Below are 72,089 nucleotides of genomic sequence, written 5' to 3'. Positions count from 1 at the left end.
ACTTTTAGAAGGGCACTGATAAATCCAAGTTCTTACTAAACAGTGAATGACAGATATGAACAAATATTCACTAAGCACCTACTATGTATCAGGTAGCATAATGGCTTATAAAGAAGTTACAGTTGCTACACTTAGTAAGTTTACAGTGTTCTCAGAGAGTAAAAATGCTAGATTTTTAGAAATAAAACAAAACAAAACAAAAACGTAAGAGAGAGCATGTAGGAGACTATATAACCTAATCATGGGGATCAAGCTTCTCTTTGGGGATGATGGATGAGTATGAGTAGAGTAAGAATCTACTCTTGGGAAAATATCTATAGTCCAACAGAATCAAATTCATAGAATAAATTTCTAATTATGAAACTTCAGGAATCTGAATATCAGGATAAAGAGATATCTGAAGAGACTGTGATAGTCTTCCTGGAAAATCCTAAATCAGTTTTTCTTAAAGAAGGGCCTATGAACCACCTTCATTAGAATCACCTAGAAATTTGTTGTAACTCAAAGTCCAGTCCTACAGTTATTAAATCCAAATCTCAGGGAAGTAGAACTGTCCATGCAATACCTATATCAACTAAAATTTGAGAACCAATGCTTAAAACCATGTCATTTGAGCTATAATCCACTCTTTAGATTGACCAGTGATAATCAAACCTACCTGTTCATTGGAATGACTTTGGTATTTTTTTAATACTGACATCTGAATTTCACCCTTATAGATATTGATTTTATTCATCTAGTATTGGGCATAGTTGCTTCACATTTGAATCACTTGGGTGGGTAGCTTTGTGTTCTCAATCCACTAAGAAGGAACCTGGTCTCAGAATCAACTCTTGTCTCTAGCAGTAATTTCATTATTCACATAAACCAATTAACAGTGTTACAGCATCCACCTTTAACACCTAATCATGTGAATCCAACTCTGAGACAGTGAAATCAGTTAAAATTCACTCAAAGAAAAAATACTTAGTACATTCACAAGTTGAGTTTTTGCTTAGCTTTATCTTTATAGGTTCGTTAATTTCAACAGGGACTGCAGCTGACATTTAGTTTTTGCATAATACATAGGATGTGTTCTAAAGCATTTCCAATAAACACATGAATTTATTTCTGTACCTTCCTCAAATCAAGCTAAAAATATGAAAGGAATAAATTCACAAGAAAAAAGTGAAAGGGAAAAGACAACAATTGGTAAGGGATGTCAACACATTTTTGGAAATTTTGAGAGGATAGAGGAATTGACTGAGAAATCAGACTGAGAAATCATGGAGAAGGATACAGGAGGAGTGTCATGGAATAACTCAGAGGCATTAAGTTATGTGATACACTTTACATTTAGGAGCTAGACTATATAAAAAATAAAAGCAAAAACAGAAATTACAAGAGAGAAGAAAGAGAGGAGAAGAAAAAAATACTACGGAGGGCCTAGAAATGGTGGATCTTGTCTGCACATTTGAGGGAGATAAACTGACAGCTGGCAGTTGGTAAAGAGGCAAAGCTGGACCAGCCCCACTTGATTATGCGGTAGGGCAGCTCAGGTATTTAAGAAAACAGTTACAGTTGGCTACGGGCTCTCCAGAAAATCTTGAGTATTACCTGTGGAGTAGATGTGACTGGCTCTCTGATGGGTACCCCTCACATAATTCCAACACCATAGTTAAGCCAGTTCTGCCCCATTTTCCTCATTAGGATTTCTCGGAAGTAAGTCAGTTTCCTCTGCAGAGCTGAGAAAGGAAAAGAAGAGTCTCTATGTTGCGCGCGCGCACACACACACGCGCAAAAACTTTAAATAGAAGTGAGACTCCCAGATTTTCCCCATTATCCTTTGCATTGAGGCAACTATCTCTCCCCAACCTCTGAAGAAATTTCCTCAGAGAGAACCCAGACTCAGAGACATAATAATAAATGAAAGTCCCTTTCACCACTTTTCTGTAAGAATGCTGGCCACCAGTCCCACACCACCACAACCTCCAGCAAAAGATTGATGGACTCTTCGCTAGAGAAACTTACCCATGTATAAGACCAATATTTACTGGCAGTTGGCATTTCCCCAACAAAATGGTCAGATCTTTCTGATCATTCTAAATCAAAACCCACCAGTTGACCAAAAACTATAAACACACCAAGCATCCAATCAGCTTGGTAGTGACTCATTCCTGAGTGTGACTGGACACCAAAAACACCCAACAATTAAGGAAAGCCTCTAAAATGAAAAACACAATTAATACAAATAAACATAACAACAGGAACTCAAAGAAGCAGACAATATGAGACGCAGAAAAAAAAAAAACTGAAAACAAAACTGTAATTGATATCCCCAGAGAAGCAAGATATATTCCATCCTACATGTAAGATAGGCACCATCAAACAATAAACGCAAGCTCCTGAAAACGAAAAATAATAGCAGAAAACTTAAAAATTGAGTAGAAGTGGTGGAAGATACATTTAAAGAAATCTTGTAGAAAGCAGAACAAAGATGAAAAGTGGAAAAGGAAAGCCAAAAAAATTAGAGAATTGGGTTTGGATGCATGACGGTAAAATAATGAAGCAACAGAAAGAACAGGGAAAATGGAAGAAAGAAACTATCAAATAAGTAATAAAGAAAAATTACCAGACAAAAAGATCCAATTTTCATACTGAAAGAGCCTGTTGCATGTTTGACAAAATCAGTGAAAACTGACTCATTAAATCACATCGTCATGAACTATTAGAATATTGAAGACAATATTAAAATACTTTATAGAGGGGGGAAAGAGCATGCAAAAGAATTAAAACTGAGAAGCAGACAATATGAGACGCAATATGGCATTAGACTTCTCAACAACAATACTAGAAGTAAAGACAATAAAGAAATGCCTTCAAAATTCTGCAGGAAATTTACTTTCCTGCAGAAAATAAAATTTTATACACAGCTGGACTATCATTCAAATATGACCATATGATACAGATGTTTTCAAACAAGCAAAATGTGTCAGTTATCAATTTATTATTTCTCAGCTCCAAACCCCTACTACTTTGCCCTGTTTTGCAGTAGGGCAGCTGGAGCCTGAAACACTTTCCCTTTGACATGGGCACTTTGTCAGCAGGCTTTGTCAATAAAGAGTGCTGGAAAGACATCAAAGCTATAGCAAAGGAAAAGCCTTCCCTTCTTGATTCCAAGGTGCCTCATTCTATGACAGTGTTGAGGGGAGCATACAGAAGACCCACTGGCACTCACCCTTCAGCAAGTTTTCTCAGCATCACAGTGGATAGCATCCTAGGCACCAGTTACAACCCGTGGCACCCAGTAAACTTCTCTGCCACCACAGCCACGTTTCCCCTATGAGATCTCAATCTCAGCCTTGGAGAGGGGAGTACCCTTCCAAATTCATTCCTTCCTTGGGTGCTTGCCCTCAGCCCTAGAGTTAGCAGCTCCTCTCTCTACTCTTTAGCTCTGTTACCCCTTTTTCAGTTAGACATCTTTTATTTGGTAATATTTCTTCATATTAAATTTTTCCTGTTTGAAATACTGATGTGGTTCCTGTCTCCTGGCTAGACCCAGGATGATGTATAGTCTCAACTAGTTAGCTCCCATGCGTCCTTTCTCAGGAAACTTACAGAGGATGTATTCATGGAAAACAGGTAGAAAACCACAAAAGAAAATGGTAGCAGATTCAGGAAGCAGAGGCCCAACACAAGACAAAACTTAAGGGGTCTCAGGACAAGGCCAGGGGGACACCAGCCCAGAAGGAGCAGGGGCACAGAGCCCTTCAGGATGTATGTCTCCAGGGAGGGAAAAATGGAACTGATACATCACCTAATGTGTTTGAAATAAGTGGCCGGGCACGGTGGCTCATGCCTGTCATCTCAGCACTTTGGGAAGCCAAGGTGGGTGGATCACGAGGTCAGGAGTTCAAGATCAGCCCGTCCAAGATGGTGAAATCCCATCTCTACTAAAAATACAAAAGTTAGCCAGGCATGGTGGTGGGTGCCTGTAGTCTCAGCTACCAGGGAGGCTGAGGCAGAGAATTGCTTAAACCCGGGAGGCGGAGGTTGCAGTGAGCCGAGATCGTGCCACTGCACTCCAGCCTGGGCGACAGAGCAAGACTCTATCAAAAAAAAAAAAAGTATTAATTCAAGGAAATGGTACCAGAAAGGAAAATATAACTGAAATATAACTCATCATTTGGGTTAGCAATATACAATATTTACATGGTCAAAATAATGTAAACATTATTTTATTCATAGTATTGATTTAAAATAAATTTTTATTTTAAATTAAATTTGAAACAAAATATTAGGATCAAATACATAAAATTGATTTAAATTATACATATATTTTTCTTTATAATATTTATTCTTGATTTAATTGAAAGCTTTGTTATAATTGTACTGAGATGCTTGTGGGAGAGGAAGTGTGTGCAGGTGTGAGTGTGTTCAAGTGTGTATGAGAGTACATTAGTAGGAAGTCAGCAGGTAATGTCTACATTTGGTAAATCAAAAATAGCCCCTAATGTATTATTCAGCAACATGGTAATAAATACCAGCAATGATAGTTAAAACAGTTGAAAGCAGTTTTCTCTGGGAAACTTGATGATAGGTCTGGAGTGGAAATTTGCTGCTTTTTATCATAAGTCTTGTATGCCTATCTGACTTTTAAATTTATGTACATGATGACTTGCTTTTATTGAAAAAACAAGAGAGACTGAAGGATGCCTCAAAATCTAAACAGTGGCTACTTTGAGGAATAGGAATTATTTTTTTCTATGGTTATTCGGTATTTTTCAAGTATATATTATTTTGTAATTAAAAATAATCAATATATATTAATATTTTAAAATAAACAAATAAGGAGATAACATGACCATACATGTCTGCCACACACACACCTACACATGTGTGCATATGTAGAAGCACATATACGTATACACACATATAGACATGTAAGTTTATCTCTTATATACAAGCATTTTAGATGTTTCTCCTATCATCTGGCTGGATGTTCATTAAAACAAATTGGAAACTTAGGAATATTTGTCCAAATAACTCCATTTTCTTTGTACACTTTCTCTTGGCATTCCAAGATGTATGCAAAAGGAAGGGTGTTAGAGGCAGGTGGCCCTCCTGGGGGAGATGTCCCATCCATCGCTCTGGCCCAACTCTCAGCTGGACTAATAGTGGCCAATTGTGAATTGTCTCTCCTCCCCGTTTCACCTCACTAAGACATGCACTTCAAAGACTCTTTGATACATTCTACAGCCTAAAGCAGGTTGGCCAGGAGGAAAGAACTGGAAATCAAAACCTTCTAAGTGAGCCCCTTATGAGTCAAATTCAAATGTACTTTAAAGGCATGATAGATGATTGATTGATTGATTGATTGATACAGAGATAGATAGATAGAGATAGGTAGGGATAAATAGAGATAAAAAGATAACAGTGTGACTCCTTTTGCCTAAGGACTAATTCCGTATGTGTTTTCCACTGCTCTGGGAGAACACAGAAGGTCCATGGCTTCAATTCTCCTTCCAAGTATGTCTCTGGCTATTCATGGGAGATACTGATCATTTTCCTGAGATGCTGAGCAACCTGCCCAGAGATGAGCGGGGCAGGGTAGGGTGGTGGTGAGTGGTTTAGGGGTTGGTTTCAACAATCACTGTTGCCAAAATTAGTCATCCACACTCCCTGGTTCTGGGGCAGAGTAGGCACTGTGGGCAGAGTATTATACTCATCACCCGCCATGAAATGGGTTGTTTGGATTGGTATCCGTCATACACACGTTTCTCCCAGCATGATCCAGACTAGCATGCATAGGAATCAGAGAGAGGTTTCACAAAACCACTAGAAGAAAGCTCAGTGATAAGGTCTTTCACATTCTAGTGTGCGGTTCAGAGCACACACTCTGGTTGTCTTAGTGTGTGGATCCAGTGCTTTCCTTTATTAGATAAACAATCTTTTATTAAGTTCAGTTTCCTCATTTATAGAACTTGCCTAATGGAATTGTTTGAGGATTGGATGAACAAATGTATCCAAAGTGCATAAACAGCACCTGACACATCAGAAATATTCAATGAGTGTTTGTTACTATTTTATATTATCCTTTGTATAAATCTATTTAGTTGTCAGAGTTGTCATAAATGCACAAGCTCAGCATGAAAGACCGGTGATGTAGGCAATGAAGGTATTATTACCATCTCCATTTGACAGATGAGGAGTCAGAGGCTCACACCAATAAACAGTTGCTTGGCTTAGCACACTGTAGAGCCAGAACTTGACCCCAGAGCTTCCAAGTCCACTGCCACACTTTCCCTGAAGCTGATGAGGCACCTCTACTCCAACTTAACATATCATGATATTGCTATCAAAACTTCTACTGATCCACGTGAAATTAAAATCACTAAGGATCTTTCCATTGACCAAGGTCCAGTCTTCTGACAAGCCTGAGTGTTAGGATTATGGCCCAAAAGCAGGTAAGCTGAAGTGGGGTCTAGCTCTGCCACTGTGGCCTTGGGCAAACCACCTACCCTCTCTGATCCTCGAGTTCCTAATCTGTAAGGTGGGGGAGTTAGACTCATTGTCCCTAGATAATGGTTAAGGGTCCCTAGATAACGGTTAATCAGCTCTGAAATTCATGATTCTTTAACTTCTTTTTCCTCCTTTACACAAGCTGGCCTTTGAAGGACAGAGATGCCCAGAATATGTATCATCAAACCTAGGCAGTTTTGTACCCTTTTACGGGCAGCAGAGTAGGGAGTAGGGAGTTAGTAACCAAATGGGATCAATGGCTATCCCTGGAAAGCACTGTGGATTTTCTGTTTAGAAAACCAAAACCCCAACAGCAAGATGACATCTATTCCTAAACCTGAAGAGTTTTCCTATTCAATATGAGAGAATCTGAAAGGAACTTAGGAATCAATCCAATCTCCTTTTTACACACCAGAGAACTGAGACAATGAGAATTTCATGCGTCACCCAAGATGACATAGTTAATTAACTACAGAGATGTGACTTGAACCCAAGGCTCCAGGCTCCTCTTCCATGTTGCTTCCACTATATTGTGCTTCATCCTCCAGGAGGTTTAGAAAATCTGCATCCATGGTTCAGATGTCTCCTCACCAGGAGACAAGCCATATTGGGATCAAAGCACATCTGTGAAGCTAATGACAGTCTAATTCACTATTGGCAGAAACATGGGAGATTTAGGGAGAAAATTGCAACAGACTGTTACAGACCGTTCTGCAGCACATTGCTGAAAACAGAAAACACCTCTTAGATCACAAAGCATCGTTGAGAAGGGGAGCCAACAACCCTGCTCATTTCACATTCGGCTCCTCCGGACGGTTGGTGGTCCCCCAAACCAGCATGCTCCAAACGCACATCTGCTTCCATGCTGGAGAAACAAGAACCAGGGCTCTACTGAACTCACAATAAATTTATTTTTTCAAAAGCAGAGTTAAGAGCTTAACTGGATAAACTAAAAAAAAAAAAAATCAAGTGAGTATGACGCAATCAGCCCCTTTGTGTTCCAAAAAAATAGCCAGGGTCCCTGACATCTAGATAGCTATCTTTCCAGACTTTTCCCAGCCTTGCCAGCTGTCATTTGAGTTTAAACTCACTTCCTACAAAGGAAAAACACACCACTATTTCTCTTTCATTGACTGAATAAGTCTTCACTGAGCACTTTCTAGATGTCAAGAGTGTGATAAATCATCTCAGGGGCTAATTCTATTGCAATTCTACTTCTAATTATCAAAGCCCCCAAAGACCTACTGACCAATAATAAACAGAATTCAGGTGCGGTGGCCGACAGCCCCAAGGGCCAAATCCCAACCCTCCCTCCCTTTTCTGGTTAAAATACTTTATCCTCAGAGTATTAAACACCACATAGCATATATTTTCCTTTAAAACACTATCATCTGAATTGGATACACACAGACACACAGTGTGAGTGTGTGTGTATGTGTGTGTGTGTATATATATATACATTTTTTAAAATTTCAATTTCAGGTACTTCTTTTTATGTAACTTTTATTATGAGAATTTCAAACACAACAGTAGATAGAATAGTATAATAAAACCCCACATACCTATCATCCAGATTTTACAATTATTAACATTCTTCTCTTGTGTCTCTTCTATTTCCCTCTTACTTTACAGAAAAAAAATTAATTTCTTAATGATGCCATAATCTAGGGTAACCATACATTTCCATTTGCCTAGGATGATCACAGGTTATACTTCTTTGTATTAACTAATACCTATTAATTAATTTTATAGCCCCTTTTGTTTTAAAAAAAATGACCTGGTTTGTATAATAAATTCTGTGGTCACTTCACCTATAGCCAATATTACCAGTCTAAGGCACTGAAGAAAATAGTGATGTCTTAATACTGTTTGTCATTACTCAATACTATCCTGCTTTTCTAGGCTCTTCTCTGAACCTCAAGAACAGAAAGCCTGAGTACTACAATTCACAGATTCCCTGGCTAAATTCCACCACTGAAAGAAATTGACGTAAGATTTGGAAGACAGAAGAGAAGAAAAGCATCTTCTCCAGCTTCAGCAGACACATAGGTCTTGGAAGCTGCAGACAGCAGATGTGGACTTTTGCTTGTGGTTTACAGGACTGCAGACAGCCCAGACCATAGCTGGTGGTTTCCAGCAATCCCTGAAATTTACTATGTATGTTCTCCTTGGGTGCAGAAACCTTGTTCTCTATCCCCAGTGCCTAACACAGAGTAGAAACTCACAGAATACCTGGTAAATAAATTCTTCACCAGCTTCAGCAGCTTAAGGATAAAGAATTTAGCATCTAAAGAGGACAAGGTCATCTCAGCATTTGACACTATGTTCAGGTCTAGACCTGCATTGCCTAATACACAGTGGTCACTATCCCCGTGGGGCTATTTAAATTTAAATTTAAATTAATTAACTAAAATTAAATGAAATTCAAAATTTAATTTCTCAGTTACATTGGCCACATTTTAAGTGCTTAACAGCCAGAGATGGCTAATGGCTGCCATATTGGGCAGCCCATTTCCATCACTGCAAAATGTTCTACTGGACTGTGCTGGTTTCTAGAATTAGTAGAACAGAAGAACCACTTTCCAAGGCGGAGCTAGTAAAAGTCCTCTCATCTGCATACATGTGTAGATGATACATTTTTACAGCTAACTCAGAGACAAAATGACCAGCCAGAAGACTCAGAGACAAGCACTAAGGAAGTGGGTTCTAGCAAGGGAGTAAGAATCTCAATGCTAGCTAGCTTTTATTGGACAGTTAGTGTGTAAAAACCCCTGTAATAAGTACTTTACACATACCTTATTTAAAAAGAATATAAATAAATACAGATCCACTATCCCTTAGCTACAATTCCAAAAATCCAAAAAGCCCTGAAAACCATTTACTTTTTAAATAAGTTTTGCCACAAACTCACTTGGCAGTAAAATCTGACCTGAATTTGAATTGCTGTGAGCCTATTCCTAATCTTTATTTAGCACGAATTGTCATTTTGCTGAAGAAATATTAATAGGTTACAGGATACCACCCAGACCTCACCCTTGCTGGTAGTTTAATGTAAAATAGGGCATATGTGCTATTTTGTTTTTCTAAAATCTGAAAGAATCTCAATTCTAAAATACATTTTGCCCTAAGTGTTCAGAAAGCAATTTTGGACCTGTATTTTTATTTTCTTATTTTACAAATGAAAATACAAAACTCGGAGAAGTGAAGGTATTTGCCCCAATTCACAGAGACAGTAAGGGAGAAGCAGGGATTCTAACCCAGTCTATGCCCAAAGCCCAGCCCTTAACCACTAGTTAACACTACCTCTCTCAGCTACAAATGCAACCAGTATGGCTCTGCTACAAATGTATAGCAAAGGCCAAGCCACCAAATCTGGAATTAGAGTAAAAACTATACATTCCAGAGAGTACCTCAGGACCCTAACCAAGCCCTATAACCACAACCGAAACTGACTGAATTAGAGTCACCATCTGCCCAGCACAAGTGGAGGCAATGTGGGTTTAGTATTTGTGATATTTCAAAGGAAACTGAATCCCAGTATCAAGTTCTCCAAAATACATTGCAGTAATTAACATTTTCAGAACCTAGCTATTTAATTTAAAACACCTCAGGGTACAGGATCCTCAATAAAAGCGAAACAAGGGAAAATTCCCCATCCGGAGAAGCAAATCCAGCTTTCTTAATCACAGCTAAGAGCAAAGGCTCCCTCATGCTGAAAGAGGCCAACCCAGTTTCCTTTTTCACGATCCTGCTGAAAAAGAGGACACTAGGGAAACCTTCAGGGAGCCCTAGAGGCCTGGCTGTCAGCTTCCAGAGGGCAAACTCTGGGGGCACATCAAACCACTGGCATGAATCAGTAGCCACACTAGTGACATGGCTCATAGGCAGGTCAGTGATCAATGATCCAGGATCCAGGGATCCTTGGGTTTTGTTAAGAAATCACTATAGACCTGGGGAAGACCACCAGTGATTTCAGCAATATAATGCAGCATGGGTAACTCTCTATTTGGAATTGTTTAATTAGTTAATGAGTTTGGGGAGCAGCTCTTCTTAGGGATGATTAGTTAAGGTTTAACACATGGGACTGCAGAAAATTCTCATTCATAGGAGTCAGCAGATTTCCCTTCTCATTGATGGCCAATCAGAAGCCCTTACAGTGTGCTTACGAAGTGCCATACTCAATGCTCACTTTAGCAGTATGTTTCCAAATTCTCAGATGATGAGACTCTGAGACAAAATGGGGAGTAAAAGCCCTTGCAACAGGGTTTAATGCATCAATCTAGGTAGGGGCTGGTTTTGGCTGAACTGTCTGGGACTTAAACTCTCTTTTCACTACTTACATCTTGGGCTTCCAGTGATGAGAGTACAGTAGCCTGGTACTCCTTGACACCTACTGCTGTAAAAATATTAAATTGTTGATCTGCACTTGTCATAGAACAAAGGAAATATGTCCCTGTGGCCTGGATGAGGAGAAGGGCTGCCTGATTCTCATTTAACCAGGTTGGTGCCATAATTCCAGGAAGAGATCCAAAAGCAATTGCTGCCGCCTCACACCATCTGGAATGTTCTTTACCCCAAAAAAGCATCAGGAAGACTCACAAATTACTCATATACATGCCCTTGGGTGCTCTGCGGAAGGAAATGACTTCAAAAGATTAGATCAGCTGATACTTCAGAAAGCCATTTGTTCCAGATAAATGCAAATTACCCCACACAAAAGATTCTGACAGGAAGATAATCACCATGGTTAACTCCAAGGAAAGAAGCTGTATCTCTCACCTGTAAGGACTATCCTCTTATGGTCAACAGAACTCAGTTCTCCATGATTCTGTACAAGGGTCTGTCTCAGAGAGCTGCCACCATCAGTGATTCTGCTTGGTGTCAGCCAAAGTGAGAGCCCCAGGAGAGAAACCCAAAGTCACTGCAATGAACTCATGCTTAACTGGCAATGTCTTATTCTAAGCAGGATGAAACTTTTTAAACACCACAAAAACTAAAGGATATGTGCTTTTGGCCAATAACTAGCTTCTCGTTTGTGAACAAAGTTTTTGAGCTTCTGACACCATACTGCTAAGAAAGGAGAAGTTGGAAGACGCTGGGGCTTTGAGGTTCAGATCATGTGGTCTACAGAGTGAGATGGCCCCCATTTCTATCCTTCAGGACTTCCCAGTAACACCATAGAGCCAGGTTGTAAGCTCTTCTGAGCCAAAACCAAAAATTTAGAAACATTCAGGCACATAGTGCTTGCAACTATGGCTTTCAAATGGTGGTGTATAAAATGTCCTGGTGTAGGAGTCAGAATCCACTGGAGGATCATGGCAAGTCTCCCAAGCTCTCCCGTCTCAGGTTCTTTATCACACGGGGAGTATGCATGATTAACAACACAAATTTTGCAGCCAAATTTCTTAGGCTCACATCTTGATTTTGTTACTTACTTTGTGACGCTGGACATAGAACAGTGCCTGGTTCCTAGGTAACTGCTATATACGTGTTACTACTGTTGTTATCAGTAAAATGAGAATAAAAACATTGGTCCTTCCTATACTACAGAGAAGTAATGAGGGCAAAACAGAATGAGATGTTTGAAAAACAAGTTCAAAAGAGTGAAGAAATCACTACATAAGCAAATTTCCTATTAAGTTTCTTTTTTATAACACATCCTACTACTATGGCATTTCATTGATTCTAAGACACAGATTTTTTGACATTTTAGCATCTCTGAAGTTGGATGTATCTGACAATGAGGAGACATAATTAATTGGCATTCTATAATGATACATAAAATACGTTTTATAATTAATTGTATCTTAAGTTCAATAAAATATTATAGTATATTTTCAATAAATGTGAATCATTTGGTTGTTTCTGGGTTCAGACATCCAATCTTGCTCATAATCATAATTTTACTTCTTCTTCAGATGCCCTCTTTAAATTTCAAGCTAATTTGGTCTAGGACTACTGGACGCTGAAGCAGAAGGACTGGGATCCAATCCCGATCAAAACAACCACAGGTGCAGGCTGGGGGGCATGATAAAATAACAATGACTATAATAACAAAAACTCATTTTGTGAAAAACACTTCTGAAAAAGAATAGTTCAAAATAAATTTAAGTATGCATTAGGTGATAAAAATGGCATTTTAAATCCTTGGTGAAAGAATGGACCTACCAAAAAATTGTTGTACAACAAAAGGCAGCAAATTAAAGGGGGTGGGGAGGGTGCTTAGAGTTGAAGAACTACCTTACTCCTTACAGCAAAATCCATTTCAGGTGCAGAGGGAAAAAAAGTAAAGGGAACTTGGTCTTGCACCTTAAGTACCAGCACAGCCACAGGCGGGTAGAGCACTAACCAGGTTCTTGGGGTCCCCGATTCCAGGACTTCACTCTTAGATGGTAGTTTTAGACCTCCCTGGGCCAGAGAAGAGCCCACTGCCATGAAGGATGAGTCTAGGCCAGGCAGCATTCAGCACAAGCTTACCGAAGGGCCCTTGGGCCTTCCGGGAACATCAGCAGTAGTCTGGCAGTGCTCTTTGTGGCGTAGGGGGCAGGGCCTATGGAGCGGGGCTCCTCTGACTTTGGAAAGGGGAGGAAAGAGTGGGAAAAACTGCATCCTGTGGTGTGAGTGCCAGCTCAGCCACAGTACAGTAGAACACCAGGTAGACTTCTAAGGTTTTTTACTTGAGTCCCTGATTCTCAGGCAGCACCTCTGGACCCACCTGGAGCCCAGAGAACCTCACCACCCTGAAGGGAAGTTCACAGGCCTGGATGGCTTTGCCACCAGTTGATTGTAGAGCCCCAATACAATAATAGCTGGAGACTTCAACACTCCATTTGCAGCAATGGACAGATCGGAAGATTGTCTGGAAAGACGAAATTCAACAAAGAAACATTGACTTAATCTGCACTGTAGGCCAAATGGATCTAACAGATATTTACAGAATATGTCTTCCAATGGCTATGGAACACACATTCTTTTCCTCAGCACATGGATCATTTTCAAGGATAGACTATTATGTTAGGTCACAAAACAAGTCTTAAAACATGTTAAAAACTGAAATAATGTCAAGCATCTTCTCTGACCACAATGGAATAAAACTAGAATAACCAGATAAATTTTGGAAACTACATAAATACATGAAAATTAAACAATATGCTCCTCCGTGACCAATGGGTGAATGAAGACATTAAGAAGGAAATTGAAAAAATTATTGAAACAAGTGATAATGGAAACACAACATACCAAAACCTATGGTATACAGCAAAAGCAGTACTAAGAGGGAAGCTTATAGCTAAAAGTGCCCACATCAAAAAAGAGGAAAAACTCCAAAGAAACAATCTAATGATGTATCTTAAAGAATCAGAAAAGCAAGAGCAAACCAAACTCAAAATTAGAAGAAAAGAAATAATAAACATCGGAACAGAAATACATGAAATGAAAATAATACAAAAGATCAGGGCGGGCACAGTGGCTCACCCCTGTAATCCCAGAACTTTGGGAGTCTGAGGCTGGGGGGGTTGAGTGAGCTCAGGAGTTCGAGACCAGCCTGGCCAACATGGCAAAACCCCGTCTCTACTAAAAATACAAAAAATTATCTAGGCGTGGTGGCACATGCCTGTAATCCCAGCTACTTGGGAGGCTGAGGCAGGAGAATGGCTTGAACCTGGGAGGCAGAGGTTGCAGTGAGCCGAGATCATGCCACTGCACTCCAGCCTGGGTGATAATAAGACTGTCTCAAAAAAAAAAAAAAAAAAAGAAAGAAAAGATCATTGAAACAAGAAGTTGGTTTTGTGAAAAGTTAAACAAAGCTGACAAATTTTTAGCCAAACTAAGAAAAAAAAAGAGAAGATCCAAATATACCTTTAGTATTGAAAATGATGCAAAGATAAAATACCTAGCATAGCAAGTTGGCATTGTATGTGAAGCAACAGAAGCCATACATGATTAAATTATTTGGCAGAGAAGATTTCTTGTATTTTGGGCCAGTGTTTTCACTTTTATGATCTTCAGAACACTCACTGAACTTGTATTTGGAGAGTAGTTGTGGTCTACGAATTTTGTAAGTACATGCTATCCATTTGGAAAAACAAAACAAAACAAAACAATCACAAGCAAAGGAGATATAGAATGAAAAGAATTTGCTATTTTTGCAGGGCACAGTGACTCATGCCTGTAATCCCAGCACTTAGGGAGGCTGAGGCAGGTGGATCACTTGAGGTCGGGAGTTCGAGACCAACTTGGTCAACATGGTGGAAGCCGTCTCTACTAAAAATACAAAAATTAGCTGGGTGCAGTGGTGTGTGCCTGTAATCCCAGCTACTCAGGAGGCTGAGGCAGAAGAATTGCTTGAACCTGGGAGGCAGAAGTTGCAAAGAGCCGAGATTGTGCCACTGCACTCCAGCCTGGGTGACAGAGGGAGACTCTGTCTTTTAAAAAACTGCTATTTTTATAAGTCCTTTCTATGGGACATAAATACATTAAAGAAAACATTTTTCAAAAGAATCTTGGAATACAATAGACATTCCATTCCTAAGTATGACAAAAATGCACACATGCCATAAAGAAAAGAGCTACTAAATTTAACTTCATTTATATGTTTACATTTCTGAATGGAAAAAAATCAATAGATAAATAACAATGAAGGGTAGGGGTGGCAACATTTATGACAAATAGCTAATTTCTTTATAAGTACATGGTAGTTTTACAATTTTCAAAATCCAGCTCAGAAACAAGAAACAAGGCTAGGCACGGGAGCTTATGCCTGTAATCCCAGCACTTTGGGAAGCCTAGGCGGGAGTAACACTTGTGGCCAGGAGTTCAAGACCAGCCTCAGCAACAGAGAAAGACCCGCATCTCTACAAAAAAATTAAAATATTAGGATGGTGTTGCACACCTGTAGTCCCAGCTGCTCCAGAGGCTGAGACAGGAGGATCACTTGAGTCCAGGAGGTCGAGGCTACAGTGAGCCATGATTACACATCTAGCCTAGGCAACAGAGTGAGATCTGTCTCAAAAATAAAAAAGAAAGAAAGAAAAAGAAAAGAGAAACAAGATTTCAACTCTGCCACTGACTAGCTTTGTGGTGATGGCAAGCAGCAACCTCTCTGAAGCTAGGGTTCCACTTCTGCTAGTGAGACCTGGGCGAGATTGTCCTCAGAGTCCTCCCAGTTCCCATACCGTGTGATTGTCTGCAAATCTCCATGTTTGAAAAAGAGGAAAATTATGCATGTAAATGGAATGGAATTTTATAAAGGATACAACATAAAACAGATTAAGAGACAGATTGTTTGGCTTGAATTCCTAAACAATTACACTGCGAAGTACAAAATGAGACTTCTTGTTTGTAACTTAAAATTTTAAAAGAACTTTTATGGATGAAAAGTACCATAGAATCTCATGATTAGTCTGTTCACAAGCTAACAAATTATAAAATGTCTGTCTCCTTTTCTAGAGAGAAATAAAGGGTCATTCAGGGACTACCAGCCCTCGAGTCAAAATTAATTTCCAGTAAACCTGAAAGGAGAGCAAGATGTCCACGGAGTGATCCCAACACCTACAAAAACCACAAAGGAAGTGAAAGCAGACAACAGTTTTCCTTCAGAGCAGTGGGGGTGTGAGGTCTTGGTAGGTTTGCTGTGCACAGAGCACCCATCACCTTCCCACCAAGCCCGATTCACAACCTAAGTGACTCTGGAGGGCTGAGCAAGGAAATGGATTGATCCCAGCTGGCTCCTAATAGTTCACGAATCTCTGATGCTCTGCTTAACCCAGAGTCTGTCATTTCTTTTTCACTCCCAGGCTTTTCTGCAGATGCCAAACTCTAGGAGAATCTCTTCTCTCCCACTGCTCGACAGCCTTGCTAACCCACGACATCATTCCCACAGCCTTCTGTGGCTCCCTAAAGCCGCTCCTGTAATCTGCTAACCCCACCATTCCAGAACAGTGGCACATCAATAAAACCCAGCAGTTCTGTTATTTGGGTTTCATTAAGCTTTTCAGGAAGATCTTTTGTGGTGGACAGATAGTAAAGGAAACAGAGCAAAGAAATAAAGCACCAGCTCATTCGAGCGGAAGCAGAGCACAGAACCGAAGCAGAGCATAGAACCAAACTCTACTCGCTTGGAAAGGGTTGGCTAGGGGGTCTTAGAAGTCTGCAGGCTCTATAAAAGGAATGTTGCTCTTCAGACACTGAGCAGAAACTTGTCAGTGGCATTTAGTGGTTTAATCCAAGCCCTAGGATATGGACTTTAGGACAGAACAAAATTGTTCTAGGGATGTGAGCCCCTCCTTACCTGCTAACAGTCCAAACCCCAGGGACTGACTTCCTCACTTGAGACTGGCTGCTTTCCAGTCCCAGGACCTTATCCAGCTTGCCTTCCCCTTTCTCCAAGAAATTCTTCCTTGAAAGGAGATACACTTTAGCATAATAACTCTTTAGACAGATATTTATCAAGGGTCTATTCCTCACCAAATATCATGTGCAATGCTTTGGTGTCCATTGCCCTATTCCACAGGGATCTACTTAGAGGCAGAAGCAGAGAATTTGCTGAGCCCTTACAAGAGGTTGCATAGAAGCCTCTAAGCGGGAGGTCCCAATTTTCCAAGTTGGGGCTCAGAGCAAGAGGACTCACCCTGCTCAGGACTTCTTTAATGGAGGATCATATTAAAATGTCGACTCTCATTCGACACATCTGGAATTGGGCTTGAGATTCTTCATTTCTAACAAGTTCCTCGACCACTCTTTGAGCAGCAAGGCCCTGACTCCTGGAGGAGAAGATGCCACCTCCTATGCGTCACCCCTGCTTTGGTTCTGATGGGAAGGGTAGGGACTTGAGGGAACGGGTGTGACTGCTGGAAATGGCTGGTGCTCTTAGAGGATCCTGAGTGAACACATCCAGCCCCCTACTTCTTCCCAATTCAATCTCCTAAAGATTTTTCCTTTTTAATAAACCCAGCGGTTAAAAACTAGCTTGTTAGTTAAAGGCCTGAGGGACACAGAGGGAGGCTCATGCCCTACCACTCAGTTCATTAGCTGGAGTAACAACCAATTTCAAGGTGATTATTGCTATTATAAGCTCTGATCAATTTTTTAAACATGTTTCCAGGTTTTGAACCTAAAGCGGGAATATTAGAGCTCAGAGAGCAGCTGTGTTGAGAATTAGTCATATCCCCAGATTAATATCTGATCTCTCCATCAAAGAGAATACAGGACACATTTAGTTAGGGTTCTAATTGTACCTCCAATAAACCTCCACCACAGTGAAATACGAGTGCCCATAATTTTTAGTTTCAACTTCCTATACATAATCCATCTGACTGGATGGTCTCAAGCAGAGGCAGTTAAAGCAATTTGTTTCACTTACATAAAGAAATAAATCAGTGCTTAATTATGTGAGGTTTATTATTAACAGTGCTGGCAATCTGACCATATGCCATGACTTCATCTTTTTACATTAAGAAAAAATATGAGAATATACTGACTGCTTTTATGATGCCTGTGCCCACTCCAGAGTGATGCTTGGGGAGGAAAGTGGCACACAATGTGACCCAATGAGGAGAAGGAGGTTCTACGTGTTCACACTGTTCTCAGCACCCAGCTGTGGGCCTATGATGCATGCATAATGGTCAATGAACAGTTGCCACTGAGAAAAGGCAGGAAAACTTCACATCATCCTTAGTACTGCTTCCCAGTGTGAGAACAAGTTCATCAAATCTTTTTTTCTCCAGAATCTCAACGTCTTTCCTACACCAGCATTAAATCACCAGCATGCAACAGAAGAGAGGTCACAGATTTGGTGTCAGAAATGTGAGTCCAGATCCCCACTCTCACTAGCTGTGTGATTTGAATAAGTGATCCAACCCCTCTGACTTCCTATTTATTTCCCTAGCTGAAAACATGGGATATTGATGCCTCCCATGCCAGTTCATATGAGGATTAGACATTATGGATGAGTAACACCTGGCCCATAGTAAGTGCTATTAAAAGATAGCTATTACTTTGGAAATTCCTATTCTAGGGATAAATTGGAGAACTAAAACTTAAGCATGTCTACATCCTATGGTCGTTGATGAACTGATGACATCAGTGACAATATTTCAAATTGGGCTTTTAGTTTGCTCTTGCCTTTGATGTCTATTTCTAGCATTTAGGGCCAATTTCCAATTTCTCTTTAGATTGCTGTGTATCTCATAGCAAAACAGTGAGCATTCTGAGGTTCATCTGTTTTATAGATGATCCAGTTCTTAGGGAGTTAAAGCTTTCAGGATGAGAGCAGTGACTGGCAGGTTGGCACTCAGGAAATACATGACACTGGCCCCTGGAACTCCTCCTGCTGTGGCAGACAACATGCATTCTCCTGTATTCCTTGGCAAAAGAATCCAGTTGTAGATGCCCAGCTAAAATATGTCTTTGCAGGTCAGGATGGCCAACAATACACAAATGGAAATTATTGAAGCAGATTTTCAGGAAACCTCCTTGAGGGAGGCACAGACAGCTGGCATCTCCTCCTCTCACACTCTCCTCTTCCCCGTACTCCATTCCTGAGTATGGAAGTGATGATTAGAACCCCAGCAGTCAGATGGAACCATAGTCAGCCCTGGGGATGAAAGCCGTGGGCTGAGGATGAAGGGACAGGAAGATGGAAAGAACCTGGGACCCTGATGACACCAAATTAGCCTCAAGACTGCTTGTCTCTGATCTTCTATTGCAGCGGGGGCAAAAGAAAAATGTAAGTTATGTAAGTCACTGTTATTACTGATCTATGTTACTCGTAGCCAAATGCAACTACTTTTTGGATTTTTACACATATCCCAAGCAGACTTGCGCTATGCACAAAGGACCCTGGAAGAACAGTATTCCAGATCTGTGCTAAAAATGCAAAAGCTTTATCTACCCCAAATAAACTAGTATGTTACTCATACGTGACTAAAAATGTGGATATTCCTTCCAGAGGGAATAATTTATTTAATTTTACAATATTCTGGACTTGCAATAAATACCCCAAAGGCATACCTTCTACAAGGTCTCTAGTTTAATTGAGTCCACGTTCTGAAGCTTATGAAGTCATCAGTCCTAAAATAGCTCTGCTTTTCATCCCTCACCAGGACAGTCTTAAACTCTTTTTAAACTCTTTACTAGACACTGTAGCAAAATAAAACGTACTTGAAAACATTAAGGGCTGATGAACTGGTTTGGATTTTCTCCAATCCTCTAGACTTTCTCTCCTTCCCATAGCTCTAAAAAGAAGTTCAGCCACTTTGAAATGAAGGCACTTGATTTGGGGCCACCACACATTGATTTATCTAGCAGAAGGTGCTTGCATTTTTCAAGCCAGAGCAAAGGGCTTCCATACCACTGTGTCATCCCTTTGGTGAGGTATGATGGTTCTTGGTTGCCAGATTAAATAGAAATAGAGTGTCCCATTTCTGGCTCCCATGAAGAGGCAACTGAGACGGGCTGACCTGAGAAAATAACCATTTTTCAATAGAGAAATGTATTAATCAAGATAAATTCAACTCCTAGTTTCCCTCACCATATCTCATTTTAGGTACCTAGAATGGAGAAATTAAAAAAAAAGAATGCATCTTTTTTTTTTTTTTTTTTTTTTTTGGTGGGGCGCTGTCTTGCTCTGTCATGCAGGCTGGAGTATAGTGGTTCAATCATAGCTCACTGCAGCACTGACCTCCTGGGCTCAAAGGATCCTCCCACCTGAGCCTCCCCAGTAGCTAGGACTATAGGTTTGCACCACCATGCCTGGCTTTTGTTTATTTTTTTATAGAGATGGAATCTCACTGGTTTACCCAAACTGGTCTCAAACTCCTGGCCTCAAGTGATCCTCCTGTCTCAGCCTCCCAAAATCCTAAGATTACAAGTGTGAGCCACCATGCCCAGCCTCATCTGAACTTTAATGAGATATTTGATACCATTCTACACAACATTTCTATCTTAACTTTGCTTACCTTATATTGCTGACATAACATGGATCGACTAACACTTTACAAGTGGAAATTAATTGTTCAAAAACCCTCAAGATAGTAAGCAGACTAGACTTCTGAAGTCTGTTCTCATGTTATTTAAAATCTTTATAAAATAATAAATGAATAGCTGATATTTTACATGTACAGATGCAATAGATGGGTTGGAACTGTTCATATCAAAAAAGCATAAATAAAATGTAAATGCCTTCATTTAATTAGTAAATATGGCTCATTTGAGCACAGGTTGGTATTTAACAGAGAACGTGCAAAGAAATACACAAAATAAAGACACTGACAGAAAAGAAACACTTGGTTGAAGGGAAAAGGAAAGGGGACTACAAGCTTCTCTGAATTCTCTGAAGATAATATAAGATTATGTTAACTCCACCAGCTAACTGGCAATCCTTTCCCCCAGCAAAGGTGACAGGTTAATCATTCTATTTAATATCAAAAGCCCACCCTGAAAGCTCAAGGTTCCGAATCTGGGAGTGAGCAATGCAGAACTCCATTTCCTAGCTCTAGAACACCAAAAGGCAATTTGTGGGACTAAGTAGACCACTAGCAAAGAATCCCAATCCAGCCTTCCATAGTCTCCAGCCAGGACTTAACGAGGCATGAATTTTCACCACAAAGTAGATTTCTTCATTAAATAGCTAATTAAGCTCTTTTGAAAAAGGGATTTTCAACAGAGCTGATAAATTCAACCCAAACTGGAGCATTAACTAATCAAAGCAAGAGACTTCTGCTCAAAAGTACAAACCAAAAGGCTTACAATTCCCACCTCCTCACATACCTTCATTTATAGATAGATAGATAGATAGATAGATAGATAGATAGATAGATAGATAGACAGACAGACAGACAGACAGACAATTAACCTGTTCCTAGATGTGATTAAATAAACACTTGGAACCTGAAATCATGAATTTAGGAGAAGCTATCTCAGTCCAATTCACACCGGAGAGTATGGAAGGAACCCAGCCAACCTGTGCTTCCTGGGGAGTCCATTGCCAGGTCAGCTTAGCACCTTGTTAAGTTGTCTAGTTCTTGATATTGATGGGATCAGTAAATTAGTAACCCCCTGCCTTCAGTTAGAAATCACAAAGTAGGACTTCCATTATATTCATCTTTGTGTTCCTTAGAAATACTGGATTTTCCAAAACTGTAATTATGTCCTCAATCATAAGCTCAGAAATGATAGCAAAAGCGGGGAGCGTGGCTTAGGCCTGTAATCCCAGCACTTTGGGAGGCTGAGGCGGGCAGATCACTTGAGGTCGGGAGTTCAAGACCACCCTGACCAACATGGAGTCTCTACTAAAAGTACAAAATTAGCCAGGCATGGTGGCGCATGCCTGTAATCCCAGCTACTCAGAAGGCTGAGGCAGGAGAACCACTTGAACTCGGGAGGCAGAGGTTGCAGTGAGCTGAGATCGCGGTGAGCAGAGATCGCGCCATTGCACTCCAGCCTGGGCAATAAGAGTGAAACTCTGTCTCAAAAAAAAAAAAAAAAAAAAAACAGAAATGACAGCAACAATTTAAAATAATATATTTTCTAGCACTTGATTCTTAGCCCTGCCCCTACACACAAGCATACTATGTCTTATCAAACTACATAGAAAATAGGCAGTCCACCTTTTAATACCATTTTGCTCTAGATTACATATTTTATGCATATAATTTCAAATTTATGAAAATTATAGAAAAACATACAACAAAGGAAAAAAAACACACACACACAATTCCCTTGATCAGAGAGCTAGATCCTAGACCCCATTAACATTTTGGTGTTTCTTTTGTCAGTCACATTAGAAATGGTATGGACACATACAAGTTTTAGAAAAAATGTATACTGCTTTGTAGCTCACTTTAAAAAACAAAAACAAAAACAAAACAGTTTCACTCTTGTCGCCCAGACTGGAGTGCAATGGCACGATCTCAGCTCACTGCAACCGCCGCTTCCCGGGTTCCAGTGATTCTCCTGCCTCAGCTTCCCAAGTAACTGGGATTACAGGCACCCACCACCACACCCAGCTAATTTTTGTATTTTTGTTAGAGACAGAGTTTCACCATGTTGGCCAGGCTGGACTCAAACTCTTGACCTCAAGTGATCCACCCACCTTGGCCTCTCAAAGTGTTGGGATTACAGGCATGAGCCACCACGCCCGGCCTATAGCTCGCTTTTTCACTAAGGAATACATTCTGAACACTTTTCATGGCACTAAATGTTCTTCTACAAACTTATTTTGAGTAACTGAATAATATTCCATCAAATATGTTTACTCTAGCCAATCTTCTATCATTGAGTATTCAGGTTGTTTCTAATTTTTTACCAGTAAAACATTGCTTCAGCAGGCCATGGTGGCTCACACCCATAATCCCAGAATTTTGGGAGGTTGAGGTGGGAGGATTGCTTGAGCCCAGGAGTTTGAGGCCAGCCTAGGTAACATGGCAAGACCCTGTCTCTAAAAAAAACTAAAAATATATTAGCCAGGCATGGTGGCACATGCCTGTGGTCCCAGCTACTCAGGAGGTTGAGGTGGAAGGAACACTTGATCCCAGAAGGTTAAAGCTGCAGCGAGCCATGTTCATGCCACTGCACTCCAGCCTGGGTGACCAAAAAAAAAAAAAAACCTTGCTGCAATGCCTGCCCTCAGAGAGAAGTCATTGCTCACATTCATATTTTCCAGGACAAATTGCCAGACATAGAATCGTTGGGACAATGGATGTGAACAAATTTTAAATGCTCATACACGTTGGCAAATTTTCCTACAAATAAATTGCACCAATCACACTCTACCAGTAATATATGTAAATATCCTAATGTATGGTCAGTTTCCTTACATCCTAACTTTAGTATGATTTTTTTTCTCTTTGCCAACTTAAAAGACCAAACAAAAGCATATCAATTTGATTTTAATTTCTCTTATTGCTGATGAGATTGAACCTGTTTTTGTTTATCGTCCATTTGTGTTTCATCTTTTAAATTATTTATTCATGGTCTTTATCCATTTTTCTATTAGGATATTTGTCTATTTGATTAGTAAGAATATTGTATGCATTAGGGATATGTGCCTTTTAGGTGACATATAGATTATATATGTGTTTCCCACTGTTTGTCTTTTAACTTCCCTCATAGTGTTGACATATAGAAATTTTAGAAGGTTTTCATAGCCAAATCTATCCCTCTCTTCTCCCATATTTTTATTCCTCTTATAAAGCCCTTCCCTGCCTCAAGTTATCATTTATTCAACATTTTCTCCCATTACATCTATTGGTTTGTGTTTTGCTTTTGTCACTAACCTACACATTTAATCCATCTGAAATTTATTTTGCCACGGCAATAGGAAAGAACCCTCCAACTTTTTGTAAATGGTTAAGTCTGAGCCCTAACTTACGCCATTGATATGGTATACATTCACAACATTCTTATATACTATATTTGGTCTGTAATTTTAGCACTGTGGTTAAGAGCTTTGGTTTGGGAGACAGACTTGATTCAAACTCACCATTCCTACCTTTGTGACCTTGGACCAGTTATTCAACCTGGTTAAGCTTCAATTCTCTCACCTGCAAAGCACTTAGCAAAGGGTCTTGCATATAGTAAGTGCTCGATCAATATTAGACATTAGCAACCTTTTCAATTAGATCTCAGAATGACCACACAAACTCTACATCTGCACCTGATTTGTTGTCACTGCAATATTAAGAAATAGTCTGGAAAATTTCCTCAGTAGCCTGAACCTAGCTCATGAGGCAACCTTCCTCCCTTCAACCAGACTATGTAGAGCCCATTGACAATTCAAGGGGAATGAATCAGATCACTGCTTTTCTCCACAAAGCTTCTAGCCTCCCTTTCACCCCATGCCTATTAATGTAAGCCACCAGAAGCCAGCAGCAGAGGGAGAGGAATCCACAACCACAGGTCAACATCATTGCCTTCCCCGCATGCAGAACACTCACTCTGCTCCAGCCTCCTCCCTAACTCACAGAAGATGACTCACTTTACTCCACGGCTTAAGGTATTTATTTTCCCTTAAGGAAGAACTAGTGTTGTTACACTTGGAGGTCCCGATAGTTTGGGATTCAGGAGAAAAGGACAGTGGAGGAAAGAATTCCAGGGTAAGATACTCAGAGTTTTCAATTGTTGTGCAATTAATTTAACAAACTGTCCCAATCTCAGATAACTTCTAAAGACTGAAAAAAAAAATACTACCTGATTAAAAAGCCAAGCAGTTAAATTGGAGGCATAAATTGGGTCTTTATTACCAAGTGCTCCACCTCTCTCTTAAATCATTACATTCACTCTAATATTTCTTTAGCATAGGGGTAGAAGGCAGTTTGATGTATAATGGAAAGGACTCAGTATTTGGAGTTAGTCATAACTTCTAAGATACATCATCAGATACCTGCAAAACCCTGTCTTCTAGCCTAGTTCAGTTCAGTCTGTATCTTAGCAGTTACTATTTGCCATAGGATAGGGGTAAAATAAAGCAGTCTCTTGACTGGGATAGCTCAAATTCCATTTCCTCTCTGGTATCCACTCTTCCCCACTGTAGCATAAGCTTCTCAATTAGGAAGACTATGTCTGCTACCACCTTTTAGAAACCCAGGAGCCAAAGTCCTATGATGCATTCAATAGCTGTCCCAATACATTTTGGAAGGAAGAACTGAGACATGCTGTTACTGTTTCATATCACTATGCTCCAGATGGAGAAAATCGTTTTCCCAAGTAAATCAGGGCCCACGCTATACCTTGCCTTATCCTCTAGGGCACCACTCTCTTCTTGGTTTCAGTTCAGCCCCACAAAAGTAATAGTGAAAGAATCAGACCTGGGGCTTCCAGGTCTCTTATCATGCCATCTCCTCTGTTTCTCTCCACTGATCTAGAAAAATGCAGTAGATACTATAGGGCAGCTGACTCTTTGAGTAGCAGGCCAGAGTCTCATGAATGCATGTCCCTGCTGGATCCCCGTGGCATGAGGGCACTATAATTAAGTGCTTTGACTTTATTACCTCTTCCACCTGAGCCTTCCCTGCTCCATTATATGTATCCATCAGTCCTAGATTTCATACCTAGGCACTTGCTTTCAGTATCTCCATGTCTGCTGCACTATCAATTAATGGCTGCAAAGAATTCCCTAGAATCCAAGCCTTCCTGGCCACATACCCTGGGGTCCAAGTGGCTCCTTCATTTTGGCAGATTGCTCCCATGACTTCTTGGGTCTTCTAGTCAGCATCAAGGATATTGCAAGCCACTTCCAAATTGTTTGCTCTCAGTATGCAATATTCCACTCTTCTTCCTCTGGCTACAGTTGAGAGAGCCAGGGAGTAAGGTCTCTGCCTGTGAAGAGGATCTACCTCTGCACATAGCCATAATTTGATTTCCCTCTCTGGGATTCATACAGGGAGTTACTGAGCCAAGAGTTTATTATCGAGCTTAGCATGAATATACAGTGAGGAGAGCTGAGTGCAAAACCAAATGTTCCAAGTGTTCCTAATTCCATGTGTTTTGAAGTGCCTGAAGCAGGAATTTTATGGAAGAGGGAGAGTCTTCCCTGGTGGTAAATTAAGGAGACTTCTTTTTAGCTCTGGATCACAATCAGGTCTTTAGCAGTCAACTAATCCCATTCTGTCTTTATTTTCTAATTGTATTCTTACCAACACAGCTCAGCTTTTTTCACAGTAGAGTAAGCCTTGCTAAAAAAGAAAAAAAAAAAAAAGCTTCTCTGTTCCGAGGCTCCCTCTAAAACACGTCTTTGCTTCCAAGGGTAATGAACTCTTTTATAATAAACGCCTCACTTTAATGCACACTCTCTTTGGTTTCCAGGAACTGCCTTATAATTACGCCGCTCAGTATTGCATGTCAGAGGTTTGCTTCGCCTTTAATATTTTATGAAGAAATTCAGATTTTGACAGTAAAAATATTTAACCCAGAGGACCCAAAACCCAGACTATTATTTTGTAAAGTAGCCATCTAGCTGCACACTTGTGCACCGCTGCCTTCCCCAGTGCATACTCACACTCTTTGATACTCTCTGAGCAGACCCAACCACATGCTGTCCAGATGGAAACCTGGCTGTATCATTACATTATATTGAAATAACCCAATACCACCTGTTTCTGTTGGGGTTCCTGCCAACATTTTCCCATAAAACATTTATTTTGCTAATATTTTAGTTGGTCACCACAGAAGGACACTTGAAGTTAAAGATTTACCATGTGTTACCACCACTCAGAGCCAAAAGAGGCAAAAAATAAAATAAAAAGCCCTTTGAAACCAGGCAGCAGAGTTTGAGAAGAGCAAATGTCTATCTATTGTTTCCAAAGGTGGATGCCTCACCTGGCATGATGTCATCACGGGTACAGGGATTTCAAAACAAGCTTTTCTTGGCAATCTTCACAGAATGAATTACTCTCCTGTCTCTGGTGCTCATCTTTGGATCATAAAATATTTTCAGCTTTGTGAGAAGATCTTCCTGCTCCTTGGCAAATTGTATTTTGTAAATAAGTTCATGGAGATAAGGAATTAATTAGATGAATTTAATTTATAGATAAACATGCATATATTATTTGCATTCCATGAAGAACAGGATGGGTGAGGGGGAGTCAATGTCACATATTAGGAAATGACCCTGCACAGGATGTTCAAAGTCACTCGATGCCCTTGGGGGCAGAAGCAATGCATTTATCTTCAAGATTGAACAGCCAATGGAACCCTTTGGTCAAGAGACATAATGCAACATAATTGTCAAGTATTTTGTTTCTTTTTTCTACCCTTTGCAACTACTTCCTATTTCTTGTTATGAAATACAAAGTTAAAGCCAAACTAGCCCAAAAATCAGAAGGCCATTGGAATAGTTTGCCAAAGGTATCATTTGGAGCTGGATTTGGGAAGGAAGAACTGTTGGTACCTGGTTGCCCGTTCACCACCTACCTCATGTGCCACTGTAGCTGGACCCAGCTTCCCTGCTGTATTTTTAGCTTACACCTACATTACAGTCTTAATTTTCTCCCGCACACTGAACCCCCTCTCAACAATAAACCCCAGAGGATGGGGGAAACACACAGACTAATGGCATTTGGCTGCTACACATCCCTAACATCTCCAGTCTTTTGGCTCTTATGACTCCTGGGATATCCATCGATTTCCCTGGGACTCTCATGCACTACAAGACAGTCTTTCTATTATTATACTTGGTGATTCACTTGCAAAGGTTAACTGCATGGCCTTTTTCCTGGCCCTGGTTAATTAGGAGGATGGGTCTTCCCCTAATCCCCACTTCTTGACTGGCTTATTGCTAAAAACCAGAGGAAGGGAAAGGAATGATGTTAGCCTGGAGCCCCACTCATGTAATGTGTCTATTTTTCTGCCAAAGGAGCTCTTTTACACCAAAACACCTACTTCGCATTGTAAAAGTAATTTATATTTTAGATATTTGTTTTAAAAGTCAACTTGTAACCTGTAATGGCTATAGATATAGATTAAGGATCACAAGTAAAGCAATGTACCTCTCCTGGCGGCTTCCATTCACGTTCACATATCCTCCCTAAAGACAGATAATCATATAATTAAGCAATCCATTTCTCAGCATATATGCGCTGTACAGAAGACAGTGATACAGTGAATTCTGGTGTGTGCTTTGGTTCAAAGTATAAAATACTGAATAATCACATTTTTTATGAAAGCACTTGACCTTTAAATTGATATTTCCATCCAACAGATTATAATTATTGTTCAAAGAGATGTTGAATGCAGCACAGCTAATCCATAGGTGGCCCGTCTGTTACTCAACGGTTACGGCTTGTGTCCAACTGATGATATTAGCTGACAGCCATAAAAAGGGCAGAAAGGGTCACTTTTGGCTTCCTGTCAATACCAGCCTTGATTTTTTTTTCCTCCTCTAAGATCATGAATCTGAATTCTTAAGGTCAACCTAAATTCATAAATATCACCTGCAGATTTGCATCTTTCTACTTACAGAATGTCACCATTCTGGATGAAGCAAAGCAGGACAAGTGGTAACTGAGTCTTGAGTGTTGATCGAGGCTGCTTCCAAAACAAAAGTTCCCCCTTAAGTCGAGCTGCCAAATTTAGCAAATAAAAAATACAGGATGCCCAGTTCAATTTGAATTTCAAAAGGATAAGTATGTCCCATACAGCAAATTATTCATTATCTGAAAATCAAATTTAACGGGGCATCCTGTATTTTATCTGGCAGCTCTACCCTGGAGCAGTCAATCTCTGAGTCTGATGTGCCCTAATTATCTGTATTTTTCTCTTTTCTACAGAAGATACATCAAATACAGACAGCTATAGCAAACAACATACTCAGGTCACTGATGGCTGAAAACAAGGAGCACTAAGAAGTCAATATCCATCATCCTGTCTGTGTTTATTTTTATTAGTTACTGATTGGACCATTTCCCTTTTCATGATTAAACAACTCTCTTAATCATCGCCTCAATTCCTGGAATCCTTTATCAAGAGCAAGGACAACTCTTTCTGGGCTGAACAAGGAAAAATGTGAAATATATGCTAATATTTAAAAGCTTCTTGTTTACCCTGCCAGCATCTATCAAGGTAAGCACATTGTGTGAATTTATCATGAGACGTGCACAAGGAGATGCAGTGGTTTCTGACACAGTCAAATCTGTTCTGGTTAAGCTCTGGGAATGGGCCCTATCCTTCCCCCAAAGTGTCTTCCCAGCACACCAAACTCAGGCCTAGACCAAGAGGAAGGGCCAGAGCCACCACGGTGAGCAGAAGGCAGAGAGGAGAGTTCTACAGACACCCACAGTATGGCTATCAGGCCAAAAGAGCATCCTGGCTCACATCTGCAGACTTCTCCCTCACCACTGGCTATCCTGCCCTTGACTGGCTAGAAGGGAGGATCACAGATATAAGGATATCACATCCTTATAAAATTGTACTGAATCCAAGACTCAGGGAGATAAATCTCCCTGGCCTTCCCCTGCATCCCCCTTCCTTCATGCCATAAAGGGGCCACCACCATAAACTAAATCTGAAATCACAGCATATCAGAAGAAAACAAACTAAAAATCCATACCAAAGCAGAAAATCAAGAGTGGAGACTGAAAACATGATTCTTATCTTTATTGACCATTGCATTGATGAGAATCAATAACAACTGTAAATGTTTCCATTTCACATTTAGAATGTTTTATATTGGTCTAGAAGTTTAGAGTTCAAAGAGAATGTTCATTTACCTCATTTTATATTGCAGTGATTTATTGTACAAAAGGAACTTAAGAGCCTTTTGATCAATCTGTAACAGATATAGTTTTCCTAACCAAGTGTTTCTCCAAGTATGGTTCTCAAAACTGGTCCATGCCGGCAGCATCAGCACCACCGAGGACTTGCTAGAGATGCAGATACTGGAGCTCCATCCCCAGACCTGCTGAATCAGAAACCCTGGGAGTAGGCCTAGCAATCTTTTTTGTCACAAGTCCTCCAGGGAATTTCTGCACACCCTATCATTTGAGAACCACTGCCCTAGCCTCCTAGAGACTGCCAGGGCTTCCTGAGTTCCTCTTCACCATCTGAACCAAACAGTGGCATTTTTCAAGCACTATTTGTAGAGTGTTTATCTGTCTTTGCCAATAGTAAAGTCGGGTCTTCAGATTTCTGTACCAGATTTAAGAACAGACTGTAACGCAGTAGTTTTCAACATTAAGAAAATGGTTCCCATTTTTTCTTCATACCCTCTCCCCATCACACGCACGCACGCGCGCGCACACACACACACACACACACATACATACACACACGCTGCCCCTGCCCATTTCACAGTGTCTCTCCCAGCTCCCCAGACCCCTATTCTGGGACATTCTGCACTCCCTCCCCACACCCTCCTCTATAAAATGCACTTTTTAAAATCTTAGCCTCCAGTCTGTATCACCTTCGCCTCCATATTCACCCATCCCCCATTAGCCCTCTTCAGCCTCTATCTTTTTGCAGCTTCCAAAACTTTTGCGTTTACAGCCTCACCCTAGGCACTATCTTTCACCCAACACTTTGTGTCCATTTCTGGAACCCTGTCTCCCAGCTCCCCTCCTTCCCACTCCTGCCCTACATACATTTTCTCTCCCACACGAGTGCCAGCTCCTTTCCCACACGTCAGCCAGACTCCCTCGTTTGCTGCCCATCCCCAGTTCCCACTTTTTTCTTGATGATTTTTGCTCTCATCCCCTAGAATAGAGATGACCAGCGCCACACGCAATCCTCTCTGGGTCTCCCCTCCTCTGACATTCTCTCCTCTCCTCTGACATCACCAGTCTTTGGCTTTTATTTCTGCTTCAATAGAAATATTTTTTCTCTGAGGCCATAGTCTTCTCCAACTTTCATACTTATCTTTTGTTACCTATCCACTAGTTTCTTTTTTAAACATATTGAAGTGAATAGTTGATTTGAAGGAAAAAATATTAGATTAAAAAATTGTTCAGGTAATAAGAGGATGAACCAAAAAATGTGGATGTGGTCACAGAACAAATGATGGTATCAAATGCTGATGCAGCAGGGGGTGGTGGGCATGTCGGAAAGCAGAATATGTTAAATATTGTGAGAAGAGACCCTGGGGTAGAGACGAGCATGTAGCTACAGACAGCAGTGGGATGCCAGCATGAGAAGGGTGGAAGGAAGGTTCAGGTAAGACAAAGATGTTTATCCTTTTTAGGTCAAAGCCCATGTTGAAAATCTAATGAAATCTAACAAGTCCTCATAGAAAAATGCCCAAACAAGCAAAAGTTTGCATTTATTTCTGGCACGTGGAAGAACTCATGAAGCCTAAAGGGGATGACGTCCAGAGACCTCAGGTAGAGAAATATGCGGGGTTTGGGCACCAGTCCAAAAGGCTTCAATGCAAGAAAATGCAACAAAACTTGGACTTCATCCAAGTGGCAAGGTGGTATGTGTTTTAGGATGCTCAACTTTGCGTACTTTATATTTTGTGTACACATCTCATGCCCAACCTTCAGCAAGACTTTGTGAAATCCACGTTTTGATTCCAGAAACTTCAGGCCAGCAATATCGGCTTGATGCCAGAAAAACCAGCCACTAACATATTTTGAAAATGATGTCGTAGATAGAGTACAGGAAATGATTATCACTGGGCAGAAAAAAGGAAAACATCTTAAAAGAGAATATAAACTTTTTAACCTACTCTACAGGCAACATGTAAAAACGTCTGTGCACCAGAGAAAGAAAATTCAGTGATATGTGTGAGGAGTGGTTTGCATGTGTGTGAGGTTAGAGAAAAAGCCACATGTGGATTGCAAATGTATTGGTTTTATCTACTGAGTGCTATTCTGCCAATCCTGAAACAAGAAAATTACCATTTTTGTGTTTTCAGTGTAATAGTATCAGGTAACACAGATTCATCGGTTGCCATGTGCCAAGCACCTCATGTGCATGGTTTCATTCAAATCCCTTCTTTACCCTATGAGGCAGACATTCATATAAATGAAGGGCTGAGACCCAGAGAGCTTACGCAAAGAATGGCTAAGTTGCTGTCCTAGAACCCGAAACTGGGATGAACTAGACCAAGATTAAACCAGATGGCCTGACTCTGTCAAAGGCTTGCTTCTTAACACCATTCTGGATCCAACAATAGTTCTCTCTCCCCAAAACTGACATGGCTCAAAATCTGAATTCCCCTGTTGACCCAGTTTCCAACCAGATCCACAAACTGTAATTGGATTATGCAGTTGGAATCTGAGAAACAGGAAAGTGCAAATGGCCAAAATAATGAGCACTCGTTAAACTTCTTGGAAAGAACAACACTGCTTCAAGGCAGTGCCTACAAGCAAGTTTTGCTTGAAGAAAATAACTAAAACATAATCATTACTTTTAGAGATCTTGGTTGATTTCACCCAATATCCATTCCTCTGCTTGTTTTCCCAGAGAAAATGTGTAGGTGCCCTCTTATTAAAAATAAACTTGCATCCCAGTCTACCCCAGAGCAAGATCAAATGGCTACCACAGGGAGTGATATGAAAATGGAGTCATTTCTTTGAAATTCCCAAGGGTGCTTTTTTGCTTTAAAGAGCAATGAAGTCACTTTCTGCTAGTAATTTGTTATTTCCACCAGTTATTCAAATATTTGTCTACATGTTGAAAAATTAGTCCTTATTCAAACAAGTTTTTGCTTTTAGAGCAAAGACATTCTAAATGTTCAGTAAAACTGGATTCTAGCAAAGGGATACACATAAAAATAAAGTAATTAAAGGCACATGCTCACTTTCTTCTTAGACAAGCAAACTAAAAATACAAAAAAAAACAAACAAAAGCCTACACCTTTCTTCAGTAGACATGGGGCTTCCCAGATTGGACTGGACGCCTAAGCTCAAAAAATGAGGTTGGCTTCATCCAAACATCACCTGCTTTCCCATTTCCCTGGGCTTGCATGCTAATCAGGTTCAGTCATTTCTGAAAATCATGGTTCCGGCTGGTCTTTCTTTTGTCCTTGGCATTCTTAGCCTCAGCCAATAGCAGTATGAAGACATTAACCTTATTAAACATAGATTGTGGCTGGTGTTATTGGAAAGAAGTTTAGTTTGTTGTTCACCCATTATCACATTATAGATGACTTTTATCGCTATAGTGGTCATGTTTATGTGGGTAATTGCCCCCTTTCCATCCAAATAATATAAGTACCATTAGGCAGGAAGGAAAACGAAATGGGAAGGAGAGAGTAGAGTGCATAATGGGAGAAAAGGACTATTTCCTAAATGCTCCCTGACTTACTGTAGGGAACGAATGAATTGCTGCACCCTTCTAAAACTTCAGTGCCCTTGGTAAAAGCAGACAGAGACAGGAGAAAGGGTAAGCATTTTGTCTTTCTGGAAAAAAGGGCAAATTATTATATATATATATACGTGTGTGTGTGTGTGTGTGTATATATGTGTGTGTGTGTGTGTGTGTATACAAATTTTTTTTCCCAAATACCACTCAGTAAACTAAGTATTTCCATACTGTTCCCAGCAAGCAGGGGAAAGCATATGGAAGGAGGGAGAGAGAGATCATACATAACTTCTTCAGAATTGAGGGAGGGTCAGGAAAATACTCAAAGAAATAAACTGTGTAAATAAATACAATAACTAATCCTAACAGCCTCTGAAACCTCACTTAAGGCATAGATGGTGCCTAGAAGCCAAAGTTTCCACTCAGTCAGCAATAGCATTCAAACACATCATCATTTAGGGAGTTGCTTTTTCTCATCATCTGTTTATCCTCAACTGCCCTCATTGTTCAGCACAGTAAGTGCTCAGTAATTGCCTTATGAATGTATAGGAAATCACCTCATTGAGCATCTACCATATACATAGGATTCTTTTTAATAATTATCAAGTTTCAGATATGTTAAAGTTAGGGAAAGAAAATTTGGTTTGGGTCAGCAAGCTCAGTAAATCGGTCTCGTAAAAGAAGTGTGAGGAGAGCATTTTCCATTGACCTTTTCTCCACATTTAAAGTGTCTCTGAATTTGACAGTAGATATCAAGAGATTTGGAAAAGGTCATGCCTCTTGCCCAAGTAGCTCAACTTCCAGTTATCTGCCCCCAAGGAAGTCATAAGAGGTATGAACAAGGATTTATGGTGGAGATGTTCATCACAGCACTATTTAGAATATCAATATCCATGGATACACATGCCCAGGCACAGGGTCAAGTTTAAATTAAGCTGGGATCAAAGTCAAGTCATGCAATGGCCTCCCAGTGACCATTACATGTGATATTTTTTAAAGTTTCTTTAATGGCATGGAAGATATTTGATGATATAATGATAAATGAAAAAAAGCAGGATGCAGTACACTTGACACAGGATGATCAAAATCTACATCAGAGAAAGAGCTACAGGAAGAGAGAGAGACACACACATAAAGAGAAAATCAAAAGTTAACATTCCAAGTCACGATGAGGGGTTACCCCTTAGTTATGAAGGTTATGAGGTTACAAATGATTTCTTTCATCTTTTTAAAATTTCCTGTTATTATATATTCCCACCTTGTTTTTATAGTCAGAAAAAAATAAATTTTTTGTCACAGAATTGTTAACTGTTTAAACCAGGTTAGGAAGTCTAATCATAGGGAAAACAGGAGATATTCTAAATTCTGGCAGCTTCAATTGCCAGAATTCAATTGCCATAAGTTTTCTGTGTGTTTGTTGTTTTGTTGTTGTTTGTTTTTTCAGACAGGGTCTCACTCTGTCACCCAAACTGGAGTGCAGCGGTACAATCGTGGCTCACTGCGGCCTCCCCATTCTGGGCTCAGGCGGTCCTCCTGCTTCAGCCTTCTGCTACCAGATGATCTCTACAGTTTTCCTATGGTTTCTTGAAGACTTCTGTGCATTTTCCCTAATAGCCAACTACTTATGATCTGTGAGTCTGCAGGAGCTAATAATTACAAGAATTTTCTCAGAAAAGGAAGACGGAAAGGGGAGGTCAGGAGAGTACAACTCAAGCCATAGGTTGCCATTGGCTTGTTGGCAAGTCACTTAACCTCTTGAGGTCTCCTTTGTGTCATACACTAGGTAATTTTTAAGCTCCCTTGTAGTTTTAAGTCCAAAAAATAATTATCTTTTCCATGCTGTCCTAGGAGGTCACCACCAAATAATTTGCATTTGGAGCATGTGGACTTCAATTGATCTTCAGTGAAAGAACGGCCTTCCAGTCACTCTGGAGGATGACAGAGGCCAGTCACTCACACTTGGGCCATTGAATAGCCTTCCTCTCACATCTCCTGGTTTCTAGGCCTCACCACCAGGATCCTCTTAGAGTTCTGCTCATCCCACAAGGTGTGATTTTTAACATGTCAAATGCACTTTTACTATCAACAAAGCGTACTGTGCTGGGAAAACAGTGGCCTGCAGCCTTTTCGGAGACACAGCTGCCTTTGAGAAACTGTGGGAAACATTGACCTCTCCTCAGAAAAAATGGTCTCTGACATCAAAATTTGACTGACCACTTCATGGAGTCACAGACTTGCAGCCCAAAGTCCTTGGATGCCAGGTTAGAAATCCCTGGTGAAGAAAGTATTTACTCATTCAACAGGGCCCCAGATGATTTTAAAGCATGCTTCTTTTTCACGAGTAAGATGATCATGATGACTACAAATCACGTAATGAAGGGGCCTGCCCAGGCCCTGTGAGTCAGGAAGAAGGGAACCCAAAGCTGTAATCCTTCAGTGCAACCCAGGAACAGCAAGCCTCAGGACAGCGGTAAGGACCACAGGAAAGGGGGCACATCTCAGAAACCACTCCCTGCTCCAGAGCCCATCTACAAGTGACAGAGCTGCAACCGCCACCAGGGCAGTCTTCTCCTGGATGAGAATTAGGACTCAGGTTTACAATGCCCCAGGCATTATCTCACTGGTCCTCACTACAACTCTCTGTGCTACTATTGAGCTTGATCGTACATGGTACCCAACATCTCCATTTTGTAGATGAGGAAACTAAGTATCAGGGAGGATAAGAAGTTTTTCCAAAGTCACAGAGCCAGCAAATGTCAGGGGCATGATTCAGGCTCTGCCTGGCTCTGTTCCACCCAAGTCAGGCTAACTATTACCTGGCAAGCCCCCACGCTCAGCTCAGTCACAGTGTTGTGTTTCTCAGAAAACATTGCCATAAGTTGAACACAAGTGACACAAAGGAGACTCACGGAAAATTAGCAGCAAGTGGTAGCTGAATAGCAGTAGATTTTTTTTTTTGAGACAGGATTTCACTGTCCCCCAGGGTAGAGTGCAGCGGCATGATCATGACTCCCTGCAGCCTCCACTTCCTGGGCTCAGGCAATCCTCCTGCCTCAGCATCCCAAGTAGCTGAGACTATAGGCATGGGCCACCATGCCTGGTTAATTTTTTCAATTTTTTGTAGAGATGGAGTCTCATTATGTTGCCCAGACTAGTCTTGAACTCTTGGTGTCAAGCAATCCTGCATTGTCCTCCCAATGTGCTGGGATTACAGGTGTGAGCCACCATGCCTGGCTGGTAGTAATGTCTTAATGCCTGATGCTCTCAAAGTTCTGTTTGAGGGAGGAAGTAAGAAGGAAGATAGCCTAGGAACCTCTAAAAAAAAAAAATAGCATCTTTGTTTTTATTCATTTGCAGAGTCATCATTTCTCTGTGCACCCAATGCTGTGAGTGACCAGCTACAGCCAAGGAAACTCTGTAGCTCCAGAACATGGCCAAGGCCTTTGCTGAAGTCCCAGAGCCAGGGAATCACACAGAAGTACATGGCAAGGCTGGCTCTATGTTCCAGGGGGCTGGCTACTTCTTTTAATAAAACAGACTCCCTCTGTCCCCTCAACTAAGAATCATAGAACTTTAAAAATGGAAAGAACCTTAAATGTTACTTGGTTTAATGGCTTCCTCTTTTTCATCACTCCCACCCTTCCTTCCCACCTTTACCATAGACCTAATTTTGTCAAGGAAGAAATTCAAAACCAGAGAAAAGAAGTTGCTTAAGACCCTACAGATCATTGTTAGAGGGTAGAAGTTGAACATAAGTCTATTATGGACCAGGAAGTATATCACGTAATTTACAAATAGCATCTCATTTAAACTTACAGTTATACACTGAAGTAGATCTTATTACACTCATTTTATAGATGGAGAAACTAATGTTCAAGAAGATAAATAATTCACCATGGTCAAAAAAAAAAAAATCATTTGAACATAAATAGCCCTAACCCATAAAGCCAATGCCTTTTTCGAAAAACTCTATAGACCATTAGAGATGAGCCAGAAGTTACCCTGATGATGCTCCTGTGAAGTGCTGGTCAGCGTGTTTAGGTTCCCCTGCACTCCTTTCACCTCTCCCTCTCAGTCTGGAGAATGAACAGCAGACATGGTGATGGATACAAAAAGGAGACCCCTCTGATGGGTGCCGTGGTGACAGACAGCAAAGACCAGATCCAAGAAAGTGCCATCTTGGATGGGATATGTGCCAGAGTGGATGGATGACATGCCCAAGGGTCAAAAGGGATACGTGACATTTCAAAGGTAACAGAATAGTAACAAAATGGATGAGTTAAAAATATATAAATAAATAAATAAAAACTTTTTTTTCTAACAATCTCAGAGTGTCAGCTGCCCACATACAACTTACCATCAATGCTGAGGAAAGAAGGCAATAAAGAATGACAATCCAAGTTCGGTGATGAAGGAAAAAGGCAACAAGATTAAGCTTTCTGCATCAGGCATGATATATAGAAGCCCAAAGTCAGGGTAAAGTGAGTTATAGAAAAATAAAGATTACTTTTTTCACAGCAATAATCAGTTTCACTGTTACCATTTGCATGAAACTGGTTATTCTATCATGCTACCAATTCAGAAATGCCCCATAAAAATTATGCAAATTATTTCATTTGAAATAAGCTTTAAGCCCATTTTAGGGAAAGGAAAAAAGAAGGACCCAAACCATGTACCCATTTCCCATGTGAAACTCATCAACCCTCCTGCCACTACTTGTTATTACAGATTTGAGGAAAAGTAGAAGAGAGAGAAGAGAAGAAAAAGAACCGTTCTAGAGTAATCCAATTTGGGGGGAATTGGGGTAGTGGGGCGGGTAGTGAGAATAAAACTGTCAAAAGAAAAGATAGATTATAGATCGGGTGTGGTGGCTCACAACTGTAATCCCAGCACTTTTGGGAGGCCAAGGCGGATGGATCATGAGGTCAGGAGATCGAGACCATTCTGGCTAACATGGTGAAACTCCATCTCTACTAAAAATACAAAAAATTAGCTGGGCTTGGTGGCAGGTGCCTGTAGTCCCAGCTACTCAGGAGGCTGAGGCAGGAGAATCGCTTGAATCCTGGAGGCAGAGGTTGCAGTGAGCCGAGATGGCGCCACTGCTCTCCAGCCTAGGCGACAGAGCAAGACTCCGTCTCAAAAAAAAAAAAAAAAAGAAAAGACAGTTTATACTTCCCTGTGCCCTTCAAAAACTGATTCAGTTCAGAAATAAGGATTCTCAGAATTCTTGATCAAGAAATCATCTAGCTTTTCTCTGTCATCTTCAGGAAAACCAATGGCTACAGATACATGAGGCCAGTGAAATGAGAAGTTTCCCAGAAGAGATTCTAAACTGCCCTCAGTGGCAAGCCTGCATTAGGACTAAATAAAGCTGATCAGCATGTATCAATCTGTATCTGTGTGATAGATTCATTCATGTCAGTCTCCCCGCTGAAAAACAGTTTCCACAAGGGCAGACTGTGACAGTGTTACAACGTACCAACGTACTCTTCAAAACTAGCACAGTGCCTGACATAGAATCTATCCTACATTAATTTTGTTGAACAAATGAAATAAAAAAGTCTACATCCCAGGAATTGGAAATACTCTGTTATGATTAGATATCTGCACTACACATGAAGTGAGGTAGTGTTATTTGAAAATGGAATTAAATTAGTAAATAAGTTTATATTGCAAATATAGGGCAAGTGTAAAAACACACTTTTAAAAGTATCCTTGGTATGCAAAAAGAGGAAAAAAATTATATAAAATTTTCAACTAAAATGAAAGAAAGCAAAAAATGGGGGAAAAGAAAAAGTGATGAAAAGAAAAGTTATAAATAAAGTAGATATTAATCCAATTGTGTCACTAATCACTTTAAATATAAATGATCTAAACATAATGAAAAGTCAGAGATTGTCAGATGGATACACAATAAGACACAACTATATGTTGTCTACAAAAACCCATTTTAAATATAAAAATACATTAAATACTACATCGCAGTCTTCCTTTTCTCCTATCTCTACCCTCATGCGCACGTGCATGTGTGCGCACACATGCACACACACACTTTTAGTTAAAAAAAATTGTGGCCGAGTGCAGTGGCTCACACCTGTAATTCCAGCACTTTGGGAGGGCAAGGCAGGTGGATCACAAGGTCAGGTTTTCGAGACCAGCCTGGCCAATATGGTAAAACCCCGTCTCTACTAAAAATATAAAAATTAGCTGGGTGCAGTGGCATGCACCTGTAATCCCAGCTACTCGGGAGGCTGAGGCAGGAGAATTACTTGAACCCAGGAGGCAGAGGTTGCATTGGGCCAAGATCATGCCACTGCACTCCAGCCTGAGCAACAGAGCAAGACTCCATCTTAAAAAAAAAAAAAAAAAATTATAGAGCTAAGAATGAGTTACTTCCTATTCTCAGTATACTAGATCCTGTACAATGTATTAATCAAAACATTTACACAAAAGGATTGAGAGAGTTCTCATGGTTTCATACCTTCTGCAAACAGTTCCCACTATTCTGGAACAAAACTGAAGGAGGCACTTAACAAACTTGCTGAAGTCTTGCTCTTACATACACAGACAGGCTTTAACATATAGCTGAAAATCACTTACAGTTTCTCAGGACAGTGATGAAAGAAAACATGCAAATGTAACCCATGTGTTAACTTTGATATTTGTCCCCTAGCCCTGTCAGGTTAATATTTCACACTTGGAAAATGACAACCTCTCTTGTTATGTTGCTTAAAGAAAACCAAAGTTTTGCTTACCTAAATGAAAATAAGGTTGTTTCCACCTTATGATGTCCAAATGGGACTTAGTCTCTTCCCTAAACCTATTACTTCTAATAATTTTCACTTTTTCCTGAAGAAGAAACTGAAATTCAACTTTCTGAACCAAATCAGTCACTAATTGAAATAAATGCTGGGAGGAGAGCATATAAGCATTTTTAATTCAAACAACAAATATCATATGATTAATAATGTGTCATTCAACTTTCTGCTAAACTAAGCCTTGATCTTTTCAGTTGTATGTTGATTATATGATTCCATTTCAAAAGGTCTGCATGAGAATAACTCTGCTTGCAGGAAAACTAGCAAACACAAAGTTCTTATTTGGTCCACCTATGTTCTCCTGCCTCAACTGTTCTTTCAAAAAAAAAAAAATATGTTAGTTGATAGCATATTCAAAATGAGAGATTTCACATATATACCCTGATTTCCAGACATCTCCTGAAAACTAGATCTCTCTATTAAACAGGCTTATCCATTCACCTGGCAACAATCAGCTTGCCTAATAACAATTGCTCCCTTTAGACAAGGCATGTGCTTTCCAGTTTGCCAGTTGCCACCATTCCATATTGATTCCCTGACACTGAGACCCAATGCCAGCTGCCATTTACCATCATGCTTCTGCTGCTGTTTTTCTTGTAATAGAGAACTATTCCTCTGTTATTTGTGTCACTATGAAAAGTGGGGATATACACCAAGAGAAAATCAAGTCTGTTATACTCACTGCATGCTTCCATCATGTACATTCACTGGCCCATCATTTAAACATTTTGGTTTGAAACCTATGCCCTATATAACAGTGATGAAATAGTCATTCACTCTGAAAGTCAAGAGGTGCCAGCCAGCTACAAACTAGGGTTTGTCGAGGTTTGTTCATGTAATAAGTGTAATCAAGATGACACTATACATAGGAAGAATAAAAAGGAACTCCAAGTCATCAAAAATTTTCTGAAAAATCAAGACTTTCCATGTGATGGTGAATATTGAGTGTCAATTTGATTGGCTTGAAGGATGCAAAGCATTGTTCCTGGGTGTGTCTGTGAGGGTGTTGCCAAAGGAGATTAACATTTGAGTCAGGACCAGGAAAGACAGACCCACCCTCAGTCTGGGTGGGCACCATCTAATCAGCTGCCAGCATGGTCAGAATAAAAGCAGACAGAAGAACACGGAAAGACTAGACTGGCTTGGTCTTCTGACCTACATCTTTCTTCCATGTTGGATGCTTCCTGCCCTCGAACATCAGACTTCAAGTTATTCGGCTTTGAGTTTGTTTTTTTTTCCTCCTCCTCCTCCTCCTCCTCCTCCTCCTCCTCCTCCTCCTCTTCCCTTTCTTCTTCCTCCTCCTTCTTCCTTTTCCTTCTTCTCCTCCTCATCTTCCTTCTTCTTCCTTTTTCTCCTTTTTCCTCCTCCTCTTCCTCCTCCTTCTTCTTCTTCTTCCTTCTTCTTCCTCTTCTCTTATTCTTCCCCTTCCCCATTTTTTTCACTTCTCCTCTTCCTGCTCTTCCTCCTCCTCCTTCTTTCTTCTCTTCTTCTTCCTCCTCCTCCTTCTTCTTCCTCCTCTTCCAATTTTTCTTTTTCCTTTTTCTCCTCCTTCTTCTTCTTTTTCCTCCTCCTCTCCCCCATTCTAGAATTCCAGATATACATATGTTTAAATGTTTGATATTGTCACAGAATTCTTGAATAGTCTGTTCTGATGCTTTTGTTTCATTTTCATTTTTCTCTTTTCGTATTTTAGTCTGAATAATTTCTGTAGATCTAGTTTTAAATTCACTGTTTTTTTTCCTCAGATGTGTCAAGTCTATTGATGAGCCTGACAAAGGCATTCTTCATCTCTTTTATTGTGTTTTTTATTTCTAGTATTTCCATGTGATGATTTTTGTCGTTTTCATTTCCCTACTGAGATTATCTGTCTGCTCTTGCATGTTGTTTGCTTTTTCCATTAGATCCTTTAAAGTATTAGTTATACTTATTTTAAATCCCTGTCAGGTAATTCCAACATTTGTGCCATATTTTATTCTGATCTGATGATTGCTTTGTCTTTGAAGCCGTATTTTTTTTCTTGCTTTTTCATATGCTTCCTAACTTTTTCTACATCCTGAGCATGAGTCTAACTTAACTTTGATATCAAAATATAAAAGGACCATTCAAGGAAAGAGTACTGCATGCATTACTAAGCACAGTTTTGGAAAACAAAATAAAACAGTGTATAAAAAGAATAATACATCATGATTAAGTTTGGTTTAACACTAAAAATATTAGTTAACATAATCCAACACATTAAGGGAGCAAAAGAGAAAAATCATGTGATTATCACAGTAACTGCATTAAAAAGCATTTGATAGCGTTTTAATCCTTTAATAATTTAAAGTAAAAACTATTAGGAAAAATAGGAAAAGGGAACATTCTTAACTAATTTTTAAAGTAATAATTTCAAAAATACATAACAGAGAGAGAGATCATCATGGCAGATGGGAGGCAGGACTACATTGCAGCTCCAGACAGAACAGTTTACGGAAGCTCGCAGTGTGAATTTTAACTCCAGATCGACTGCAAGAACAAACCAGCAATCCTGAGAGGACCCACAGACCCTCTGAAGGAAGCAGACTGCCCCTGCAGGACCCAGGAAACACCCCAAATACTGTGAGTGCCCCAACTGCAGAGGTGGGAAAGGGAGACCCTCATCTCCCAAACACACACTGGAGAAGTTGAAGGTCTGTTTGTGGGAGAAGTTTCCAACCTTACCTGAAGCTGAGCCAATTTAGAGTCGAGTGAAATACAGGGATAGAGGAAGCAGCAGAAAGGCTGTGGGCACTCGCTGGGTCGCCTAGCTGGCTATTCCTGCCTAACACCGCAGGGTTCCATTGAAAGAGGAGCAGGGGTTACAACTCCACAGGGAGAAGGAAATCTCTAACTGAACTCTCTAACAATTTGAATAGGGCAAGAAGCCTCCTGGCCAGAACTCAGGGGAGGGCGCAAATCTGGCATGCGGACTCCACAGGCAGGGGAAGAACCAAGCCCTTTTCTCTGGTAGCTGGGAGGTGGAAAGCCTAGGGCAGGTTTTCAACCCCGTCACGCCCTCCATCATGCCCTCTGCCTGGAAACAGATGGGGACTGTTGGGGGGAGCACAGTGGGAGTGAGACCACCCCTTCATTTTGCATGTGAGCTGGGTGAGGCCTGTGACTGCCAGCTTTCCTCCATTTTCCTGACAAACTGCATGACTCAGCAGACAGCCATAACCCTCCTATGTACACAACTCCAGTGACCTGGGAACATCACTCCCATCCCCCACAGCAGCCACAGCAAGATCCACCCAAAGTCCAAGGAGAATCTGAGTTCAATGCCTAGCCCTGCCCCAACCTGATGGTCCTTCCCTATCTACCCTGGTAGCGGAAGACAAAGGGCATATAATCTTCAGAGTTCTAGGACCCCAACCACCATCAGTCCCTCTCTATACTACTAAAGCTGATGTTTTCTGGAAAGCTCCACCTACTGGCAGGAGGCCAACCAGCATAAAAATAGAGCATTAAACCACCAAAGCTAAGAACACTCATTGAGTCCATTGCACACCCCCTGCCATCTCCACCAGAACAGGCACTAGTATCCACAGCTAAGAGACCCATAGACGGTTCACATCACAGGACTCTGTGCAAACAACCCCCAGTACCAGGCCAGAGCTGGGTAGACTCGCTAGGTGGTTAGACCCAGAAGACAGACAACAATCACCACAGTTCAGCTCACAGGAAGCCACATCCACAGGAAAAGGGGGAGAGTAATACATCAAGGGAATACCCCGTGGGACAAAAGAATCTGAACAGCAGCCTTCACCCTAGACCTTCCCTCTGACGGAGCCTACCCAAATGAGAAGGAAGCCAAGCCTAGTAATATGACAAAAAAAAGGCTCTTCAAGTACATGGAAATTAAATAATCTGCTCTTGAATTAGCAATGGGTCAAAAACAAAATCAAGATAGAAATTTAAAAATTCTTCGAACTGAATGATGATAATGACACAACCTATCAAAACCTCTTTGATACAGCAAAGGTGATGCTAAGAGGAAAGTTCACAGCCCTAAGTACCTACATCAAAAAGACATCACAAATTGACATTCTAAGGTCATACCTCAAGGAACCGGAGAAACAAGAACAAACCAAACCCAAGTCCAGCAGAAGGAAGGAAATTACTAAGATCAGGGCAGAACTAAATGAAAAAAAAAAAAAAAAACAAAAACAAAAACAAAAAAAAAAACATACTTAAACAAAGATAAATGAAACAAAAAGCTGGTTCTTTGAAAAGATAAATAAAATTGATAGACCACTAGCAAGAATAACCAAGAAAAGAAGAGAGAAAATCCAAATAACCTCACTAAGAAACGAAACAGGAGTTATTACAACTGACAACACTGAAATACAAAAGATCATTCATAGCTACTATGAACACCTTTACACACATAAACTAGAAAACCTAGAAGAGGTGGAAAAATACAACCCTCCTAGCTTAAATCAGGAAGAATTAGACACCCCCTGCAGACCAATAACAAGCAGAGAGATTGAAATGGTAATTTAAAAATTACCAACAAAAAAAAGTCCAGGACCAGACAGATTCACAGCAGAATTCTACCAGACATGCAAAGAAGAATTGGTACTAATCCTTTTGACACTATTCCATAAGATAAAGAAAGAAGGAACCCTCTCTAATTCATTTTATGAAGCCAGCATCACCCTAATAACAAAACCAAGAAAGAACATAACCAAAAAAGAAAACTATAGCTCAATATCCTTGATGAACATTGATGCTAAAATCCTTAACAAAATACTTGCTAGCTAACTGAATCTAACAACATATCAAAAAGATAATCCACCATGATCAAGTAGGTTTCATATCAGGGATACAGGGATGGTTTAACATACACAAGTCAGTAAATGTGATACACCACATAAACACAACTAAAAACAAAAATCACATGATCATCTCAATAGATGCAGAAGAAACATTCAACAAAATACAGCATCCTTTTATGATTAAAACTCTCAGCAAAATCAGCATACAAGGGACATATCTTAATGTAATAAAAGTCATCTAAGACAAACCCACAGCCAACATAATACCGAATGAGGAAAAGTTGAAAGCATTCTCTCTGAGAATTGGAACAAGACAAGGATGCCCCCTCTCACCACTCCTCTTTAATATAGTACTAGAAGTCCTAGCTAGAGCAATCAGACAAGAAAAAGAAATAAAGGGCATCCAAATCAGCAAAGAGGAAGTCAAACTGTCACTGTTTGCTGATGATATGATCATTTACCTTGAAAACCCTAAGAAATCCTCCAGAAACCTCCTAAAACTGATAAAACAATTCAGCAAATTTCCCATCTTCTATACACCAGCAGCAACCAAGCAGAGAATCAAATCAAGAACTCAACCCCTTTTACAATAGCTGCAAAAAACAAACAAACAAAAATACTTAGAAATATACCTAACCAAGGAGTCAAAAGACCTCTACAAGGAAAATTATAAAACACAGCTGAAAGAAATCATAGACGACACAAGCAAATGGAAACACATCCCATGCTCATGGATGGGTAGAATCAATACTGTGAAAATGACCATACTGCCAAAAGCTACCTACAAATTCAAGGCAATACCCATCAAAATACCATCATCATTCTTCACAGAATTAGAAAAAAACAATTCTAAAATTCATATGGAACCATAAAAGAGCCTGTAGAGCCAAAGCAAGACTAAGCAAAAAGAACAAATCTGGTGGCTTCACACTACCTGATTTCAAACTATACTATAAGGCCATAGCCACCAAAACAGCATGGTACTGATATAGAAACAGGCATATAGACTAAGGAAACAGAATAGAGAACCCAGAAATAAACCAAATAAACCAAAGCCAACTGATGTTCAATAAATCAAACAAAAACATAAAGTGGGGAAAGGACACCCTTTTCAACAGATGGTGCTGGGATAATTGGCTAGCCACATGTAGGAGAATGAAACTGGATCCTCGTCCCTTATACAAAAATCAGCTCCAGATGGATTAAGCACTTAAACTTAAGACCTGAAACTATAAAAATTCTGGAAGATAACATTGGAAAAACCTTTCTAAATATTGTTTTAGGCAAGGATTTCATGACCAATAACACAAAAGCAAATGAAACAAAAACCAAGAAAAATAGTTGGGACCTAATTAAACTAAAGAGCTTTTAAACAGCAAAAGGAACAGTCAACAGAGTAAACAGACAACCCACAGAGTGGGAGAAAATCTTCACAATCTACACATCTGACCAAGGACTAATACCCAGAATCTACAACAAACTCAAACAAATCAGCAAAAAAAAAAAACCAAACAAACCCATCAAAAAGTGGGCTAAGGACATGAATAGACAATTCTCAAAGGAGGATATACAAATGCCCAACAAACATGAAAAAATGCCCAACATCACTAATGATCTGGGAAATGCAAATCAAAACCACCTTACTCCTGCAAGAATGGCCACAATCAAAAAATAAAAAAAAACAGTAGATGTTGGCATGAATGTGGTGAAGAGGGAACACTTCTACACTGCTGGTGGGAATATAAACTAGTACAGCCACTATAGAAAACAGTGTGGAGATTCCTTAAAGAATTAAAAGTAGAACTACCATTTGATCCAGCAATCCCACTACCTGGTATCTACCCAAAGGAAAAGAAGTCATTATTCGAAAAAGATACTTGGATACTTATGTTTATAGTGGCACAATTCACAATAGCAAAATCGTGGAACCAACCCAAATGCCCAACAAGTGGATAAACTGTGATTTACATATTCATATATATATACACACATAGATACATAATGGAATACTATGCGGCCATAAAAAGGAATGTATTAACAGCATTTGCAGTGACCTGGATGAAACTGCAGACCATTATTCTAAGTGAAGTAACTCACGAATGAAAAACCAAACATCATATGTTCTCACTGATATGTGGGAGCTAAGCTATGAGGACGCAAAGGCATAAGAATGATACAATGGGCTTTGGGGACTTGGGGGGAAGCGTGAGAGGGGGATGAGGGATAAAAGACTACAAATGTGGTGCAGTGCGTACTGCTCAGGTGATGGGTGCACCAAAATCTCACAAATTACCACAAAGCATTTATTCATGTAACCAAATACCACCTGTACCCCAATAACTTATGGGGAAAATAAATAATTTTTTTAAAAATACATAATCATATATATAATATATATTAAGTCCCATTTTTAAGAGTAAAATATTAAAAGTATTCCCTTTGTGATTACAAATAAGACAAAAATATCCACTATCACTAATTTTATTCAACAATATACTGGAGATCCTAGACAATACTGCAAAGAAATAAAAAGGATAAAGATTTGGAAAAAATAAAACTGTTGTTCATATACATAACAGGAATCAAGTTTACCAAGAATATTTGATATAAAATTACATATAAAAACCATTACATTTTTATATACTAGCAACAGTTACCTAGAAGGTGACATTTTTAAAACACCATTTATAAAATATGGATTATCTAGGAAAAAATTTACTAAAATAATAAAAAAACTCTACAGAAAAAATAACACTGCTTTTAAAGATTTTTAATGTAAATAAATACAAAGTAGACTATATGGGATTAAAAGACTCCAGTAATAAAGATGTTCATTCTCCCTAAATTGATCTATATATTCAATAGAATAAATACCAAAATCTCAACAGTTTGTTGTGTGTGAATGGCACAGGGAGGGTGAAGAGAGAAGTGAGGAAAGAAATGTGCATGTACGTGTATGTTTGAGTGCTTTGAAATTGAAAGCTGATTCTAAAATTCATGTGAAACTATTAAAGTGTTGGCTATTCTTGACCAAGATAAGCATGAAGAAGAAAACTGGGGAGAGGGGACCTTGTTCTACTAATTATTAAAAATTATTATAAAGCTACTATTATTAAAACAGCCTGGTATAGGCTAAAAGGTAGAAACAGAGAAAATCAAACAAAACAGAGAACCCAGAACCTCAACAATACATACCAGGACAACTGATATATAATTGAGTTGCATTGTAGTTCAGTGGAAAAAATAACAAAATTTCAAAAGAAAATTGTGCTATCAGAATCAGGTATTCTTTAGAGAAAAATTAAAATTTACCTTTATCTACATATACATATACAGGTAATCAATCCAGTTATTTAATCCTAAACACCTATATATGAAAAGTAAAGATAAAATATTTTAGTTAATATCTTCTTGGTATATAAGAGTTTTTAAATAAGACACAAAAAGTAAACTTTGTAATAAATAAAATGAAAAATTAGACTATACTAAAATTAGGAAGTTTTGTTCATCAAAAGACACCACAAAGATAGTGGGAAGATAACCTCCAACTGATAGAAAATATTTGCAACTCAAGTAATTAAAGAAGAATGACAATCCAGATTATAGTATAATTTCTGCAAATTGCTTAAAAAAAAAAGATGAAGAAAAAAAAAGAGGAAGAAAGAAGGAGAAGCAAGAAAAAGAAATGAACAAAAGACTCAACTTTAAAAAACAATATTTGAGGCCTAGCACAGTGGCTCACACCTGTTATCCCAGAATTTTGGAAGGCCAAAGAGCGGGCGGATCACAAGGTCAGGAGTTCAAGACAAGCCTGGCCACCAAAGTGAAATCCCATTTCTACTAAAAATACAAAAGTTAGCCGGGCATGGTGGCGTGTACCTGTAGTCCCAGCTACTTGAGAGGCTGAGGCAGGATAATCGCTTGAACCTGGGAGGCAGAGGTTGCAGTGAGCCAAGATAACGCCACTGCACTCCAGCACTCCAGCCTGGGCAACAGAGTGAGACTCCGTCTCAAAAAAATAAAAATTAATTAATTAATTAATTATAAAAAGGAAATTTGAATAGTCAATAAACATAAAAAGGTTCTTGACCTTACTAATAATCAAAGAAATGCAAATTAAAAGAACACTTAGTAATTACTACACTGGTATGAGATTTGAAAAAATTATGTTGGCTGGGCGCGGCGGCTCACGCCTGTAGTCTCAGCACTTTGAGAGCCCAAGGCGGGTGGATCACGAGGTCAGGAGATCAAGACCATCCTGGCCAACATGGGAAAACCCCGTCTCTACTAAAAAAAAACAAAAAATTAGCCGGGCATGGTGGCAGACGCCTGTAATCCCAGCTACTCGGGAGGCTGAGGCAGGAGAATGGGGTGAATCCGGGAGGTGGAACTTGCAATGAGCTGAGATTGCACCACTGCACTCCAGCCTGGATGACAAAGCGAGACTCCGTTTCAAAAAAAAAAAGAAAGAAAGAAAGAAAATTTTACGTTTTACAATACCAAGTGCTGGTGAGGATGTGGATGCAATGTCAAAGTTCAAACACTGTTTGTGGAGGTATATATTTGCAAAACTCCTTTGGAAAAAATTTGACCATGCCTAAAAATGTAGCACCCATGCATGCATTAGGACCAAGCAATTCTAGATATATACACCAGAGAAACTCATGCCTTGGAAGGTTTGTACCAGTCGTTCATAGGAACATTGCCTAAAATTGGACACATCCCAAATGTACATCAACAGTAGAATGGAAAAAATAAAGTGTAGCATATTTAAAGTAGAATAATATACCACAATAAAATTAAGTACATATCAATAATACATGTCAATGAATTTCACAAACAGAAATGAGAAAAAGAAGCAAGTGACAAAACAATATTTACAGTGTCATTCCATTTGTATTAAGTTCAAAAAGAGAAGGAAATGCAATGCAATTTACTGATGTGCATTAGTGGTAACAGTATAAAGTAAACAAGAGAAATGATTACCACAGAAGAGTAGTATGTAGTTATGTTTGAAGGGTAGAGGGAATTATGTCAGAAAGAAACAAAGAAAATTTCTAAAAAGCTAGCAATGTTCCATTTTATAACCTGGGGGCAGGGATTATTTGCTTTAATCTTATGTTATTTCAATTGACATATTAACCACCATTCTGAATGATTAATATTGCTTACAATTTGTTTTTTTTAATCAAATATTCAGTAGTCCATAACTACTTATTGGTCAGAAAGTTAAGAAGTCTAAAGACAGGAAGTTGTTAAATGAATTAAAACATATTCATATGGATAAACTAGATACTATATAGTATATCATATGTCCATATTCATATTAATATACTATGCAGCAGTTTAAAAGAATATTTATTTAAACTCATATGGCAATATATCACAGACGTACACTAAGTGAAAATGACAAGTTGTACAAATTTCACTTATACAAAAATGGTCAAATCTCAAAAAATATAAAACCATAGCATATTCCCATTTAAACAAATATAAATTTGTAAATGTATGGAATGAGATCAGAAAAAATAGAAAAAATAAACACCAAACTGGTAATGGTAGTTACCTCTACAGAAAGGACTGATGTAGGGTAGAGGTGACATTGGATGGGGACAGGTGAAGAAGTCTAGAGGGAATTGCTTTTAACCAGTATTATTTGCCCTTTTTAAAAAAATATAAGGAACGTATTTGTGCATCAATTGCTTCCTTTGTTAAAAGTCTAGGACTATCACTTCTGCCAATGAAGAATTAACTGCTATGGGAAATGTCTCTGTAAACAACTGAAAATCAGACAAAAAATATGAAATAGTATTCAGACATGTGCAGCAGATAGCACGGGACTATGATCTGTGAGAGAAAGGAAACAAATGAGATGAGCAGTAAAATTAACCCAAATCACCGCCTAGAGAGAGTTTCCAGGCCTCAGTACAGGAGGGAGAACTCAAACAGGAAGAGAATTCAGTCGACTTTTTCTCACTAAGTTTAGGAAACAAAGACAGGGAGGCCAATGTGTCCAGAATTTGCAGACAAGAGTAAGTAGGGCTGCATAGAGGGTTCCGGAGAACTACAGAGGGATGCCCTCAAGTCTTTGAAAAATAATCTGTACATAATATGGGGTGAAACTTTGGAAAGTAATAGATCAAATAATTTTCATAGTTCACATATGGCTAGGAAGAGTTTATGTTCAAATTCCAAACCACCACAGAAGAGGGATCTCATGATACACAGGAAACTGAATAGAGTCCTCAGAATGGGGGTGGTTTCATAGTGAAGCTAAATGATCAGTAGAATAAAGGCTGCTCTGGACATGCCCTAACAAAACTTAAAAGCATGCCTGGAAATGATAAGACTGATATGAAAGTAACATAACTATATGCAGAACAAATTCGACATGCTTTAAAGAATACAGCAAAACCCAGCATGAATGAACATAAAATTCATAATGACTAGAGTCCAATAAAAAGTTATAAGCATGTTTTAAAAAGCAGAAAAATATGACCTATAACTAGGGGAAAATTCAACCAGTCGAAACTGACCCAGACACAACAGAAATAATTAAATTATTAGAGAAGACTTAAAAACACTATCAAAAATATATTCCATATATTCAAGGATATTTCTCAAAACATAAATGGGATGAGAAAAAACGTGGAAGATATAAAAAAGAACTATATGAACTTCTAGGGATATGTATTGATAAATACACTGGACAAGATTAACAGCATATTAAACATTGCAAAAACAAAAAGTGAATTTGAAAGCGTAGCAATAAAAAAATATTCTATGTAAAGCACAAAGAGAAAAAAAGAATTTAAAAAATGAACAGAGCAAAACAAAACTTCAGTGCATTTGGGGAAATATCAGCCAGTCTAACATACATTTAATTAAAGTTTTGAAAGGAAAAAAGGACTAGGGATTGAGACAGAAAGAAAAAAAAAAAAATTGAAGAAATGATGGCCAAAAAACTAAATTTGATGAAAACTGTAAATCCACAAATCCAAGAAACTCAACAAACTTCAGGCAAAATAGACATAGAAAATCACACCAAGGCAAATTATCATAAAAGTGCCAAAAAAAAGAACATCTTAAAAGCAGCCAAATAAAAAATGACACACTTAATACAAATAAACAAAAATAAGAATGTCAGCAGACTTCTCCAAAAATATGCATGACAGAAGACAATGGAGAGACATGTTTAAAATACTAAAAGAAAACACTGTCAATGTAGAGTTTTACACTCAGCATACTTACCTTTCAAAACTGAAGACAAGATAAAGATGTTTTGCGAAAAACAAATGCCTAAATAATTCTTTGTCAGTAAACATGCATTACAAAAAAAGGTTAAAATTCCTCGGGCAGAAGGAAAATATCAGATGGAAATTTAGATCTTCACAAAGGGATGAAGAGCAATGGAAATGGCGAGTATAAAAGACTTTAATCTGATTTTTTAATGTCTTTAAAAAGATAGTTGACTATCTAAAACAATAAGAAAATGGTATTCTGGAATTTTAACATATGTGGAGATAAGACTGAATGCTTTCTCCCTAAAATCAGGAACAAGGTCAGGATCTCTGCTCACACCACTTCTATTTAACATTGTACTGATATTCCACCAGTGCAATAAGGGAAGAAAAAACAATTAAAATCATAGAGAGTTAAAATAATGAAGTAAAACTGTCTCTATTTGCAGATGGCCCAATTGTCCACATGAAAAATCCCAAGGAATATACAAATAGCTACCAGAACTAAAAAGTGAGGTTAGCAAGATCACAGAATACAAGATGAATATATAAAAATCAATTGCATTTATATATACTAGCAACAAATAATTGGACGTTTACTTTTAAAATATAAATATACCATTTACAATCGTGTCAAAAATATGAAGAGTTAGAGATTTGTCTAAATATGTGTAATACTGACATACTAAAAACTACAAAATAAAGTATTGCTAAAAGAAATTAAAGATCTGAATAAACAGACATACTATGTTCATGAATGAAAGACTCAAAATCATTAATGTACCAACTTTTCCATATTGATCTAAGGGTTTAATACAATCGCAATCAAAATCACAGCAGTCTTTTTGCAGAAACTGGTAAGCTGATTCTAAATTTTATAGGGAAATGAAATGACCTGAAATTGCTAAAATAAATTTGAAAAAGAAAAAGTTAGAAAGTGTTCACCACCTGATTCAAGACTTACTGTAAAGCTATAATAATTAAGTCAGTATAGTATTTATATGAGGATAGACATACAGATCAGTGGAACAAAAAGGAGTCCAATAATAGATCTACTCAAAGATGTCAAGGTTATTCAATAGGGAAAGATAGTTTTCTCCAACAAATAGTGCTGGAACAATTGGATATCCATTTGGAGAAATAACAAGCCTAGACACTAACCTTTCACAATACATAAAAATTAACTCAAGAAGCATCACACGTCTAAATATAAGAGCTAAAACTATAAAACTTCAAAAAAAATCCATAAGAAAAAATATTTGTGATCTTGGGTTAGGAAAATATTTCAAAAATAGGACACAGAAAATACAAAGAGAAACATGACAAATTAGACTTTGTCAAATTAAAAACTTTTGATCTTTAAAATTGACTATTAATAAGAATACAAGCCACAAAATGGGTGGGAGAAAATGTTTGCAAAATTTGTATCTGATGAAAGACTTGAATCCAGAACATACTAAAAAACACAATTCAATAATAAGACAACTTGATTTTTTAGATGAGTAAAAGATTTGAACAAAGAAAATATGAATGGCAAATAAGCACATAAAAAGATGTTCAACGTCATTAGTCATTAGAGAAATGCAAATTAAAACCACAATGAAATACCACTATACTCTCTCTGAAATAGCTAGAATTAAAAAGACTGACAATACCTAGGATTGATGAGAATATGGAGCAACTGAAACTCATACATTGCTGGTGGGAATATACAATTATACAGCCATTTTGGAAACCATTTTGGCATACGCTTATCATATCACTCAGCAATTCTACTCATAGTATTTACCCGAGAAATGGAAGCATATTTCTATACAATGTTTTGTGTGCAAATGTTCATAGTCACTTTATTAATAATAGTCAACAACTGCAAATAACCCAAATGTCTATCAACTATGAATAAACAAGCATATTCTGGTATATCTACACATTGGAATACTACTCAACAATATAAAGGAAATAGTTCATGCTACATAAAACAACATCGATGAATCTTAAAAGCAGTTTGCTAAATGAAAGAAACCCAAGACATACAACTACCTAACTGTATGATTCAATTTATAAGAAATACAGGGAAGGGCAAAACTAAAATGATAGAAAGCCCAACGGTGATTGCCAGGGACTGGAAGGAGGCAGAGGTGATTAAAGGGAAAGAAGCATGAAGTAGATTCTGGGTTGATGGGAATATTCTTTATCGTGAGTATAATGAGGCAGTGATGATAAATATTTGCCAAAACTTAATGAACTGAACACTTAAAAGGGTGAATATAACTGTATGTAAATCACACCTGGAGGGAAAAGCTGATTAAAAAAAAAGTTTAAGGAGATAAACAGGAAAACGAGGCCAATGATTATAATGTAAATGTCTAACGCAGCAGGAGTAGGCAGCTTCTAGAATCTTTCAACCCTTCTACCTGCTGCAGCTGCTGGATTGGATCATTGGATCTGTTACCAATTAAAGAAGCTTACAAATGCTGAGAAGATATTCTGTAGCTGAAAGCACCACCTTTCCCTATGTAAGGCTACTGGGGAACCTTTAGAAATCTTCTACTCTTGCTAATTGGCCAGGTATGGATTTGCTGAGGTAGGGAGGGGGTAAACTTGCAGGTGATACTGTGCTTTTATGTCTTTCATCTTATTAAACTCTCCCAACAATCTGAAGGTAAGTAGTTATTTCCACTTTGCAGATAAAAAATGGAAAAGGCCTAGAGAGAAGAATTTGGGTTTTTAACTTTGAAAGGGATCACATCCATATCCAGACACATTCTCATGAATTTTTGGAACAGCAAATCATAGAAAAAAATCTCAAAAGCATCTAGAAGAAAGAAAAAAAAAATTAGCTACCTCTAAGGAACAACATTCTGCCAATAAATGCTCAAGGAGTTTGTAAAAAGAGTCTTTTGTGCGTTTCCGAAAGCTACATCAGGTAGGATTGAGAGAAAATGGATAGCATCCCCTTTAGGACTGGTATAGGAAACCAGAGACTTTGTAAACAATAGCATGACAAAGAAGCCAAGGAACGTCAAGGGAAGGCCCAGAAGCCAGGGTGACTACAGCAGGACTGAGAAATAGGCCTGGAAGGCCAACTTGGTGTCACACTGCAGAAAACTTTATGGCTGAGAAGAAAGAGTAATGATTCTCCCTGCAGCTCTCTGTCCCGTGCCTCATCTTTCTATGACCTTTGAATTTCCTACTCTCTCCCCAGAGACCTACTGATCCTCCTAACTAGAGAGTCTAGCACTGGGAAAAGGAAGAGTCCCAAGTATATCCACAACCACTAGCCTGGTAGAAAAGAACAAAGAATCCTCATGAAGATAATGTTGCAAAGGAGAAAAGACAAGGTGTATACAGAGAAAGCACAGGAATTTGTGAAGAATAACGAACAGAGCTAATATCTGCTGGCCTCTGTTTGACTGTCCTGTGCTAATGTCTAAGATGCTTCAGGATTTACAGATGATGGTACACTTCTTCCACTCTCCCCTAAACCCTCCTACCCTAGTTGGATTGGAAACTCTTATTTTGATCTTCAAGTACACCCTGAGAATAACACCAGCACTACAAGTATAAACAAGTAAAGGCTAGTTGAACTACCCAAATTTTCTGACGTTCTTTCTCCTAGTTTCTTTGCTCCAGAAGTCCCAAACTTTTCCATTCCTGAAATTAATTCTCTTCCTTTAGCTTTGGTGCATTCCTGACCTTGCAAGGTTCAAAGCCTGCCATGTGTTGTGGTCTAAGCTATTCTCTCCCTCTTTTGCTTCTAGATGAAAGACAAGGGGAGCTTTGGACCCCAGGAGTTGAGGGAGCGGAGGTGGCCCACTCTCTGGCTCAGCTTCCTCTTTTATTTCTTTTGTTCTCCTCAAGTATCTGAAAACAATTTCAGATGCATCTCCCATTGGCATGGGAGATCAATCTGACAATAACTGCCCATTAGGTCTAGATAAGCGATTCATGCCCAACTGCACCCTTGGCTAGTGTCTGATATAATTTTACTTTATAATCCTAAAAGAAAATTTGCCCCTTCCCAACCTTAAGTCACATTACAAACTCTCTCTCTACCTTGACATTACAATTAGCCCCATTATCCTCTCCCAATTCCTGGAGTTCCCTGTGTAAACAAAGAGATAGGAAAAGGAAATTCTGCCACACATCTAACACTTCACCAACTTCTGGTTTATTTTAATGCATTCCCAGAAAGCCTCTAGAGGGCAAGCACCAAGCCTTGTTTGTTGTTGTACTCTGCATGTCTGACAAGTACTTGCTACATGGTAGATGCTGAATAAATGAAAAACGAATACCTCATAGTTTGCTTAAACTGGAAGAATTATACAAGATTCCTTCATGCACAGACCTGCAGGCAAGTCCATGAAAAGATGGCTCTCTGTCGGCTTTCAGCATTCCATCCACTTCAAACATGGCTCCAGGTACCAAAAATGCCCTCATATTTTGGTGCAATGCACAGTCCATACTGGAGGGATGGGCTATGGTTTTCATGGTAGGATTTAATGTGTGGGTTAGACTGTCAAAAAAGGAAAGGAAGGCCAGGCGCGGTGTCTCATGCCTGTAATGCCAGCACTTTGGGAGGCCAACGTGGGCAGATCACCCGAGGTCGGGAGTTCGAGACCAGCCTCACCAACATGGAGAAACCCCGTATCTACTAAAAATACAAAATTAGCCGGGCGTGGTGGTGCATGCCTGTGACCCCAGCTACTCGGGAGGCTGAGGCAGGAGAATCGCTTGAACCCGGGAAGCAGAGGTTGCAGTGAGCCGAGATTGCGCCATTGTACTCCAGCCTGGGCAACAAAAGCGAAATTCCATTAAAAAAAAAAAAAAAAAAGGAAGAGAAGAGAAGAGAGAGAAGAGAAGAGAAGAGAAGAGAAGAGAAGAGAAGAGAAGAGAAGAGAAGAGAAGAGAAGAGAAGAGGCAGCAATGAGAAATGTTACCTACAAGATGGCGGAAGACCAGAGGGGATGGTAAAGAGCCACAGGAATGAGAAAAAGAACGAATAACCTGCACTCTCCATGTCCCCCACTCTCACAGCTATCTAGACTTTGAATCCACTGGAGAAGCAGCTTGGTTTCTGCCCTTCCTGAGTTCACGGGCTCAGTCTCCTTGCGCTCCTACCTTTTCAAGTGTTCAGTTCCCTGGCAGACAAACCAGCAAAGTTCTACCATAGTTCTATTTCTGTCGCTCCTACGCCATATGAATTAAAAGCACATCAGTGAGAAAATTAACTGGAAGGAATAAAATTTCATGGCCATTTGGCAGCCTCATGGTTCAGTGCTACCAGCGGCCCCTCACCTTTGGCTTCGGGCGCCGTGCACAAGCCAGCTCCCGTGGGCCACCAGCCACCACCCACAGTGCTCTTCACAGTCATGGCCTTGGTAGAATGATCAGACCACTACATCTGCAAGGAGGGAAATCCAGGTCACCGAATGCCTTCCCTCTCCTCTCCAATCCTCTAGCCTATTTCCTTCTACTCAAAATCTCCAGCTATCAGTGCAATCTCATCCCGCAGATCTTTTCTCGAGGAAGATGAGAGGAAGGCACCCTCCCCGCCCATCTCCACTTTTGAAATGACTCCAGGAGTGCCAGCTGTACAGACTTTTCCAGAAGGGTGTCGGAGGAGAGCGTGGCGCATTCAGAGCACCAAGGCTCCCTGATTATGCAAGGCACACAAGAGCGCCTCTATTCATCACCTCGAGGTAGACTATTAAATCTCTGGAAGCCTTCCACACGGTTTAGTAACGGAGATCCATTATGCCCTCCCTCAGGTTCCATTGAGCACCAGCAGACAAACATATGGTGAGTAAGTTCTAATGGAATTCCACACCACATGCAGGCTCTGCACAGAGCTCTGTGCTGGAGGGAAGCTGGCCCCAGGCAGCCTTTGATGGCAGCTCCTCCAAGTGGTTTCTGCAACAGGATTTTCCTGCTTTCACCAAGTAAGGATATGAGGCATGGAGAATTTATTTCCGTTTTCTAGTAAAGCGTTTGGTGAGGAGTGTGGACATCTTCTTCTGTCCCCAGCTTGTAGAGGAGCTTATTAGCTGACTTTGGGTAGGTCACTTGGCCCCCCCAAACCTTTGGTACCTGTCTGTGTAAAACTGCCACGAACAATACCTGTTGTCTATTTCACAGGTGTTGTAATAATGAAACAGCTCAATGGACATATGATGTTTTGGAAAGCATTTCAGATTTGTATCATTATCACAACCCGCCCCTGGATTTCCCGCCTCCAGCCCACGTCTATAGGCTTCCTTCCATACAAGAGCCAACTGCATTATCCTTAGGAGAGTTAAAAATAAAACAACAAATCTAGAGTATTGATGATATTGATAACAAGAAAATGAATTTTCTACAACTCAGTAGTTTTACAGTTCCTTTTTGGAAGCCATACCTTTTAAAATAAAAACCTATCTTCTCTCTTTGTCCTCCCTGTCTCCCATCTCCCCTCTCCTCCCCCTCCCCCGCCAAAAAGTGATTACGGAGTGAGAGCCATACTGATTATTTTGACTGATCAACTGGAGAAATTTAGATAAATTTGGCTTTTCATTAACTGCAGCTGTTGTTTCTTTCAGTGCTTAAATGCAATTTATCATTTGAATGTGCCGGCTGAGGAACGTTGCTTGAGTTTTCCTTTGCTTTCAATCATTAGTCCTAACAGTATAAATCCAATTTCTTTAGTTAGCCTTTAAAAAGTGTCCCATTTTCTGTCCTTTATGATTGCTCTTATTGAAATATTAAGTTTTAGGATCAGTTCTCTATCACACACACCACTATCAACATACTACTATTCAAACCCAAATCCAGCTTCCATGCCCTGAAATCACAAGTGCAAAAGCCCAAAATCTCTCAAGGCAGCTCTCCGTCTCCGTACCTCAGTCCCAGCCCATCACCATCCCCACCCACCTGCTTACTTAGAACAATGTTTAATTTGGTCACCAGATTCAAATATGCAGAAGTAAGGCCTCACAAACTCAACAAGATTTCCAGCTCCAGTGCACAAAAAGAAAGTTGTGTAGTTCCACATGACTTGACTGTGAATGAGAGCCGTGAAGTGATAAACGACCTCCAAACAATACTGGCTTCTTTAAATTAAACTATTATTCATTTATACAGGATGATGACTCATGATTATCTGGACAGGAAGAGAAAAAAAATGAAGTAGGAGGAGATAGCCTTAGAACTTGTTTCCTGTTAATGTTCTAAGAGTAACATCATGCTAGTCTTTATGTGGTTTCTCATTATTCCTAGCACTTTAGTTACCAATTTAATTATTCTATTGTTTCTCTTGGAAGAGTAGGAGGAGTAGACAGGCTACATTTTCTTTTTTTTCCACACCATGATGGATTAAACGTCAAGAATAATTAAATGCCACAGGTTGCTAGCCAACAATTGAACGCTGACATCTTTTAGGAGAACCTACCAAGGAAAGGAGAAAATAGAAATATCCTAACATCTCAGTGTCTTTGCTGACTTCATTTACATAGGCAGGGATCCCAACATCTTAAACTAAAATGAAAAACAAAAATAATAACAGAGCCTCTCCAAGCTAATAATTATTCTGTGCTTGGAATGAGAGTGTTCAGAAGAACCAGACATTTATGTCGAAACGTTTTACAAAGTAGGAGAAGTCCTGTGCACTCTGGCATATGAAAACAACAAAGATCGTGGATCATCCCAGAGACTTTAGAAACAACATGGGGCCATTTTCAAAGGTTCTGATTCTGAGATTTTGTGGGCAAGGAAACAAAGGAAATGTTATTGGTTAATTTATCAATAATTGATAGACTAGGCTGTACTTCCAGTTCCATTTAAGAACCAACTACAAATAAAATTGTTAGCGCATGGCTGAGTAAGAACTATCTGGGGTGGATGAAATTGAGAAATATTCACTGAAACGCTAATATTTCATGAAGACCAGAAGACCAAAGTCAGTTTTGTTATGAAGAACCCTGAGGTTCCAGTTCACTTTGAAATGCCGAAGCCAGGCACTTTCAGGGTGTTCTATTCATTCTGGCAAGCAAAGACATCTTCCAAACACACAGCAGTGACTTTATTCGAGCACAAAAGTTGGCCACTCTGGGATTAGCAAAATCTAGACAAATGATAACCTAGATAATGTGATCTTCTCTACAAGCACCCAAGTTTTTGTGAGGAACAGCTTAACTTTTGTGTGTTTACCACAAGAAGACTCTCAACTGTCCACATGGCTTGAGTGATACCTGATATCTCTAGAATATTACGGCCACACATGTCCCCTCTCTTGTTTGATTTTTTTGGATCTCCTCTTTCCCCAAAGCCCAGTCTTCCTTAATATAAAGAGGTTGGTCTTGAATCTGCATTCTCTGGTTCCTATCCCTTTAGCATCACTCATTTTGGGTGGCCAGTCACTCACTTACAGGGCACGGACAAAGTAACAGACAAACCAAAAGCCCTTCCAAACCAAACAATGAAGGCCAGGCCAGAAACTATCAGCTCTTTCTGGGAAGCTGAGACGCAGTGCCCTGAGCAATGATGGAACCTGACGGGAACAGAGAGCACAGCCCACTCATCCTAGTTACAAAATATCAAATTCTTAAACACCAACAGATCTTCCTTTTCTTTCTCTATCAAGAGTCACTGGTTAAACACTTGACCACATGATGTGCCCTGACTACACTAAAATCTCAAAATTTAACACTATATAATTCATCCATGTAACTAAAAACCACTCTTGCCCTTAAAGCTATTGAAATTTTAAAAATAACAAATAAATTTAAATGTAAAAAAAAATAAAATTAAAAAAGATAGATGTGCCCTGAAAGCCTAGAGCTCTACAACACCCCTGAAATATAACCCTTCTCCAGGATCCCAGGAATGTCAAAAAAGGAGAGCTAGAACATAGCTGTATTAGTCCATTTTCACACTGCTGATAAAGACATACCCAAGACTAGGCAATTTACAGAAGAAAGAGATTTAATGGACTTACAGTTCCACATGCCTGGGAGGCCTCACAATCATGGCAGAAGGCAAGGAAGAGCAAGTCACGTCTTACATGGAGGGCAGCAGGCAAAGAGAAAAGCAGAGCTTCTGCATGGAAACTCCCATTTTTAAAACTATCAGATCTCATGAGACTTATCCACTATCATAAGAACAGCACAGGAAAGACCCGCCCCTATGATTCAATTACCTCCCACCAGGTTCCTCCCATGACACATGGGAATTGCGGGAGTTACAATTCAAGATGAGATTTGGGTGGGGACACAGCCAAACCATATTAAATGGCCATCTCTCACTTATCTCTTAGACCCAGATCCTTGACTTTGACATGAAAATACCTTGGGAAGCTTTCAGAAGCACCATGCCCAGACTCTACCCAGAGATTCTGATTCATTTACTCTGTTGAGGCCCAGCATTCATGCTTTTTTTTTCTTTTTTTTTTTCCTTTGAGATGGAGTTTTGCTCTTGTTACCCAGGCTGGAGCAATGGTGCGATCTGGACTCACTCCAACCTCCGCCTCCCAGGTTCAAGCAGTTCTCCTGCCTCAGCCTCCCAAGTAGCTGGGATTACAAGCATGCACCACCACACCCAGTTAATGTTGTATTTTAATAGAGATGGGGTTTCGCCATATTGGTCAGGCTGGTCTCAAACTCCTGACCTCAAGTAATCCACCTGCCTTGGCTTCCCAAAGTGCTGGAATTACAGGCATGAGCCACCATGCCCAGCCATTCATGCTTTTTAAAAGCTCCCCTGGTGATTCAAAGTTGAGAACCACTGCTCTACCTAGATCATATTCCAACACACAATGACAGTTTCTCTTTTTCTCTTCCAAAGGCTAAGACGTTTACATTTCAAGTGAACTGACTCTCTGTGAATCTCAGAGTTGAGAGAAGCTCTGAAGCTTCTCAACACAGTAGGTGTCTCAGGATTGTGAGATCATTTACAACCAGCTAACACAAGGCACACTACGTCCAGCCCTCCTTCTCTTTGCTTTATTCTTGCTAGTCCAGGTCTCTTGGCAAGAACTCCTGAGAAAGTTTATCTGTGGGAGAAGCTCTGACTTAGGCTTGAATTCAGAGATGAAAATTTCCCTTCTTAGGAGTCTTCAGCAGAAATGAAATAAAAGTGAATGATTCTGGGGTCCCAGGATACTTGGAAAAGATCTATGGTCCAAACAAGGGTTAGGACAGCTGAAAACCAAGCTAACCTACATCACCCTCTCAACCAGCACCTAAGCCTTCAAAAAGAAAATGAAGAACTTGGGCAAAGAGCCAGTAGATCCCAAACATAACACCCATCAGGAATGGTGTCCTTGTCTCTGGACAGGGACTCTGAGACACTCTTCTCTATTTTATTTTATTTATTTTATTTTATTTTATTTTTCAGAGACAGGGTCTCTACCTGTGGCCCAGGCTAGAGTATAGTGGGTGATCATAGCTCACTACACCTCAAACTGCTGGGCTCAAGCACTCCTCCCACCCTTAGCCTCCCAAGTAGCTGGGATTACAGGAGTGTGCCACCATGCCAGGCTAATTTTGGTTTTGTTTTGTTTGTTGTTGTTGTTTTTGGTAGAGATGGGGTCTCACTGTTGCCTGGGCTGGTCTCAAACCTCAGGACTCAAGCGATCCTCCCACCTCAGCCTCTCAAGCATCTGGAAGTATAGATGCATACCATCACACTCAGCTAATTTTTTAACTTTTTTGTAGAGATGGGGTCTTACTATGCTGCCAAGGCAGGTGTCAAACTTCTTGGCTCAAGCCATCCTCCTACCTGTCTCCCAAAATGCTGGGATTATAGGGGTGAGCCACCGTACCTGGCCTCTTCTCTGTTTCAAATAAAAACACCTACATGAGCACTTTGGAAGCCAAGGTGGGCGGATCACTTGAGGTCAGGAGTTCGAGACCAGCGTGGCCAACGTGGTAAAACCCTGTCTCTACTAAAAATACAAAAATTAGCCAGGCATGATGGCATGCGCCTGTAGTCCTAGCTACTCAGGAGTCTCTGGCATGAAAATCACTTGAACCCAGGAGGCAGAGGTCACAGTGAGCTGAGACTGCGCCACTGCACTCCAGCCTAGGTGACAGAGCAAGACTCCGTCTCAAAACACACACACACACACACACACACCCCTAAATGACATATTTATTGCATTTGGGATATTGGATTTAGGACATTTCTCAAGAAGAGGTAGTATTAATTACACATTTCACATTTGTACAACATAGAAAGAAATATTATGGGGGGTAATCAAACTGTGGGGGAATGGGCCTGTTCTGTGTTACCATAATTTTAGGACTTAATATAATATCACATACTAAATATGGGTACAACATGAAAACAAGTAGCCAGAGGTCACAGAGTAGCCATTAGCATAGAGTCTAGCCAACAGAGGAAATCAGGAAATCTTTCTGAGATGGATAGAGGATAGATGGATAGAGGATGGATGGATGGATGGATGGATGGATGGATGGATGGATGGATGGATGGATGCATGGATGCATGGATGAATGGATGGAGTATCTTGTGAACATCCTTCAAGCTAGTGATCATGAGACTATTGATAAACAAGAAGGAGTGGCACTCTCCATGGCATATTATTGATCTGGGCCCACTGCTACCTTCCATCTATCATTGCAGTTGAACCAGAAAGGTCTGCCTCAGCTCCAGGAGACCTTCTCTAAAGCATGTTTTCATTAGGGCTTTCTCAGTTGCAAATGGCAGATCCCTACTTGTAATGGCTTAAGCCACAAACACAATTGTTGAAAGGATATTGGAATATCTCAGGGAATACAAGGATAGATGCACTTTAGCCTCAGAAACCATTTAGAACAAGAACTAGAATCGTGCAGGGAACCAGTTTTTTCTTCTTTCTGTGCATCTGTTTGATTTTTTCCAGTGTATCTGCTCCATTTTCCTCTGCCATATTGTAGAGTCATTCTTCCTATTTGCCAGAAACATTTTTTATAGCAGAAAACGTTTTTTCAATGGTTCCTGAGTTCTGCATGATACAAATCCTGATACCAAGAAAGAGTCAAAATTGACTCTTAGGACCAATTCCAAATTCCTGGGAAAAGAGGACATTGGCCCAGTTTGGGTCAGCTCTCCACTGCTGGACCAATCAACTATGTCAAGGAGTTAGAATTAGGCCGTGTACTCTGTTGGCAACCATGAGAAAGCGAGGGGAAAGGAAAACATTCTAGAAAGATAGGTGAGCTAGTCATCCAAATCCCTACAAATAGATTGGCACTACTGGCAAAATTCTTGAGCAGCCCTGAAAAAATTGTCACATATGACTCTTCCTCATCTTCCATTATTTCTGCACCCACTCTCAGCCCACACACAAACCTCTGCCATCAAGCATCCAAGGCTTTCAAGCAATCCAAAGCCCCTTTACTTTGAGACCCAACCCATGTGTACATCCCCACCCAAACTCCAGCTTTTCCTTCACAACATAGAGTTTTCAGGATTCAATTAAAGCCCCAGTTACCTGGTTGGCCCCCCAGGAACTTTGAAAATAATCTCAGCACACAGCCCTGATGGATAAAGAGGGAGTAGGGTCAGGCCTGCATGGGGGAGACAGGAGCCAAAGGTCACTCTGTGTTCAAGATCTAGACATAACTCACACCGGCAGAAGACAGTCTTCACAGGGTCCTTCTCTAATGTTCTGTCATTAAAATGAGGCAGCTTCTCTATGTATGTGTCTCTGTGTTTCTTTAGATTTTTTAACTTCTACTCCTAAACCACTGCCCACCTCTCCTGTTTAAACTCCTGATCGACCCAATATTCCTTTGTGATCAGAGGTCAGCTTACACACTGACTGGATTGGAGTCATGGGCTCGGCCCCTGCAGTCCAGTTAGCTATGTTCAAAAGAGAGAGTCATGTGCTATAAACTCTTGCTACTCCAGATGTGTTTGTGGACCAGCAGCGTCCACATCACCTGAAACCTTATTAGAAATGCAGATTTTCAGGTCCCATGCAGAACCTACTGATTCAGAAACTACATTTTAGGAGTTCCCCTAGGTCATTTGTAGATTCATCAAAGCTTGCAAAGTGCTGGTTTAGAATATGTCCCTTCAAGTTGGGAACTGCCTGAGCTGCTTCACAAGCATAGAACCAGGAACAGTGCTAGAATCTCTGCCTCTTGTCAAGTCCACTAATCCCATTGATAATAGTATTGTCTACTCCTCCTTTTAGAGCCATTTATATCTTTTTTTATGAACTCTAGAAAATCACAAAATCTGCAAAAAGGGAAGGATCTATTGGTGATATTTCAGGCACTGTTAATGGGGTAGTTAAAAAAGTGAGAACTGTTCATTTGTTTTGGAAAAGATTATGGGGGTGTTATGTTTTGTTTTAAAATACAGTCCTTTGCCAGCCTGGACAACATGGCTAAACCCCATCTCTACCCAAACTACAAATAATTAGCCAGGCATGATGGTGCATGCCTGTGGTCCCAGCTACTCAGAAGGCTGAGGTGGGAGGATCACTTGAGCCTGGGAGGCGGAGATTGCAGTGAGCCAAGATGGCAAGCCAACACTCCAGACTGGGTGAGAGAGTGAGACCTTATCTAAAAATAATAATAATAATACAGTCCTTTGTCATCCATTAAAGCCTCAAGAGAGGCTACTTATTCTGCTTACTAATCTGTCTCTATGTAAAAACAGCCTTGCCCAAGGAAATAGTTCGGATTTCTGCTATAATCAGTTTCTTTTTTTGTTTGGTTTTTTGTTGTTGTTGTTTTGAGATGGAGTCTTACTCTGTCACCTGGGCTGGAGTGCAGTGGTGCGATCTCAGCTCACTGCAACGTCTGCCTCCCAGGTTCAAGCGATTCTCCTGCCTCAGCCTCCTGAGTAGCTGGGATTAGAGGCACATGCCATCATGCCCAGCTAATTTTTATATTTTTAGTAGAGACGGGGTTTCACCATGTTGGTCAGGCTGAGTCTCAAACTCCTGACCTCTTGATCTGCCTACCTCGGCCTCCCAAAGTGCTGGGATTACAGGGATGAGCCACCGTGCCCATCCCCTACAATCAGTTTCTGACTTTAAAACATCATTGCCAATTCCCTACAGAAAGAATCTTCTAAGATCTTCTGTCCAACATCCTCATTTTACAGATGTGGGAAACTAAGGCCAGAAGAGAGAGATACTGACAAAAGGTCAAAGAGGTGATTTAAGCTTCGACTGATGCCAGATCCCAGGGTTCCTTGCTTCTACTTGAGGGTTCCCTTCACTAAACAGAGCTTCCAGAGGAGAGTCACTCCTGCATGTGGGCCTATTGGGCTGACACGGGAGGGCACAGGGCAAGTACTTCTGAGACAACATGTTGCTGGTGAGAAGTGGAGACAAATATTTGCCAAATTTTGGATGAGGGCCTGGAATCCAAGAGTCTGCCCCACACACCGTCTCTTATAATATGGATACCACAGGACCTTCCAGAACATTCTGGAAAAGCTTTTAAGGAAACAGCAACTACAAAATATGAAAATAACTGCCCCCAGCTGCTCCTGGGGTCACTGTATTCTGATTGCAGCTGTGGAGAATTGTTGAATTCCATTCTCCATGTTGCTCTAAAAGCATTTCAAAGAAGTTCAGAGAAAGCCAGGTGCACTTTGGTAAACTGAAAACTATTTGTGACAAACCATCCATCACCATCTCTCTGCATTTACCATCAGAAAGAGGCAGGGGCCACAGGGGCAGAAGGCCAGACCCAAGTCAGAGGGGGACACTCACATTTCCAGTTGCCCCTGTCTTTCTGGACCACCCTAGAATAAGGCATGTCCCTTTGTGCCCTTACCAAGGATATTTTGGAAAAGAAAGATGAAGAAGCTGCAAATATTTCTGTTTGCCATATACCTGCTTCTCAAAAATTGTAAGAATCTGTGAAGTTAAATAGAAAGTTCTTCCTGTGAACATTATTTCATAAATGCTAATTATGATGACACCATATTTATTTTAATACCTGCCCACTATAATTACCTCCAAGCTGGAGACATTTGTTAAGAATCATTGTTATTTGACTAGTTTTTCTCATTATTCAGTCTTATAATGTAGAAATATTAATATTACTGCGATCCTTCCTCATATTTGTAGAATGCATTTCTTGGGAAAGGAGAGTAATGAGGAAGAAAGAAAGATGATAATGTTTAACAACAAAAAAAGCCAGAATTTATTACTTCATTAATATCAAGTTCAAAACTAGGCAAGACTAAAGTGTAATGTTTAGGGCTGACTGCTAAGGTGACAAACCAGGAAGTGACTGCCACAAAGCTTAGGAGAGGGGTTAATTTTCCAGGGAGCTGGAGAGGATAGTGACAGGTCATGAGAAGGTAAAGGGAACTTTGAAGTACAGGTCATGTTCTATTTCTTGACCTGGGTAGGAGTTATGTGAGCACTTATTTTGTGGTACATTTTTGAATAATGAGATTTTGTTTTGTGCACCTTTTCATTTGTTAGTTTATTTCACAATAAAAACCATTTTAAAAAAATGGAAAGATGTATCTCAGCCACTAGCACCTTCTCTTGTATGAAACCATATTTGATCATTTCCCCCGTCAAGTTCCCAGTGACAGGAACAACTCAAAGAAAGGCATTCTGATGCCCATTTGCACAAGTTAGTCCCATGAAGTGCCTCCCAAGTATTTTTTAAAGCAACAAGACCCTTCAAAGGGACACTTATAAGGAGGTAGCAGTATATAAAACACACAAGTGGTGCTATGCTGGTATAATCAATTGCGGGCCTGGGCCCACTCATCCTGGTTCCTCTTCCAACTCTACTGTGTCCCCAAAGGCATTTTTGTGGGCTCTCTTGGGTTCTTTAGAATACAGTTTAAAGCCCCAGATCTAATGAATACCCAGTTGTTACCTACAAATAACCTAGAGGCCAGGAAAGCAGTCAGGGGAACTGGGACACGGAACAGATAAGTCTTAATGTGAGAATTAAGGTCAGGAACATTTATGTGTCAGGTGGTGAGGGACTTGGCGTGGGACTCAGGGCAGCTGGAGAGCACTGGGTGCCAGCCACTGGGTGAGGGCTGGCGTGCTGAACAGAGACCAATGCCTGAGTCTAAGCCGTGCAAATGAGCGTGAAAATGTGTCCAGTCAGTTAAAGTGAACACAGCTCCCAGAGGTCCCTGAGGAGTCCTGCTAATGGTGGGCGTGGCAGGCACCGCAGAAGGCCTGTAGGGAAAAACTTGGGGTCACGCAGACCTTTTTGTAGCTTTCAAATAACAAGTAAACAATGTCTGTCCCATGTCCCAGTGAAACTGAAAAAAACAAAATAGGTGTGATTTTTCAGCAGGGCATGTCCTAGAGAAGAAGGTCTGCTGTTACAGGTCGACACCCTCCTTCCCTCCCCTCTCCTTTACTGAAATGAAACTAAGAGAGATTTTTTTTAAATGTATTAAGTGGTCCTCTACCATTCTCCAAGCAGAAGAGAAAGAGGGATGTTTCACGTCGGCCTTTGTTTCAGTCTGTTCAGGTTGCTACAGCAAAATGCCGTAGACTGAGTAGCTTCTGAACAGCAGAAATTTATCACAGCTTTGGACGCTGGAAGTCCAAGATCAAGGCGCCAGCAGTTCTGGTGTCTATGAGGCCCATTTCCTGGTTCTCTCTGTGCCCTCACACGGCAGAAGGAGTGAGCTAGCACTCTGGGGTCTCTTTTGTGAGGGGACTAATCCCATTCATGTGGGCTCTACCTTCAGGACCTAATTATCTCCCAACAGCCTCACCTCCTAATACCATTACATTGGGGGTTAAGATTTCAACATACGAATTTGAGAGAGACACAGACATTCACACCACAGCAACCTTTAAGCTAGAAGGCTTTTCAGACCAGATATCTCCACACTGAAAATTCCTGTTGCTTCGGGCTGGGCTCAGTTTTGTTTTGTTTGGCTTTTCTCAAATCAAGAAAGGGCAAGTAGGAAAAGGTGAGCACATGTGCTCAGTTCTCCAGATCACAGGCAAGCATTTTTCCAGTCCATCCATCCCCAACCCCATACCACCCAACCAGCATACCTCTAATCAGCTCTGAGGGCAGGTGCTCTTCTCCACCTGCTAATAACGTCTGGTGCCTAATATAGGGTGGGCCCATGTACAGTATTTGGAAAACATAAGCGCTCAATAAATATTATGTAGCAGTAGTAACAGTAGCAGGAGTGATATTTGTAAGGAGCCATTGAACTGCTAAGCTTCCCTGGAGCCCTCCAGCCTGCTCCTATTAACAATGAGAATATGGGTAGGAAATGCTGCAATCCCTGGGAAACACAGTATCGACAGCAGAGGACTTACTAAATCTGTAACTAAATCACTTGGCATCTGAGGCTCCATGAAGTGTCAAAGCTGATAAGTACCGTGCTGGCCTGTGTCTGATGTGAAGCCAGTTAAGAATCAGAACTCCCCAGCCGGGGGTGGTGGCTCACACCTGTAATCCCAGCAGTTTGGGAAGCCAAGGTAGGCAGATCACTTGAGGTTAGGAGTCCAAGATCAACCTGGACAACATGGCAAAACCCCGTCTCTACTAAAAATACAAAAATTAGCCAGGCATGGGGGTGGGTGCCTGTAATCCCAGCTACTGGGGAGGCTGAGGCAGGAGAATCTCTTGAACCTGCGAGGCCAAAGTTTCAGTGAGCCGAGATCGCACCACTGCACTCCAGCCTGGGTGACAGGGTGAGACTCTGTCTCAAAAAATAAAAAATAACCAATGTCCCCACATAACTTTTATTTATATAGGTTATATCCATCATCTTTCCCATATTAGAAATGAATAGGAAGAAATATTTTAAGTATTTATTTGAAAATAATAATAGACCCATTCATATTAGCATATATAGCATTTTAATAAAAATAACTACCTTTACCAAAATAAAATAAATTAGCGAGACTAGTAGGCCCATTCCTACCAGGAACCAGTGGCATGGACTCTTTAACCAGAAACCTAAAGCTAGCCCTGGTTTTGCTATTTGCCTTTTAGCCTGAAGGTCATAAAGGTGTCTATCTTCTTACTTGGTCATTTGTCTAGTTTATTTGTTTTTTCTGTTACAATTCCCCAGATCACCCCCTCACCCCCAAGCAATACTATTAGCAATCCCTCAGTGAACCTTGCCTAAAATAGTACATGATTAAATAGATGGATGGATAGACGCTAGATAGATACATAGATAATAGATACATAGATGAGAGATGGAGAGAGATGCTACACACATACATGCATACATATATGCATACATAGATGATAGGATGATAAATTTATTGTTACCTAGATGGGGGCATGCTGTGCATACTGGCCTGTCCCATTGCTTTTTACCCCTGATAATGTGTCTTGGAGATTATGTGATAAGAGCACATGTGTAAATCTACCTCTCCTTTTCTACCCCTAATTGACTTTGTGACTCATTCCCCTCCTTAGTAGAACTTCGCTAGATGAATTTCACTCACATCTTTCTCTTTTACACTTCCCCTGCATCCTGATCCTCTTCCTTTTAAAGTTCATCCCACTCTGTGATGAAAAGCAGTCGTGTGATGCTGACACTTGCTACATGCCAGGCAACATTTTCAGATTTTGTATTCACTCATTTAACCCTTGCAGTGATCTCAGAAGGTAGATGCCGGTAGGGTCTGTGGCCTTCCAAGGGCCACACAGCTAGAAGTAACAGACTGAATTCAAACCCAGGCACTGTGGCACCAGAGTCCATACTCCTTGTCACTGTGCTATGCTTTCCTCAGAACTGCCCCGATGCAGCAAGTACTCGATGTCTTTCTCACCAGACCAGAGGGTAAGGGTCTTGTTGACATTGTTCACTATCAAATCCCCTAACAGGTGTTTCATAAATATTTGGGAATTGAATGCCAGTAATGATACCACATTCTAGAGGCCCCCTACTATGGGCCACTGTGCTAAGCATTCCGCATATATTATCTCACTTAACCCAGCAACTCCAGGAAATCCTTTTCCTACAATTATCCAAACTTTACAGATGAGGAAAATGAGGAGGTATTATACCTAGTAAATGAGAGGCAGATTTGAACCCAGGTCCATTTGAATTTAAAGCATGCACTTAACCTCTACACCAGACCAGCCACTCTCTCTGAGAGCCACCAACCTCCTCCCCTCCTGGAATCCCACCTTCACAGGATGCTCAACACCCAGAACCGGCTCCAGAGCAAAACCTCCTGCAGCAAACTTGCTACAGTTCCTACTATTCTAGAAAAAAGGTGCCAAAGTTGTTGTTATTATTATGAAAGAAGTGTCTCTCCCTACCCAGAGCTGCATTAGCACCCAAGGCAGTTAATTTTTAATGCATCATAAGGCACTAAATATCATCTCAATTGTCACAACACATTCATGTCCTTGAAAAGTGAAACGGGTACAAGCTTGCCACTCAGCCAGTCTTAGTACTTAATGTCTTGAAATTGGCGAAGAGAGGAAAATCCTAGAAAGACTTTCTTTGGGGGTAAAGCAAACTGGCACACATTTACTGCAAATCCAATAGACTAGTTTCCCCATCTAACATAATTTATCTTGAAACACCACAGGTGGCCTATATTAAGAACAGCACTGGCCCTGCCACAGGGCTGGCAACGCCATGGTCTCACACTGCCCTCTGCAGCCTGGCTGCCGTCTTCACACCGCTCCCTCAGCCTGCCCAACTGTCACAGCTTGGGATGTCCTGCCCATACCTCCAGTCCTTCAGCTAGAACCACTACCTACCTTTATTCTGGAGACCAAAAATAAAATCCCACTTAACTTGGTGCTTACACAGGTGCATTTACAGCCATGATTCGTCCCTCTAGGGCTGGTGTGTGTGAAAAGCACACCTTTGGGGGCTCATTCATAACACTCTTTTCCAATAAGAGGATTAAATTAGGAAGACATTTACCCAGATTGGTCTCATGTACTCACCCTACTCTCTCCCCCCGAAGCCCTTCCTTTCTTTCTACAACACAGTATGCAACCCCTAAGGAGAAGGCAGGTGCCATCAAAGTCAAAAATACATTGGGTGAAGAGCAAAATAATCCA

General features: G+C 40.1%; 1 long non-coding RNA gene across 1 annotated transcript; it reads right to left on the bottom strand.

Annotated features, from left to right (window-relative positions):
* Positions 1-29,576: 29,576 nt before the first annotated feature.
* On the bottom strand, positions 29,577-59,080 carry LOC106993024 (uncharacterized). The gene is made up of 3 exons (XR_001439195.3): positions 59,007-59,080; positions 57,388-57,493; positions 29,577-30,120 (listed from the first exon to the last, which is right to left on the bottom strand). It is a non-coding gene; the product is annotated as an uncharacterized LOC106993024 (long non-coding RNA).
* Positions 59,081-72,089: the final 13,009 nt, after the last annotated feature.

This window comes from Macaca mulatta, chromosome 13, assembly GCF_049350105.2.
Source record: "Macaca mulatta isolate MMU2019108-1 chromosome 13, T2T-MMU8v2.0, whole genome shotgun sequence".
Taxonomy (NCBI): Eukaryota; Metazoa; Chordata; class Mammalia; order Primates; family Cercopithecidae; genus Macaca; species Macaca mulatta.
Note: the sequence above shows the minus strand (reverse complement) of the source record. Positions and strands in the feature narration are given on the sequence as shown.